We start from the raw sequence: 71,865 nt of genomic DNA on the forward strand, positions 1-71,865 counted from the left end.
ACTACGCAGTAACATTCGCACGGTTTGGTGCATGTGGGGCTTTAGCAGCCGGTGGAGAGAGGGACTATGAGAAAGACTATAGCGCTTTGGCTCGCTCTCTCGAAAAACCCGGTTTATATCTGCTGAGGTGCTGTGCAGCAAAAGAATAGCGCAAACAAAGCTAGAAAGCAGGCATAACTTTATAGCTCACCTGATTCGCATTCAGCTTGGCCACGTGAATTGAGAGCCCTTTTCTCCACCGTCTACGTCCACCTGCAAACACCGGGCTCCGAGGAAAGTTCTTCCTTTATGTGGGATATGCCGCTTTTCGATGGAGACGAAAGGCAAGGCGCCTGTATGCTGTGCGTTATCAGTGCACGTTAAAGAACCCCAGGTGGTCAAAATTTCCGGACCCCTCCACTACGGCGTCTCTCATGGCCTGGGTTGCTTTGGGACGTTAAAACCCGTAACCCAAAACTTTTAAGGCGACGGTGCCCCGCCGGAGTGGTACAGTGGTAAGACGACAGGCTACTGTCCGGAATACCCGGGTTCGAACCCGACCTAGGCGGCTGCGTTTCGATGGTTGGTTGGTTGGTTCACAGGGGGGGAAAGGCGCAGTATCTGTCACACTTGTTTCTGTGGACACCTGAACCGCGCCGTAAGGGAAGGGAGGAAGGTGGGAGTGAAAGTGGATAGAGAGAGAGAGGAGCCGTAGTGGAGTTTCGATGGAGGCGAAACGAAGAGGCGTCCGTGTGCTGTGCGATGTTGTTGTTGTTGTGGCTGTAGGAAGAAGGAAAAGAAAATGTACGGGCCTGTTACTGGCTCTGTAGCTGAGCCACCTCCGCTGCCTCGTGCAGACAGAAGAGAAAATAGAGAAGAAAGAAAAGGAAGAGGGAAAGAAAGACGCGCACCGCAACAACAGCCGCCGTCCACCACCGAAGCGGTGGCGGGTGCAATGACGGCCTACAACAGATAAAAATTCGGTGGCAGGCTAACCCCCGCCGCAAGCGGCGGTGACCCACCTGCCCCAGCCCTATAAGGGGAGCACGTTAAAGATCCCCAGGTGGTCGAAATTACTCCGAAGCCCTCCACTACGGCTCCTCTTTCTCTCTTTCCATTTTAACTCCCACCTTCCTCCCTTCCCTTACGGCGCGGTTCAGGTGTCCACAGACACAAGTGTGACAGATACTGCGCCTTTCCGTTCCTGTGAACCAATTATTATTATTATTATTATTATTATTATTATTATTATTATTATTATTATTATTATTATTATTATTAAGGCGACAGCCTTTAATGGTTCACACTGTTGGCGTTCGTTCGTCGGTCACACTGTATCTGTCAATCAAATGGCGTCATCACCAGAAACCGAAATTAACGTCACCAGGAAAATAAAAATCCGGTCTCCACCGGGAATTTAACCTCTATCCCTGGATCCCCAGCAGAGCACTTTAACCAACTACGCCACACCCGGGATCGTGAAATGCACTTCATAGTTTTCCTTGTCTACAGTGAGAATGATAGTAGCGTTGACATTGATGCTGGAATTAGTGATAATGAGAATGACAATGACAGCATTAGCGATGATAATGACAGTGCATTTAGTTGATGATGATAAAAGAAGAAACGTGATGCACTGTGTGCACCAGCAACGCTCGGCCTTTTGTATTTATGGTGTGTAGATTCCACAGTGCTCTTGGAATGTTCTTGCGTTTGCTCTCCATTCGAAAGAAAATATACACCTGTTGTCCTCAACGAAGTAATTATCTCGCGTGGTCAAGCGCTTGCATTTGCTGCGCCGAAGACCCTGTTTCGTGGTCTCTTTCACCCGCAAACAAGGAGGAGACAGGGTTGCTGCTGCTGTTGTCACTGCCGTTGTCGTTGCTCCGTTCCAGAACTTCTGTGTATTGCTGAAATGGCTTTTAGGAACACGAAATGCGCCGTGTGGAATTCGTCTCATTGAGAGGTCTATAATCTTAAATTGTTCGCGAGCAGCGACGCCACGGGTTCCTGAGCACATGTTATTGGTACCCCCAATGGCCATGTGGCTTGGCTCTTGTCCGTAAGTTGCCCCGTGGTAAGTAATCACCCCCCCCCCCCCCCCCCGCTTCTTTTCTACCGAATAACAATTACAGTACTCTGCGGCTAACAAGAGCGACTCACACTGATCATGCAGCCCTTGAATAGCGGTCGGGCAAAAGACAGACACGTGCTTGCAAAATACAGCTGACATTTCTCACGGGTTCGCTTTCATAAAAAATAAATAAATAAATCACTAGCACAGAGGCTGAAAAAAAACCAGCAGAATTGAAATAGGAATAAAAATGCAGAGATAACGACAGTTTTTTTTTTTTTGCCCTAACATTACGCTACGGTTTTATGTTATCTTTAGTGGATGCAGCTAGCACAACCGGGTTAATTGGAGAAATATGGGAGAGGCCTTCGTCCTGCAGTGGGTATAGTCAAGCGGATGGTGATGATGATGATGATGACACCTTATTGTATATACTATGCTCACTATACAGTGCAAAGTTGGCACTATATGAGCCTATGTGCCAAAAGCCGAGGCAACGCTTCCAATATCGGCTTTTTTTTAAACGTCTCATTACCTCATCATCATTTCACCTTCGCCATGCATCGCCTTCCGTAAAGACGAACATGCCGCCCAAGAGACCAGTGAGCGCACTCATAGGTGTGTCAACTGCACTGGTGCGCGCTCGGTGCGTACTCCAGGTCGTGTCCAGTCTGCAAAAGAGAGAAAAGGTAATCGGTTTTCAGGCAAAAGAAAACATATCTTGCTCAAAGGCTTGAAAGCGATTCGGCTGAAGCGGGCTTGGAATCGCCACCGTCTTCAGTTTCATTTGACGCACATATGGAGCTGCGCCAGATCTGCTGTCGACATCGATGTACCCACCTCGTACATATATCGTCCGCCTTGAAAATAACAGTCTGCGAAGTATTTATACGCTGATGAAGCTCCTTTGCAGTATTCCTCGATCTCGAGAAAGGCTATAGTAAAATGTGGATATTTAGGATCTTACGTTGCGATCTAGGAGACTTATAGGCATCCTCGGAAGTATACTAGATGTTTAATTACGCGACTTCCCCTTCAACCGTCCATCTTGAGTATGCCCAGTTCCACTTACATATTTGAGAATATTCACTGGCAGGACTGGTGCGTATTTTAAGTACAGCTTTCTTTATAGTAAAACAATTAACTCTGTAGCAAAAATAATTCCAAAGCCTATTGTTGTGCACTCACGATATGTCGACGACCTCCAAATGGCATTCACATCCTCTGACGTATCAACATGTGAGACAAATACAGCTGGTATTAAAATAAACTAGCGCTATAGGTAGGAAAAAATGGCGCTTAGGTGGACAAAAATGGATTCATGCTTTCAAGGGTGACCGAGCTGCTTTTTTTTTTTTTCTTTCCCCAAGAACATGTACCAGTTGACCCAGATTGAGCTCTGCTCAAACTTCGGGAGTCCAGATAGGCCTAAATTTTTGGGGTGCGTATAGACACTTTCTGGTACACGTGCCGGTCCTTCACGAGGGCTTATAGAGCGGAGAACTCGTCTCGTTAGATCTCAGAAGTTCCTGTTTCGATGCTCGGATGTTCGGTCGGTCTCGGTGTTGGCTCGACGTCACCTCAGTGTCGCCGACAATGGAAGCTAAAAACATATCATGCTTAAAAATAGACTTTTTCCGGTACACCGATACTTACAACCCAACTTTCTTCTGTCTTGGATTAAAACGGAGCGCCAGTCTGCATGCGCAGAATGCTGCTCTGTAAGGACGAAGAAGGATGCGGACTTTATTCGGGACCTATGGAAATCCTTTTCTACAGCAGCTCTTTCTTCTTTAGACGTCTTGGTTGCGGTCCTGCCGCTGTGGAAGTGAAGGTGGTGACATATGACGGCTGTATTCGTGATGGGTTTGCGGGCGCCCTGGCAGCGCCTGCTGCAGCGGCGGCGAACCTCCACTGTGACACCACACACCCGGTCGAGAAAAGTGTGCTTAGTTTCCGGACATATTTGTTTCGAGATTCAGATGGAGGGGACGAATGAAAATTGGAATATATGCCGAACTGAAATTCGCACGTAAATCGATTTATTCGGCAGAATATTTCGTGAGTGAGGATTAATTTTCCGGGGCATTTCTTTTTTCAGCAGAAATAATTGGCTGTTAGCGTTTAATCATTTTGTGCAGAACTCCGTATATTCTCTGTTTTTGCTTACAGGTTCCTTAAGCAATATAAACGTCATGTGTCATGGGGAATCTGTTTGTCAAGCAAGTTATTTTCACACTCGGTGCACTTAATACGCTATCCGCGTTATGTGCTGTACATGCCTCGCCTTATCTGTACTCTGCGAATACATTAGCTTGATGTCAAAGAGGAAATTTCAACCGCGAAGCGACTGTCCCGGAGGAATCGGCTCTCTGCTACTTCTCTTCCCGTCGCAACCTAAACAGGATGTCGTTTACGCGGGTAGTCGTCGTCGCACAGTGGTGCTGGAGAGACGCCCCGGGCAATACCTGTGGGCTTCTCCCTCGCTTGTAAAATTACTTTTTGAACCTATTATCACATTAAACCAAGCCATCGGTAAAAATTCGAGCGTTCATTAAAAGACCGAGACTTCCCCCTGCTCTTATGTGGGGCTATTTTGTGTGCGGTGTGGCTTTTGTGCATATATTAGAGAGATTTAGCACACCGTGATCCGCGATCCGCTACCGTGATCCGCCACCGCGCGTTCCACTGCGCATGCCCAGATCACTTTGATGCCAATAGATGGCGCCACATACTGGATGTTGGCACACAGACCTGCCGCCTCGGAACCAATCAGCTTGTGCGCCCCGCCCACGAGCGGTAGAGAGCCACGGTGGCGGATCGCGGATCACGGTATGCTAAATCTCTCTATTGTGCTGCATTGTGAATGTTCTGGAAGACGCATTTGCTGGTGGCAACCTCTGGTTTAACCTGTTCATTTTCGTTTTTTCTTCTAAAAATATATTCAGAGTGAATGTGCTGAAACCTGGCTTCACCCGGAAATGAAGCCTTCTGACCATGTACAAATAACTGGCCTCTGTCATTGCATAGCTAACACATTTCTCATTATGCCCAGGTCCGCGAAGCTATGAATGTTACGACTATGTGCAACGTTCATGCAAAGGGGCTTCGGCTTAAGAGCAAAGTGTAACGCGTTGGGCGGTGTTTCATAAAGCAGTTACACAGATCGTGGGTGATGGTCTAATATTAGTACTCGAGAGGGTCGTACGGCTGCTGTAGCAAATGTGTTCTGCTTAACAGGCAATGGACTAAGCATTCGAACACTCCGAAAATAAAAAATAACTTACAGAAATTGCGTCACCTGTCTGAAGCGAAGCAAGCTCGCTCGTTAGAGCTGGGGCAGGATCGGAGAGAATAGTGCGTGTTGTCTTTTTTTTTTTTTAATTATAATTGAGCAGCCACACATGCGGTGAGAGCCGATGTGTATTGACATTGGCGCGTGTTTCAGCCTGGGGACTGGGCGACGTCACATTTTGCTTCGTTTCAATCCTCGTTCCCTCGCTGTTGGTTTTTAACGCAGCGGGCTCTGACCGGTTGTGATTCTTCCCTTCTCGCAGGCGAGAAGCCGTACACGTGCACGTGGGAAGGCTGCACATGGAAGTTCGCGCGCTCGGACGAGCTAACACGCCACTTCCGCAAGCACACGGGCCAGAAGCCGTTCAAGTGCCAGCTGTGCCAGCGCTCTTTTTCGCGCTCCGACCACCTGTCGCTGCACATGAAGCGCCACTGACGACGCCAGGTGGGTCCACCTGGCGGCGTGCGCCGCAAACACTGTGCATGACAGAGAGTGTGCGCGTCTCCACAGAACTCGCCGGCTCCAGCGGAGGGCGTCACTTGCTCAACTTCCCTGGCGCCTCGACCAGCTGCGGCCGGCTACGCCCCCTACCTCCGCAGCCAAGAGAAGAGAGCCGTTCCTAATATATATGTTTCACACACCCATATGTATATTACACATGAAAACAGAAGAGGCCTCTGCAGGCGACTTTTGCTATTGCTTTTTTTTTTTTCTGCGGACGATGGTGTGCTCAGTGTGGGACGCTCGCTCCGGTGCCCGGACAGTGCGCGCCGACAGAACTTTCGGGGCGAAGCGTGCCTCTTCGGAACCGCCTTTCTTGCGTGGTCGCCCGCATGCCAGGCCAGGCGAACGCCTGGAAAGTGACGCACATTCTCCAACACCGGACTCGTTCGCGGTGTCGTCAACCTTACTACGTCGGTTCATTCGCCGTCACGTTGCAGCTGTGTATGTGTGAAGCGCCGTTATTCAGTTTCAGGGCTGTGCCGGCCATGATCTGCAGTGCGCGCCGCTAATCTGCATAACCTCTCTGCGAAGCATTGCCGCAGCATCCGTCGAATGCTTTGTCCCTGCCAGAAGTCGCAGGCCTTGCTCAGCTCACTGCCGTACGCACGTTGCCGTGCCGCGGCGGTGTACTTAGCTGTGATGCTTTCTCCCCCCGCTCATCTGCTGGGCTCTGGTTGCCGCTGAAACACGGCTCGGATCGTCTTCATTAGGTTCGCGTACGGCGCCGGTGCCGACAGCGTCATATGTCTGCGTGGAACGTCGCACTTATTAGAGAGATTTAGCTTACCGTGATCCGCAATCCACTACCGTTATCCGCCACCGCGCGTTCCACTGCGCATGCCCAGATCCCCTTGACGCCGATAGATGGCGCCACATACTTGATGTCGGCACATAGACCTGCCGCGTCGGGACCAATCAGCTTGTGCCCACGCGCGGTAGAGGGTCACGGTGGCGGATCGCGGATCACGGTAAGCTAAATCTCTCTATTGTCAGTGGCAGCGCGCTCTAAGCGACAAGCGTCTCCGCGAATGATTAGGTTCATTCAGCATGCTCTGTTCGGCCAGCTAAAGGTTGGGGTTGCGGATGTCTATTTCTGGAGAGCCTGAAGCACTGCGACGGCATCGTTGTATCGACTAGGTCGTATCACCGCTTAGCCGCACATTGACTTCCGCTAAGCTGAAGTTAAAGGGTCCCTGAAGCAGTTTCGGAAGTGGCTATGGAATACGCTGTGTACTGTACAGTGCTGATGACTATCGAGCGTTCACGCATCGTGCAAGTGCTCAGAAGCGAACCGATAAATGCGCATAAGAAATAAAAAAACAATAAAAGTTAAAAAGTACAGAAAATCAACATAAACCAAACTAAATCTAATCCCGCGGCTCAGGGTTACTTCTGTTGCCGGTTTCTCTCATGAATCATGTCGTACCTTGTTGTGCGTCTTGGCTTCAGGTCACTGGTAAGAAACCGTCATTGATTCGCCGTGAATCGTTACACCATGTAATTCGAGACGAAAAGAAAAATAATTGGCTGTGGGGAAAATGGGAGGCTCGGTGGTTAGGGCACTCAACTTCTGGACCCAGGGACGCCTAATTGCGGCTGAGGCGGCCGCTTTGAAGTGGAGGCGAAAAGCAAGGCGCTCGTGTGCTGTGCGATGTCAATCGTTAGAGAACCCTGGATAGTTGAAATTTCCGGAGTCCTCCACTACAGCGTCTCTCATAGCCTGAGTCGCTTTGGGACGTTAAACCCCACAAACCAAACCCATAAACCTAATACTTATTACTTTCTCGCTCGCTCCGAATTTGTGAGTTGAGAGAGGGAAAAGGGGGGAGGGGTAGTTTTTTATCGCCGATATTCCTGATGCTACATGAGCGATATCGAAAAAAATTACCATCTGAGGAAACTTTTTCAGGGGCCCTTTAATATATGTTCACTTCGTCTCGAGGAAAAGCTCTCCCTGCCGCAGGCTTTCCGACCAGAATGACTGGAGTCTACATTTGTACCAACCTAAGGCTACGGCCTAACCGGTTGTTTACATTCAAAGAAGCCAAAAGACTGCGATTTTAAAATAAGTGGACCGATTCTTTTCACGGCGACCGAATGTTGAAAACTAACCTGAACGGACGTCCTTTGTCCGCCGGCGGCGATTTAATTTTGCCCAGTCATTATCCAGTTTTAAAATATTGACCATATCGGTTAAGGGATGGCAGTGCAAATGCGCAGAATGTTATGATGACGATGAAAGGTTGGAGGGTGTGGTTAGGTATGGTCGCCGTCCCCTTCTCCGCTCCGATCCTATTCAAAAACTTCCTGTTGCCTCTAGCGGAATCCGTCCGAGCCCACGTGAGAGAGCCCCACCAGCAGAGGAGGAAGCGGGTAGAGCCTGGGGTCTCGAGGTTCACCCGTAGTCAAACGGCGTAATTTCGTTCTCCTATGGGGTATACACGTAGTACCTCGACTTACGGTTGTGCCTCCCAACTCGGCTTTCTAAACGACAATTGGCTCAGAGCCGTCTCAGTACCAGATCTAAAAGACAAAACACACCTCGGGCAGCAAGAATATTTCAACTTGCCTTACGACGTAAGCGTCCAAAGGTGCGACATCCAGCCCCAATCCATCACTGTATCCATGAAAAAGAGCACTTTTATTTTCCTATCCATCCCCTACAATTTCTCCTTTTTGTCGCTAGTTAAGGCTAAATCGGAAGTTGTATCATCATCAACGTTAGCGTAAATTTGGAGAAGCTGAGCAATTTGTTTTTGTTGCAATGTAATATTATACCATCCACATGCCGATGCAGGTGCATTGCATCCGCGGCGGCGCATCTCCGAACTGTCAACAATACAGTGCAAAGATGAGCTGCGCCACCTCGTGGAAAATCCCGCCGGGGTGGCGGAGTGGTTAGGGCGCTCGACTACTGTACCCAAGGATGCGGGATCGTATCCCGGCCTCGGCGGCCGCTTTTCGATGGAGGCGAAAAGACAAGGCGCCCGTGTGCTATGCGATGTGAGTGCACTTTAAAGAACCCCAGGTGGTCGAAATTTCGTCTTCCTCTACGGCGTCTCTCATAGCTTGAGTTGCTTTGGGGCGTTAACCCTCCCTCCCCTCCCGTTACCCCAAAACCAAACCAAACATTTCTGAGGGTCTGTTTCCTTTTTGATTGCTGTTTGTGAAGTTTTTAATGAGCTGCTATTTCAGTTCGCAGAAAAAAAATAAAAGAAATCATGCCTTTTTTTTCCGAACAGCAATTACAGTGCAAATAATTTAGTTTCCCGGTGATTGCCCACGGAAGTCCTTTAAAGCTAAAATCGCCGTTTAAAACGCTTTCAGACAATCCGGTTCCTTAGTTCATTGGACAGTTTACAGTTTGGAAATACGCTCCGCAGCGCCCTGGTTTTGAGAATAACGGCGTAATGTGAACGCATGCGCAGTAGACTCCAGCTATATCCATGCTGTAGATGGCAGCGGATTCCCAATCGCTTGTCACTTCTGTCCGTTTTCGTATTTACAAAGCGTGCTCACTACAACGCTTTGCTACAGCTCCATGAGAGAAGAGACGGGTACTAGAATGCTCATTGCCGTAAGACGTCTGTTGGAGCCAATTAGTTGTTTCGAGGAATATTTTTTTATTTTCGAGAAACGAGTCTTTTTTTTTTTTTTTTCGACACCAGTGCGTGTCGTCCTCGTTTCTTCGCGCCAGTTCGCTTTTATGCAAAGCATGCCTCATTCCTACCGTGAAAAAAAAACAAAACAAAAAAACTACATTGCCGACCTTGAAAAAGATTCGACTGTAAAGTCTTGACTTAGTCACTAAAATTGGCACTGAGTACTTTATTTTCTTTAGTTTGTGCTATCGCGGCAAACAGTTATAAATGAAACAGGATTCCGCTCTATCTTTTTGACCGCCAGCTATATAGCATGTTCTCTTCACTGATACATGAGTATACATTAAATTCAGTTTTCACTTGTTTTTCAAAAATGTAATGCACTATAAATTCCGTTTATTTCCGTCAACGAAAATGAAATGAACGGAAAGTGATGGAAGAAGCGAGAAGAGACGAGGCTCGTCGAACTGACAGCTTCAATTGGCTACAGGCGCTTACACAGGGCTGTAACACATTACTTGTTCCACGCTTCTTTGGCCGTTCCGTTGCCAGGACTCGAGAAAGACGCGCGTAATCCAGGAGAATGTGCTGTGCAGAGCTCGCTTTGTGAATACGCCGTCCGGGCCGTGTCTGTTCCATTGGGCAGTGCCGACACCGAGCCCCGAAGCGACGAAGAAGAGTTACGTGCTCCGTCGTTTACCCCGGGCTCGCGTCCTTTGCAGCGTTGACGGACTCTCAGCACTGTTTGTTGTTCGCAAATTTTCCATTGCGATTTCTGTCTGCTGAGCGGCTCGTGAGAGCAGCAGTAGGCGCTCGACTGAATGGTTGAGCGCTCGATGTGAGTCAGGCTCCGCGAAAGGTTTCGCGACTTCAACCTTTCATATTCGCTCTAGAGCGTGCAGACGCTGGTTTAAAAAGATAGAAGAAAGTTCTCCGGCCCGTGGTGCCGCGCATGCACGAGAACCAGCAGAAGCGGGTGAGAGTCCGCCCGGCGACCTGTGATCCGAACCAGCGGCGCAGCCGCAGCTGATTTTGAGCGTGTCTTCGGGGCGCCCGACCTCTGCGACGCTTGCGTACGAACAGGCGCACACTTCTGTCTTGGACGTGCGCCCTCTAGGCGTTGGTCCTCTACGCAGCGCGGTGGTGCCATTTTACTCTGAGAACATTGATTGGTACAGGCGCGTCCAGAAAATGTTTTGGCAAGGTACGGTTTTCCAGTTGTAGTTTGCTCACTGAAAATCACGACTGGCTTCACTAGAAGGAGTATTTACCCGCGCCGCGGCGGCTGCGTATCGATGGAGGCGAAAAGTAAGGCGCCCGTGTGCTGTGCGATGTCAGTGCACGTTCAAGAACCCCAGGTGGTCGAAATTTCCGGAGCCCTCCACTACGGCGTCCCTCATAGCCCGAGTCGCTTCGGGACGTTAAACCCCATAAACCAAACATTTACAGGCGGCTCACCGCGAGGTATTAGAGAGATTTAGCACGCCGTGATCCGCAATCCGCTACCGTGATCCGCCACCGCGCGTTCCATTGCGCGTGCCCAGATCACTTTGATGCCGATAGATGTCTCCACATTGACCTGCCGCATCGGAACCAATCAGCCTGTGCGCCCCCCCCCCCCCCCCCCCGCCCCCCGCCCCACGAGCGGTAGAGGGTCGCGGTGGCGGATCGCGGATCACGGTATGCTAAATCTCTCTATTTCTCGTCCAGGATCGATGCATTTTGGAAGTGTGCGCCTTTGTCCGTCCGGAGCCGCCTTCGTTGTTTGGCCGGTGTGGTGGTGTCTCGCTCTTGGTGCAAGCTGGCCGCTGCTGAAAAGTCGACCCGAAGGGTGCACTTCCCATGAAAGCATCAGTAGCAGAGGCCGGCAAGGCCAGGGCTGAGCTCGTCACCTGGGGAGGGCGCCCCGCCAGCGATGCTTTCGGTGTGCATGCGTTCTGTGGCGTCGTGTTATATTTTGTACGCGATTTCGAACAAAGGTTGGTTCGTCTTTTACACTCTTGGGACACGTTGTTTGGCGGCAGTGTTTTCCCCTCCGGGTTGTATTTTCTGCCGCCGCTGGTGTACGTTGAATGATGGGTGCCTTGGCCCTTGTTCCTTATGGTGTGCTGTCCCGTGCCTCGCCCGTCAGAGGCCGCCACCGGAAGGTTCTGCTCACACTGTGATTTCTCGAGCAAAACTCGGATATTATTTTTCCTACAATAAAGATTGTGCTAGGAACGCAGAGTCGTCCGTGTGCCGTGTCCGGAGCACGTATACGCGACGCACGTTTGTCCCGCCGCGTTTGGCGTTGCTCCTGGTGACTCCAAGTGACGATTATATTTTGCTTGCGTGTACACACATCTTGTGTAGCCTGTGGTCGTGCTACATCTTCAATGCAAATGTTCATGCGGACGCCTCTCTTGAAGAGCAGTGCGCATTTGCAAGGTACTGCCTGTTGTGTTGACAGTGTCGTGCCAATGACATGCAACCAGCTAAAACGCGTTATGCCAGTTTCCAGCTAAATTGGATGCGTCTGCCTGCTCGAAAGAGTCTCTCAGCGGTGCCAAGGTCTGACAATTACACCGCGGCGCATCTGTTTGCGACTTAAAAAAAGCGCAGGCTTATCTGAACAGTTCTCAGTGCTCGCCGCGCAGAATCCGGAGTCGTTAGATCGGCACTTTTCCTGAGCTGTCCCGCGCGTATTTGTAACTTCTGGCTGGGCATCGGTTAGTGTTCAGTTATAGTAAAAATATCGTGAAATATTTTGATAATGATGGATATATTTAAAAAAAACTAACTTAAAACCAGCTAATAGCAGTCCTAGTTCTCTCTCTGCATATTTGGAGTCGGGTGTCATGTGCTATTGTTAACTTTAACCCGAGGGATGTGCAATGATATTTGGGGCGTGTGGTCCCGACTGTAAACGATCTAACGGGCCAGAAGTGGTGATCCCCGCCAGGCTGCTTTAGGCCGGGCAGAAAAAGGCGACGCGCGGTGAAGATGTGCAGCAAGGGAGCCCGTTCATCACCGAGTGAGTAAACGCCAGGAAGAGCGCGTCGCTCATCCTCTAGTCAGCGGCCGGCTGCGCAAAAAGGTAAGTCCAATAGACAACGCGCCTATGCATTTCTTCGACTTCATTGAAAAAAAAAAAGTGGTTCAGCATGGTTCTGTTATGCAAAATTTCTCTCTCGAGGTGTGGAAAGCGACTGCGCCGCGCCCACGCAGCCATTAATTCGGCCCAAGGGGGCTGTCACGCTACAGCGGCTCGGGTGTGTCATGGACGGAGAATTTTGAGCGAATGTATCCGGTGGTGCCCAAGTCCAGTCGTTAGGAATAGGAAAAAAATGGAAGGAGGGGGGGGGAGGGCTTAAGTATCCTTGAGAGTTAATGCAATAGCATTGTCCTATGAACTTTATGCGTGTATATAAGTGGTATGTTCTAAATTAGTAGTGCGAATCAGTACTATACGTGATGCGAAGTATTAAAGGAGCAGCACTATACTTAGGTTTTGTTAATCGTCAGTGATATTTTAAGGAGAAAGTCTTAATTTGCTTCATGATCGCCTTGTGTGACACAGAGAAACGGAGAGCACTCGCAGGGAAAGGGTAAAGGAACCACATGGCAGCTTCTTTGGAGCAGTGTCTCGACTACCGGCATCGCCGGAGGCGCAATTCTGGCGCTTGGGGCGAGGCGATGCTAGCTCTGTTTACATGGACCCGGCAGCAGGGGTCGAGTTGAGCTGAGTAGGCTCGATCATGCCGAGTTTACATGAACCCGAACCGACGAACGGGGATTACGATGGCTCCTCGTGTCTATGCGAACTAGCAGACGGCACCCGATTCCGGTTTTCTCCCCGCGAATATCTAGCGTTTTCATACACTGGCTACTCGCGAAAGTCGCGCGACTCGTTTCGTCAAGGTTGGAGAAACTCAAACGATTCCCCAGTAACTAGCGGCATTTACATGGACTCGACAGGAGCGGGTTGAGTTGAGTCGAAAACCGATTACCGGGTTTATGTAAACCCCGTCGGGTCGTGTCCAAAACACTACGAGTCGAGTCAACTCCCGCGCAGGAGGTAAGTTGACTGGACTCGACCCCGCTGCAGGGTGCATGTAAACGCTGTCGGGTTGAGTCGGGGCACAATAAGAGGAGAACAGTATGGGAAACGCTAGAGATGCTCGAAAAAAAAACAGAATCGGGTGCCGTCTGCTAGTTCTTCACCTCGGCGCGATGTACTGCCATAATCGCCACTCGTCCAGAGCCGGTTCTGCGCTTTTCGGGTCGGGCTCATGTAAACCCGGTAGTGTCGAGTCCACTCAACTCCCCAATTCGACCCTCCGCTGTCGTGTTCATGTAAACATGGTTATGGACTCCACAGGAGCGGGTTGAGTTGAGTTATCGAATTGAAAACCGGTTACCGGGTTCGTGTAAACCTCGTCGAGTCGAATCCAGTCAACTCTCACGCAGGTGATGGATTGACTGGACTCGACCCCGCTGCAGGAAGCATGTAAACGCTGTCGGGGCGCACTGAGAGAGAGCAGTACGGAAAACGCTAGAGATTCGCAGGGGGAAAACGGAATCAGGTGCCGTCTGCTAGTTCTTCGCCTAAACGCGATGTGCCACCGTAATCGCCGCTTGTCCAGGGCCTGTTCTGAGTTCGTCGGGTTCATTTAAACCCGGTAGGGTTGAGACCACTCACTCAACGCCCCAACTCGACTCACCGTTGTCGTGTCCATGTAAACAGGGCTTTTGTTCGGATCTCCCCCTCTGTGACAAATCGGTCACGCAACGTCCCACCATGCCCCGACTCAGCTCAACCGCGTTTACATGCTTTCTGCCGCTGGCCAAGCCAACCCACCCGAAGTTGAATGCGCCAGAATTGACTCGGCCCGACCCGACAGTGTCTACATGAACCCTGTAACTGCTTTTCTACCCGATAGCTCAACTCAAACCGTTCCTGTCGGGTCTATAGCAGCGTTTACATGGACCCGACAGGAGCGAGTGAGTTGGCGTTACGCTCCATCCGAGTCTTATTGCGAAAGTAATACTACTCTCGGTTTCGAGCCTTCAGCATAGCGCGGCCGTCAGCCACGTCTTTCCCAAGTGACGCTGTGACGTCGCACCCCACGTGACACTTGGGTGAGAGCTAGGCTACTAATTCAAGCGGTCAGCAGGAGCTGCCAACTTGGGTATCTCGTTTCACATGGGACGGTTATGTCCTAATCAGCCTGCTAGGACCCTGGCATTCAAGTTTCCTCTATAGGCCACTAAAGCACGTTTATACGACTTGGTTAAAACGGGGCTTTATATGTCGGCTGAGAGAGAAGAGAAAGAAAAGAATGCTCGATCATCCGTATCTAATGTTTTCGCCCAATATTTGGTTCAGCAGCGTTGAACCCCTGTATTTTTTCTCTTCCCCCGCGCATCGGACCTCAGTTTTGTCACCTTTACCCGACAGCGGAGGGTCGAGTTGGGGAGTTGAGTGGACTCGACCCTGCCGGGTTTACATGAACCCTACCCAACGAGCGCAGAACCGGCTCTGGACAAGCGTAAAGCCCCTTGATACTTTGAAAGTTCCGCCAACGATTTAACTTTGCCGCCGCCGCGCTACCTCCTCTCCTCCCCCTCGCCCCTTGCGCGCCCCTTCGCTGAAGGCCGGCTCTCCGCCCGATTTCCTGAGCGACGATTGGTCTCCCTGCCGTTGCCCTTGGAAACCGACGCGCGTCCGGCCTTTTTCTTGTGTTTTCTTTTTCCTTCGCGCCATTTTTCTCCTAGTCTCGGCGAGCGAATATTGCGCGCTGTGCTTTTATTGCAGCGTGCAAGCTCTATGCCGTGCTGTTGCGCGTACAACTGCAGCAAGCGGCCCGAAGATGGTTATGCGGTATTCATGATATCTCAAGGCAATCGTGACGGCTTGCGCACGAGTCAATGGATTCACAAGATTAGTCGAAAGACATTTATTCCTAGAAAGAACAGAGTTGTTTGCGACGTCGGGTGCCTTTCTCACTCCCCGTAATAACGCGTCACCTGACGCTACGTTTTTTTATTCCTGCTTGCTCCTCAATATTTTTGCGGCGGCAGCATGTTCATTGTGTAAAAATAAGGTTGTCCTCTGCAGCATGCTGAATATTCTGCGAGGCTCCAAGGCTCCATCATTTAACACGCTTCGACTTCTGTACAGCCAGAAACATGGCGCTATAATCTGCTTTTTGCTGTCAGAGATAACTGGAAAATACAGCCTCTCGATTGCATTTGTCGCGATTATTCTAGGATCCCTGGCCGCCTTCACCAAAAATCAAAATTTGGGCTTGTAGAGGAGCTAGCCTTTCCAGCTGGTACTTGTAGTGTGCGTCGGTTACTCGGGAGCAATGAATGCTGGCCCTGAAAAACTCTTTGGCAAGTAAACCCGAGGTATTGCGGGTAATCTGCACTAGTTAGGTCGTACGGCATTTTTTTTTTCAATTCTTGAATGTGTTGCCATGCTTCGACGCACGCGTGGGTTAAAAAATATGCGTTCGTTTTATCAGGGATACGGCCAATGTGCAGGAGGTGTTCATATGATCACACACGCTTCACTTTGACCATGACTACAAGGCGTTGGCAGGTTACCTTCGCTTTGAAAGCTGGAGCTCTAAAACCGCGATTCCGCGTATTCATTTATTGCGAAAAAAGTTATCCCATCGATGTCAAATCAGCCGGAACCATTGCATCAATTTTCTGTATTTACGAAACTTGAACAATCAATAATAATTATAGTTATGATGTAAAAATAGGGGAACATTTTGCGAGCAACAATTCTTAACACTGTAACATATTACTCATTTCAATTGTATGCAAGAAGATTTTTTTTTTCAACTAGCCTGAGTGATTAACTCATCGCTCTATGTTCTAGCTACATTTTACTGAAGACCAGTTTGAGCCGCCAATATTACACGAACTCGAAAAAAAAAAAACAGGCCAAACGCAGTTCCATCAATTTTCTCTCACCGACCAGTCCTGAAGTAAAGGAAGCCTCCTCGACAGAGACATGAACCTCGCTCTGAAAGTAGTCAGTTATTTCTGTGGCTTGCTCTTTTCCCACCTCCATTTATGAGAAAACAAGAAAGTATAGGAATTAAAAGACAATGTATAGTTGTCTCGTCAGATATTATGAGATAATAGAGATATGACTGACAACGTAAGTCAATGAAAATTGAAGTATATCAATGGGTCATGGGGCGGCATCAGATTAAATAGTGATGGTTATGAATAGTGATAGGTAATGATGGTGACTGTTACGGATAATAATAGTAAATGATAGTAATAGGCCCGGATAGTGAGGTGATAGTGTTCGTTGCGGATAGTGACAGTTAGGATAGGTCTCTGGCATTGGTAGATATAGTGATAGATAGGATAGCGATAGTTAATGAATTGGCAGTTATATGCTTTCTCATTTCCGCACGTTGAAGACCTATGTGCACCTTGTAATTTTTTTATTTGATTGTTGCGTTCAATGAAATCAAGCTCTTTTACATAGCGCATGAGACCACAGCAGGCTTGCCCCAGAGCTTCAGTGTGTCGGCAATAGGGCCCACCACTTCTCCCAGTGTACCCTGCTGTCTTTTAACCACACGCGAAGTCAGTGAGGGGCCGCGTACTCATAAAATTATTTAATTCCTCCATCAGCATCATATCAAGACTGCCGTGGCAAACCTGTTCCTTGCCTCGAAGCAGCAAGGAACAGCTCAAAATTTGGTTTTATACAAAATTGCTAATTAACGCAGATTATCGCGGATCGCCAACTAGCTCAGTGCCATTACACTTGGCCTAAGTTTTCCTACGGTACACGGTTCGATGTTGCAGCTAAAATTTAGATTTTAATTGCAATTTACTAAATATCATATAATTTGGCTCAGTAATTGATCGAAATACATGTACAATTAACCAATAATCCAATCTCATGGTTGATCACGTGACATTACTATTCTTAGAGAGATAGCTTGACAGTATAGCGAAATATTAAGTCCTGCTTTGACCTTCTTTGATCTTGAAGTTCAAAGCACCAGCCTGGATCGTTTTCCGAAGTTTTACCGCGGTGACAGATTTCACGCTCTAAAAAAAACAAACTCAAAGTCAGAGGCAGTACTAGATTAAGTGCACAAAGTAAAACCTTATCATGAGACTTAAAGTGTCTGTAGCACAGAACTCGCCTGAAAGCTTTGTTTATCAGTATTCCCCATTCAAACAGTTCTAAGAAGAAATCAATCAATTCATGAACTTTACTTTCGGCATTCTCAATGCTTTTCTCGCAATTTTTCAAAAATTTTGTGCCCTGCTGAAGCGCAGACCTGGCCCAAAAGCTCGCGCTTCACTCACTGCTGCGGCCGGCCGGCGGGCGTCAAGGAGAAAAAGCGTGTCGTGCGCAGCGCTCGCCGCCGCCGCGCGAGGAGAATCGAGGAGGAAAGCGCGGCGCGGAGGAGAGTGTCGCTACTTTCAAATTATCAAGGGATTACTTAGCGACGATTACGGCGGCACCTTGCGCCGAGGCAAAGCACTAGCAGATGGCATCTTATTTCGCTTGCCCCTCTAGCGGCGTTCGCACGGATCTGATAAAAGCGGGTTGAAAGGAGTTATCGGATCGAAAACCAGTTCCCGGGTTCATGTAAACCCCTTCGGTCGGGTCGAGAAGGCGACGGATCGAGTCCAGTTAATTCCGCGCAGAGGGTGGGTTAACATACTCGTACCCGCTGCAGGAAGCACGTAAACGCTGTCGGATTGAGTCGGGGCAGAGTGCGAGAGGGGAACAGTACCGGATACTAGAAATGCGTAGGAAAGAATACGGAATCGGGTGCTGTCTGCTAGTTATTCGCCTCGACGCGAGGTGCCGCCGTAATCGCCGCTCGTCCAGAGCCATTTCCGCGCTCCTTGGGCGGGTTCATGTAGACCCGGAAGGATCGAGTTTCGCACTTTACCCTTCGCTATCAGGTCAATGTAAACAGGACTGTTTTCTCCTCCCACTAGCCTTGCTTACATGGACTCTACAACATAGGGTCGAGTTGAGAAGTTGAGGGGACTCGACCCTACCGAGTTTACATGAACCCGACCCGACCAGCGCTGAACCGGCTCTGACCTCGCGTCGAGGCGAAGAACTAGTGGACAGCACCCAATTCTGGTTTTCTCCCCATGTACCTCTAGCGTTATCACATACTGTACTGTGCGCCGACTCAACTCAACAGTGTTGACATGCTTCCTGCAGCGGGGTCGAGTCCAGTCAACCCACCCACTGTAAAACCCCTCAATAAACTAAAAGTAGCGCCATCTCCTCTCTCGCATTTCGACCGTGGCTCCACCTACGGGGTGCGCGACTAGCGCGCGCTCTCCGGAGCAGGCGCCCTTCACAGCCGTCTCGATCAGCGCCGCGCGCGCGCCGATCGAAGCGGCCGTGCGCCGGGTCTCACCAGAGCCTTGCATTTTGTCGCAATGTGTTCAGGTTAAAATATTACTCACTGCTGAAACATAATAACCGAATGTTGACAGGGATTTCCCGCCAGAATAGTTTCAGCTGTGAGTGTCTTACACCACATATACGCGATTTCGGCGTTGGTTCAACTCGCCGTCATCTCCGTGTGTCCGTAGTTCGTCACATTTGACCAAGTTCAACGGCATGCTTTATAAAATTTGCAACTAGGCGGCGGACAGGAACAATTTTGGAACAGTCTGTGTATGGTTTCTTCGCAGCGTTGACTGGGATTGCGAGCTGCCGGTAAACTTGAGAAGTGTGGCAGCATCTGTCTTCCATGTATTTTCAACTTCAGCTGCAGATCAAATTAACTATAGGCGGCGGAAGCTGCAGTCTGTGTGGAGTCTTTGCAGCTTTGATTCACTTGTGAGCTACCGGTAAACTTGGGGAGGGAGGTAGCAGTTATTTTTTTATATTTGGCGTTGAGACGGTGCCGTGTTCAGCTGCCATGGTGTGTCACCATACGTACACGATTTTGGCGTCGATTTAACTCGCCTTCACCTCCTTGAGTCCGTCAGCCGTTGACAAAAGTGCGCAACATGCTTGAAAAAAAAATTAACTAGGCTGCGGAAGCTGCAGTCTGTGTGGTTTCTTTGCAGGTTGGACTGAATTGTAAGCTACCATGAAACTTGAGAAGCGTGGTAGCAGTTTTTTTATATTTTGCGCTGAAACGGTTCCGTTTTCAACTGTCAGTGCGTGACGCCATTTGTACGCGATGTCTGCGTTGGTTGAACTCGCCTTCACCACCGTGCTTCTATCAGCCGCCGGCCAAAGAGCGCAACATGCTTGAAAAAAAAAAATTAAATAGCCAGCGGGAACGATTTAATAGTAGTCCGCGTGGCAGCAAAACACACGGCGATATGTGCCGCGCGCGCGCCGCCCGCCCCGCTGGAAAGGAGGAAGCTGCACGCCCAGCAAAAAAAAAGCGCGCGCGCACGTGACGGCGCTCGGCCAATGAGAGGGTCAGCTGGCAATAAGTGGATTATCGTGGCTACAGATTATCTGACACGTTACGCGGAAACTATGGCGGTGCCACGTGCAACATCCTCCGAAGTGGCACAATTTTTCATGACGCAGATTGTCCTCCGCCATGGCGCCCCTTCATACGTCATTACTGATCGTGGCAAGGCATTTACAGCGCGTCTTCTTGAAGAAGTTTTCCAACTAAGCCAGACACATCACCGAAAGACTACTGCTTACCATCCTCAGTCTAATGGCCTTACTGAGCGACTAAACAAAACAATAGCGGACATGCTCGCCATGTATGTCGATGTCCGGCATAAAACATCGGACGAGATATTGCCTTATGTCACATTTGCATATAACACGGCCGACCAAGAAACAACTCGATTCACTCCGTTTCGCCTAGTATACGGGCGCGATGTACAGACCATGCTCGACGCTATGCTGCCATGTGCGGCTGACGACCAGCTGCTTACCGCTGACGCAGAAGAATTCACCACCTACGCTGAGGAAGCTCGCCAACTCGCCCGTAATCACGTTACAAAACAGCAAGCAACAGATGCACGCCGATATAACGACCGCCATCGCTATGTCGTGTTTCAGCCTGGTGACAAAGTCTGGGTGTGGACACCTGTCCGGCGCCCAGGCCTGTCAGAAAAACTTCTCAATCGTTACTTCGGACCCTACAGAGTGTTGCGTCGCCTCTCAGAAGTTACGTACGAGGTTATTCCAGACGGAACTGTACCGAGTTCTAGTCGTCAGTGCTCGTCTGACCTGGTGCATGTGCTTCGCATGAAGCCGTATTTTACCCGCTGAAAGTCATATTTGCCATCCGGAGCAGTTTTTTTTTCTGTGAACTTGCGGTTTTTTTTTTTTTTTTCGAGGGGGGGGAATAATGCCACCTGACGGTTCGAGGTAGCGCTTAAACGACAAAGAAGTTGGAGACTCTCGCGGCTTCGGCTAGTTAACCCTTGTGGACTCTTGAGCTTGTGTCTTCGTGCTACCGTTTCTCGGGAACCTCTCTCTTGACTGTGTGTATCTGCCCCTGTTGCCGATACCCCTAAATCACTGTCTTCGTGACAATATTGAGAGCCTCTTTTCCTCCTTGACTATACATTTTAAAGGTGTCCGCGTAGAAGGGCCGGGCCGAGTTTTGGTAATGCGGACCCGGTTCGTACCTGCTCCATGTCGGTGTCGGCCTGGGCTTGGAGCCATGGGCCCGGGCTGGGCTAGGGCTTCAAACGATGGGCAAAATGGGTACAAGCGTCCCCCGGCCTGGCGCTCGGCTTTTCTGGGGGTGTGCGCTTGGGAGAAGCTCCGTAAACGCTTGCGAGCACATCGGAAGTTTCTTGGCACGCTGGATCCAGCATTGTGTGTGTGTGTGTGTGTGTGTGTGTGTGTGTGTGTGTGTGTGTGTGTGTGTGTGTGTGTGTGTGTGTGTGTGTGTGTGTGTGTGTGTGTGTGTGTGTGTGTGTGTGTGTGTGTGTGTGTGTGTGTGTGTGTGTGTGTGTGTGTGTGTGTGTGTTTCGTCTCTATAATGAGTCATTTTGTCGCGGGGCATTTCTAAAAACCACTTTTGCCGCCCGAGATTTGTGCCATAGTTTTCTTTTTCTTCTGATTGACTTTCTTTAAATTATCTCTTGGGAGTTTTCCATTTTCTTTTATTTTCAATTGGTTTTTGCCTGCGATAACCTCTGGTTCGGTGCGGGCTTTCCCACATTTATTTAGTTTTTTTTTTTGTCATTTTGAGAGTTTACAATAAAGGCCTGGGCCGGAAAATTAGGCCCGTGCAGTGCTCTACCATCCATCCATCCGTCCGTCCATATATCCATCCTTCCGTCAGTCCGCCCGTCCCCATCCATCCATCCATCGGACGGACGGACGGACGGACGGACGGACGGACGGACGCACGCATGCATGCATGCATACGGCCGGCCCGCGTAGACCCGCGCTCCACAAAATATTCGCGTACTGTTTGGGTCCCAAGGTCGCAATTCCAGAAAGCAATTACACTGCGCCACACTGCGTGCAAACTTAGCAGGAAAATTGTGTCGTATTGTATTTCTGCGTCCATCACGAGCAAATACCTAATCCTGTGTGGTGTCAGCGGGAGATCTTTCTTCGGTGTGCGTGCAGCAGATCCCAGGAGAATACGGCATTATTGCAGTGAATAAAGACGTGTTCAACGTTCTCCTATTTTTTGCAGACGAAGCGCTGCGTGCCCTAAGGTACATAAATGCCCTTTCCGTTCAGCCAAGTTCTTGCAGGGTAGCTGTGTGGAGGTGAAAGAAAAAGGTTTTCGTTGCAGGCGTTACCCACATCTTTTTCACTCGCTTTAACACGTTTCTCCCGGAAGCGGTCGTGAAAGGTGAGCGATACAAAGGGACGAAGAAAACTGTGTCAACTAAAGCCTTCATCAAGTATTTTCTCTTGATTGATGACAGATACTCTCTCGAGAAACGCGTGACAATCACCTCGCGGAGGTAACGCGATGTTCCGTAACGTCCACTTCCGACTGATGAATGTCCGGCAATACATTACACAACATAAACAGGACACTGGAGGAAAGGGTGTCTTTGGTCGCAGAGAAACATGAACCTTAAAACCACTTGACGCAGAAACAAGTGAGACAAGATATCCTTCACCGACTTGTCGAAAGGGATTTGTCCATGACGTCCTCTCCCAACTGGAGCCCATGCATATGAATATCGCAAAATAGGCGGTCAAATTTATGCATATTCGCTCGTGTACAGTACAGGGCCTAAGGCAGGTCGCGTCCACCGGGTGGTAATTGACCCGTGAGAAGCGTATCGTAGTCCTTGTCTAGCGTCATGCCAACGCGTTTGGCATAGAAATCGGGCTGCTGACGTCATGGCGCATCCTGGCAACAACTTGAATGAGCACTACAACGAACGCGCGCCACGGAACGCCAAAACGCTTCCATTTTCCCCCCATCCCCCCATTCTAGCCCGTCGACAGCACCTCGGGAAAGCAAAAGAAGTTGGGCTGCGGAAAAAAAAAAAAAAGAAAAAACTGCTTGAAGGAGACATACGAATTCAGACTCGGACTAGCACGCTTCACTCCCCGCTATAGTATCTAGCTATAGTATAGTATAGCTAGCTATAATATCTGCGTTGTCTCGGTCCTGCACCACCCTCCGATGATCGAGCGCCGACACAACACGCACGTCACCGCGCAGAGCACCTGTCCGCACGTTAATTGTAATCCATATGCCAGTTCTTTACATGCATACGGAGGGAATATGATGTTTCTCATTCAATCCTTCATTTAAATTCTACCTCACAGCCATGGCAAAAGGCATGTCTAATCTGCTAGAGGGCGGTTGCCTATATATAGCTGGTACAGGGGAGATGACCAGCAAGTTGACTAGCCTGCCGAGGCAAAGACGCGCTGCATAATACATGGGTGTACAGTGGTCTGCAACTTTATCGGAACCGTTTTGAAAAATGCTCCCGCCTCAACTGGGGGATCATTTGCACTGCAACAGTGCACGAAGATTGCGCGTTGTGGATCATTTTGTTGCGTAGTAAATATGACCATGGTGCTTGCCTGGTTTGGCCGCGCATGATGAAAAACCTGAACTGTCTGCGACGAGATTGAGGGGCAAAAGATGCCAGCAATGCCAATACCGAGTTGCCGGAAAAAGTAGGGAGCCTCGATGAAAACGCGGTTGCATCGAGACTCCCTAGGGAAAAGTTAGGGAAAAAAGGCAGTTGTGGCGCCATCTGGCGTCGCTGTAGGAAAGCGCCGCGGTTCTGAAGCGCTCAGGCAAACGTGGCATGCTTTTGTAATGATGCTAGATGGTGCCACCGCTGTCCTTTGCTGGAAAATAATATAATAATATTTGGTTTACAGGAAGGGAAAGGCGCAGTATCTGTCACACTTGCTCTGTGGACACTTCAACCACGCCGTAAGGGAAGGGATGAAGGCAGGAGTGAAAGCGGAAAGAGAGAAAGGGGAGCCGTAGTGGAGGGCTACGGAGTAATTTAGACCACCTGGGAATCTTTAACGTGCGCTGACATCGCACAGCACACGGACACCACTTCGTTTCGCCTCCAAGAGCTACGGAGTAATTTCGACCACCTGGGGATCTTTAACGTGCGCTGACATCGAACAGCATGGCGTCCGTATGTTGCACCATTTGCATAGCGTATGAATATAACTTCAAACTTCACCCGCGGTACGCATCCTCCCTGCAGCCGCTATGCGTCGAGCTGCGAACATGGCACCCTTGTTGCACGTCGCGCCCTCTCTTGCAAGTCAGTGGCGGTCTTCGCAAAAGCGGTCCCCTCTCCGGATCTCCGGAGCCGGTCGTCACAGTTCTAGCATGGCGGCTAGTTCTTCACTCAGTGCTCCTCCATAGACTTTGTGAAGTCATGTTGAAATATAGCAGTAGCGCTAGTGTCGCTTGCATGCAATACTTCGAGTCACCGTGGAAAAATCTTGGTTCGGTTTACCTTCGCCTTCGGTGTGTTTGCTGTCCCCTGCATGCAGGATCCACCATGGATCCACCATGACAGGTTCAACTTTCCGTGTTTATATCTTGGCGATAACTACATTAGTTATACTACTCTCTCAGGTTTAGTTGTCTGTAAGCGCTGCGTGGCACTGGTAACAAAGAAAAAAAGACTTGTGACGTTTATTTTACTGAGTAAAATTCCCGCGCTCTGTAGTAAGGGCATTAATACTACTGTACACATTTTTGTCGTTAACTGCTCTACTCTATCGATTAACATGTGCTTAAAAGTGAGCGCTACATATGCGCGCATGCGCGAATACTAGGGAGCCAACATGTTGCAGCGCATACGATGCCAGCGCGACCTCTGGGCCTCAATTTGGATGAACCGGCTTTCTACAGTCGACTGCCAAAACTAGGTGGACTAAGCTATTTGATAGCCGCCAACAACTTTCTGCTCTCCGTGGATTGTTACTCCAAGTTGCAGTTACATATGCTCAACGTTAATCATGTCTGCTGTTGAAAAAGAAGCTTTGACTGACCTTATTAAGCAGCAAGGTGACATTGTCCGAACGTTGAAAGCAGAAAAGGCACCCAAAGAGAAGGTAAGCGTGCAGTTTTGATGTTACCGCACACGTGCGGCGTACAGCTTGAGTGAGTGCTTTGAGTGAGTATATGTAAGTAAATTTATCATTTACTTACGTGCTTCCTTAGTAAATGTTGACTGGTCAACACAGTACCTAAATGTTGTGCAAAATTGAAGGTGTAATTTTTTACAAACGCCAGTATTGAATGAACGAACGAATGAATGAATGGAGATGTCATTGAAAGATGTATCCTATTGCGTCACCTTTCTAATGGTCCACTTCATTCTTTAAGGACGGAAGATGCGAAATCGTAGCTATAGCTAGGATGCATTGCTAGTGTGAGTCTCAGCAACATTGGACTTGTGTATTGATTAATTGATGAAGACTTTATTGATATCGATTGAAGTAGAGAGGATGGTTAATAAGACGGCTGATAGCCCTTGAGGCCCGGCTGTCTCCGCGGCCCAGGTCACTGATAAATGTAAGAAAGTGATTTATTGAAAGGAAAGGCGGATAGCTTGGCAGGCGGTAGAGACCCCGGCCTGCTACTCCACACTCGAGAAGGGGAAAAAGGTAAGTAAAAGAGTGGGGTGAATGGAGGATAATGACGTCATAGTACAGTGAAATGATTTGTGCTGGTCCGTGTTATTGAGGAGACTTTGCACACACACTCGTCTCACACAACATGCTGCACATTTCATTTATACACACTACTTGTCACTGTATACACACCGGCATGGTCGCAGAGAAGAGCTTTGCACTTTCGTTGCAGGCACAAACGCATAAACACGTACACCATGCACTGCACAAGAAAAAACTCAATGCACATGCAGCACATGTCCGCACACACCAGTCATCACTGCCCACATATATCGGCACAGTTGCAGGGAGGAGCTCTGCATTTCACATGCAAACAAAAACATGTAAACATGCACACTATTGCACCAGAACAAATTCAAGATACTCATTTACATGTTCCAGCAGGAAGACATATGCGCATAGAGTACCCACTGTAACCTGTGTCTTCAGACTGCCAGATTTGCTAGGGAGTCCCACAAAGCAGCTTGAAAGCTGACCCTTTGGGCTACATACTTATGATTGAGGCTGTAGGTGGCTGTTTGCATGATGTGAAAGTCTGTACTTTTTGGGACCACTTTATTGTAGGTGTGCACATTTCTCTGAAGTTTTTCGTTATATCTTGCTCTTGCACTTTCGGCCACTTCTGGGTAACATGCCAGTTCTCTACTGTAGTACATTATTGTGCCTCTCAAGCCGTAACGATAGTGTATGACTTGTGGCCCCAGTTTTCATAAAAGCCTACATACAGAGTTGCTGCGCGCAATGAAGAGCTTCTTCTGAAGTTACCTCTGTTTAAAACCCAGTCAGTTATTACTTTGTAATACATGTCAAGTCAAGTGTGCCCAGCTAGTTGCAAGCAAACATATTGCCCTTGTTTCGTTCTCTCTGCCTTCCCAGCCTAGCTGGATGTTCTGAGGGCATCTCCTCCTCTCTTTCCTCCTTCCCCCTACCCCACTACCTTTCTGTGCATAACCACTGGTGGCCATGCTACTGAAATGCTTGCGATGTCCCTCATGGTACTCCATGCGCCTCCTTTCACGTCGAATGCTGGCGACACCACCATGCTCAATTGCACAGGTAAGAGTTGCTCTTGCAGTTCAATGTATTTGCTACACGAAACATATCGTGTATGTTTCTCTCTGCGTGACATTGACGATGGGGCAACTTTTGGCATATGAGCTGCATTTCTGTGGTGTCACATTGCATCAGAAGTGAACCAGTAATGGAGCAGCACACAGAGACTGAGCTCAACTTCGTACTTCTTTCTTCATGCCCTCCAAAAGTGTGTGGTGCGCCTTTGCAGACAGCTTCAGTGCAAGTGACTCATAGTTAGTCAATGACCACCACAGGAAAGGCTCATCAGGCTGATTTTGGGCTAGCGCAGCACGTTGCGTTTCGCTTTTATTTAAAAATGAACGATGAAGCTAGCATTGTGATCAAGAGCAATGCGGGAAGAGGCAGAAGTACAAAGTTGACCCATGGTCTAGAAGGAAAATTTGCCTTATTCAAAATGGCAATGCTGGGTGTATGACAAAGCTCAAGAAAAGTAATCACTCACTTTGGTTCAGAAATATTACGGTGGTAACCTGCGTGCATATATGGCAAGATGATAATGAGTGAGTGATTGCAGTTAAAACATTAGTGCTACAAGCTCATGAAAGCCTTCGCTAAAATTTTTGATGTTGTTTATACATGTTGACATATTGGTGCAAGCGGTGTATTTTATTAAACAATGTTACTGAAAGTATGTTAGAGACTGATATTTATTACACTACACTCAATTTATTAATAAAAATAGCTGCAATTGTATAATATTTCCACTAAGTTAGGTGAAGTATTCTGGGCATGCGTGGGATCAGCTGTATGCAACTGCTCAGCACGAGGGAATTTTACCATAGCCACAAGTATTTTGCTGCTCTTGGCTACTTGTAGAAATTTACTTGGTTAGGGTTAATTATTCAGAATAAGGCACCTAGTGATCTATTAAACTTATTGGCACTCGATGTCTCTTCGTAGCTGTCCTTTGATGAACAAAAAGATTCAAGGAGAAATATCTCAAAAAGGTGCAGTTTATCAGTAAGCACCCAAAGGATAGGGGCAACAATTTCTGTTTCAATAATTCACACCATGCTTGAAATTGCAAAAAAAAAAAAAAAAATTATTACTTGCGGCAAAATATGCCTGCATAAAAATGGCGGCCCAATGTGTGACCCTGCTCACTGTCTTGTACATTTTTATTTACTGCATTTGCTAACATGGCTTTAAAAAACCCCCTTTTTATGAAATGAAAAATGTGACATTAATTTGAAACAGAGAAATCACTGCTAGATGCAGCAAATCGTGGAAAGTTTATTATGTGCACAGTTGCGTACGTAGCACGTCATAGGGTTAACAGATGTCGTGTATTAGAAGATTATTGGCTGAGTGCCTGACCTCAACAAACTCCTGCAGTTAAGTTTCGTGAGTTCAAACTCCTCCATCAGAAATATGCTTTCTCTGTGGCACTTCCGCATGAAATATTTCGAGCAAGCGCTCCCTTTGAGTTGGGGATCAGTTAAGGCGCTGGACAGGTGCCAGATCTTTCACAAAGTGCCTTGTCTTTAGGAAATGTGTTGTAAGACACTCCTATCATATTCTCTGAGTGAAACTCCACGTCTCATAATGCAACACCACTCACTGCAGTTACTTGAGGGATTGCAACAAACAAACAATAAATTGAGGACTGACATGAAACCTGTTTATGCCCAGCCATCATCAGTTTGCTCATGCTGGGTTGTGCCAAGCTTGATGTCACCATGCAGATTTTGTCTGTAAAAATTGCCTTTATAGATGGCATGAATTGGGAAGGTGGAAGGTTATCCATAAAAATTTTTTTCCAGGAAGATCGAATTGCTCTTAGGTGTGTCAGGTATGTCGTAAAGTATATACTTGCAGTACATATTTCATTGACAGCTGTGACACTGAAAAATCGTTAGAGTTGCCCCTCAAAGATTGGTGTGGGCAGTAGTAGTTCAGGACAGCAGGCCACCTGAAGGTTTTGCAATAGAACATTTAAATAGTACAAGGTTATTAATGATGCCTCAGGATAATCAGATTTTCATTTTATCTCTGTTATTAAAGAGAGCTAGTTTTATTCTGCTATACTATAATGGCTTGCACCCTTATAGAGTGCATACAACAGTGCATTTGCCCAAGGTCTATGTCATACCAGGAGACCTTTTAATTGGATTCAGATGAACGACATGTGATTTCTTTCGCAGCTTATTATCCTCAGTAAACACTGTCACCTTCATGGGTCATTGCATTTTTGAAATCAGTAACATCAAGCTTGAAGCTTGATGTTACTCTTTTGGCATACTTTCATTTGCAAAAGTTGCAGTGTGCTAGGATGTTACTGATTTCAGAAAAACTGCATACAAGCTTTCAAAGCAACATTACAAAAAACAATTTCGCAATGTGAAAGGATGTACAGGACAGATTCACTAAATGACTCCATATCGAGCAAGGCTTGTATGATAGGGAGCTCTCTTCATGCTTGTAAGGAACTGCTGGCTTACATTTTGTTTAATTTGCTTGTCCGTGCAATGAAAACATGCCTGATTGTGTTTGTTACTCCTTATCAGTTGATGTTGCCTCATATAGGAGAGAAAACGAGCAGTACACCTATTATGGTGTATGAGTACTGACCATGAAATTAAAAGACAGTGCAAAAGAGATGAGGATGATGAGTAACACAGAAATGACAAGACTGGCACTGTCATTGATGTCACTGGAAGTGTCGCTGCATGTGTACTTTGCATAAAACTCAGAATCACGGGGATGTAGCTGAGTGAGGTAGCGCAAACAGACAAAAACAAGCAAAGAAAGAACCAACAACACGAGGGGTGCTGAAAACTATGGACTTTATTTTAAACATAGAGCAAGCACCTTTATATGAAGCAAGAGGACACATTCAAGGTCAGTAAATGAATCAGAAAATACAAAGGCGGCACACTCGCAGGGAGGTCCATGAAATGGGATCAGAACAATATTTTACGTGCATACTTGACAACGAGACTTAGCGCTGGCAAAGAAACCGAGGTCAGTCAGTGACATTAAGGAAACTATCTGGGATAAAGGAACAGCTAAACTCTTCAACAGAAGAGTGAAAGCAATAGAAGAGATGTAGAACAAAAAAAAAAAAAAAACAATTGGGAGGCTCTTAGCTCTGCCTTTAAGGGTATGGCAAGACAACATTGATGGCTTCCGTCAGAGGCTCTCCATGTCATCTGGTCTCATGACGCCACACAGCCCGCCAACCTGTTTATGCCCGGCCATGTTACCTAGCAATTACCACCAGCCAGAGACACCTTTGTCACCTTCGGGATATTCTTCTGGCTCGTCACCTTAATTATTCGCCTCTCATCACCTTCGATCGAAGGCTTCTGGGATAGTTTTGTGCATTCCTTGTAGCCAGTTGTCCAATGTGCGTATTATAATAAGGAGCATCTACTTGCACTGCATACGACATGCTTATTGCATGATGTGTGTGTACGTGAACGCGCGCTCGGAGCTAACACCGGCAGTAACTGTCGAAGGAGAACTCAAACTGCTTGTTCATTTCAGGCGGTCATGCAGGCTTGCCAGCCAAAATAATTTCTGATTCTGAACTAAGTCTAAATCAAAGGCAAATCTTTGACATGTAGTTTACATTTTTGATTGGTGAGATGCGGCCAGAAACAAGCTACCACACAGAAAAAATACACTACGAGAACTGTTGCAAAATGCGATCATGAGCTTGTGGAAACAAGCACTTGTGAAACACGAGAGGGTGAACTAGACAGGGCACAAAATTGTCACACTCACCAATGTTTTCTGCCAGCTGCTGGAGTACTGCTAGGCTAAAATTTTGACGAGTCTGGTAGCCCGCAAGCAACCTGAATCCGGCCTACCCGGAAAAACAGTTGCATTTTGGTAGCCTTGGCTAGTGCACGGCTTCATAGGTGACTTCAGACTTTGGCACTTCACATACAGCCAAAACTTGATAATCGGATAATCTGTTGTAACATATTAGCAGAAGCCGTTGCACTGTTTCTTTGTTGTGTTATAAGTGGAGAGTGAGTGCATTTCTTTCGTCTACATTCAGATTGATGAGGAAGTTGCCAAGCTGCTGCAGCTGAAAGCCCAACTGACTGACGATGAACCTCACAAATTTGTCCTCAAAACTGCCAAGGTATGTACATCACTGTGTCTTGGGTTTTTCTAGGTGTGGACGTGGGAGGAGCACTGGTTAATTTCCTTTATTCTTTCTAATCGGCTCTCAGTGTACTTAATACATGTGACCATAATTGACTGTAATGGAAGTCTTGCAAACTCTAATTGAGTGCTATGTTTGATAACAGAGAAAATTATGTAGTTGTATTAAATGGTGAGTAACCAAAAAACTGGAGAAGCGGTGCCCTCTCAGTCTCACTGTGACAAGTACACTGGTCTTTAATGAAGTACCCCGTCCAACATACATCCTGGAGGCAGCACACAAACATGGTTGAAAAAATGCACTGCGCTAAAAAAGATGACGACTAAACACGTGCTTGTCCTGTTCTTTAAGTGTTTAGTCGTCTTTTTTAACACAGTGCATTTTTTCAACCATGTAAAACTTGCAAATGCATAGGCCTCCGTGGTGCTGTGACAAGGACTCATATGCTATGCTACAGTTTCAGCTTGCTTTGTAATTACTGTCATTCAACTTGCAAAGCATATTCATAACATGTGACAGTCATCTGCATATGAAGCAAGGGTTTATGTGTCATTAAGTGCTTGTTCAGTATGTATACTCAGTGACATTCTACCAGCGCAGTTGAGCAGGAGCCTGTTGGAACATCATGCCGTGAGAGGAACGTTGAAAAGGTGACCGTGTAAAAGGGCGACATATATTAACAGGATTTTTGACATTCATGTTCTGTACTAATAAATCTAGAATTTATATTTTAATTTTTTATTGCAAAACTATGAAATCGTTGAAAAGGTGAGTGACATAACCTTGGATTAGTCTCTACGTAGGGACAGCTGTCCCTGTAAAAAAAATGAATGTGCTTAAGGTGGGCGTGCAAGAATGCGTACGAGTGAGCGTGAAATGCTTAGATGAGCACATCTGCTCTTTAAGCATTGCTGGAGGACCCTCTTCCTTGCAAATTTCTGGTGTTAAACGAGAGGCTTGGCCATCTGATTGACTGAGCTGAGAAGAAGAGCTTAGCTTGGTTAGAAAATTGCTACACTCTTACTTGCAGTGCCAGCCTAGTAGAAATGTCATACTTTTGGCATGAAAGAAGAAACTGTATTTCTGCTTTTATACCCGTGTCACATGGGCACTGTAAAGGCATTTGAATAAAAAGACACCTTCCCAAAAAGAGTTCATCCGCAGACACACAACAGAGTTCAATCGCCTTTCCAGAAGAGGTCTTTTCTGTAAGTGAAGATTGCTGATCTCTTTTACGGCTGGAAAGGAGTAGCCTCCAGCCCAGTGGACACCAATCATTATCATTTAATAAATAAATGAAGCAAAAGTGAATATTTGTGTTATGTTTATACATTATAAAAATGAGTTTTACGCTATGCATAAGGTTAACTAGGCACAATAATGTAGTTTTTCTGCAGCACTCTCGTAACCACTTCAAGATGTCATGTGGTGACGCAAACCGCCGATGCGTATATGCGCCATCTTCTTTAACATTTGTGAACATACTGTAGCTAAATTTATTATGCACAGCGTGTAATAACACACATATTTGATTTATATGTTTCAATACGTCGGGTTATTCTGAGTGGTTTTGTTTCAAGATCTAGCACCACGCTTTCGATAGCGTCCTCGGTAGGAAACACTAAAAAGAGATCTCCAGCGCCGTGTGTCTGCTATGCAACTGCTTTTGAATAAAGTCTTTCAACTCGCTAAAAGACCGCTTAGGTGAAGGAGCTTTTGCTTGCTCGTGTGACACGGGTATTACTCATGGTCACCTGTGCATGCCCCTTGATGTGCATTCTTTATCTGTGCAGGGCACCAGGGACCACATGCCCGCTCAGATGGCCCTGCGTGAAAAAGTGTTCTCCACCATTGTGGCATGCTTCAAGAGACATGGAGGAGAGGCCATTGACACACCTGTCTTTGAGCTCAAGGTAGCAGGGCTGGGTTGAAACTTCTATGCGAGTAGTACTAAACTTGGTGGTGATGTCATCTTCCAACTCATTATATGTCACCTGTGTACCTCTCACCTTTACTGGTCTCTTGACTGCACAGTATCTGGCACGGTTTCCTTGCCCTCGTAAGAGTTTGCACAGTAGACGCAGGATGCAACTGGTGAGGCCTTCCAGTATAGGAGCGTGGGAGATTGTACTTCATATTGCTGCTGTCGAAAGCAGCCTTGATGGCTGCCTTATTATGCTACATTACATGCATTTGAGACTATATTATTTGATAAGCAGTAGAGTGAAAGGATTATGCAGTCTGGAGAGGAAACTTGGCACATGAATCATGTGTTTTCCCGTCATGAGTGCTGCTACGTTAAGCAAGGCTTATAACAGTGATTGAGGCAGAAAGTTCTTTTTTTTCTTATCTAATCTGCTGTGCTCGGCTTATTTGAGCCTTTCACAATGGTTGCAAAAGTTCCCCATAATCATTTGTGCTGCCTTACATGGTTACAACATTGCTAGACTGCTGGTAGTACCCAATTTCAAAGCATTCTTTTACAAAGGGTGATGACTAGCTAAAATGGAGAAAGGAACTTTCCAAAAAGGAGTGATTATTCTTTGGCTCCTAATTATTATGACAGCTTCTCGTGCATTGTTGAGCCAACTTGCATGCACATTAATATGAAGGTGTGAAAAGGCACCTGGACTGATGACACAGTGTGTCAACTTTTGCAGTCAGCTGTGCTTTTTTTATTTCCTGTTATCTGTTTTCTTATTGCTTGTTGTCAGTTAGAAGGCACGGCGTGCAAGTTTTGCTAGATTAAGTCAGCATGGCTGGAGCACATACTTTCTGAAAAAGTTTTGCAATGGGTGCAGCATCTTATGGTGGATGATAATGAGTACAATACTGAAATGTTAAAGAGTGTTATACACACTTAGCATTTAGATGGAGATTAGAGGCGCTCACCTTTCCTTGGGTCTTCTACAAAAATTAACCCTCAGTTCGGTTGGGAAAAAAAAACCATGACTTTCAAAAATCGTGGGAATGTGCCCTGTGACTCGAGTAAAGCAGCCGGCTGATTGCTGCCTTGTTGGGCTTCTTACGACCAATGCACCCCTAAAGTAGCGGATGCATCAAGCACGATGGGAAAAAAAAAAAATTAGAAGGGGACACTTGAGCTTCGCCTTGACGCCATGACATAACATGCTCAAGTTCGCTGGCTCCTCTTGCAGATCCTTGTTCACGCACATGCACTTTGTTGCCTATCACTAATCATCTAATTTGTGTCTCAATATTATTCCACACGTATGCTAATTAGTTGTTCGGTAGCTACCGGAAAAATGAAAGGCCACCCGATGTAGGTGGCTTTGGGATCTTTCAAAAAAGAAAGAAAACTATGCTGCTCTTATATGACAACAGGAAATTTCTTATCACCCTGTTTGTATTGAAATGATCTAAGCGATGATGTTGTTTATCTTACTGTAGTTTTGTATTTGTTATTGCATTTGCAAGTTATAATAAAAATGTTAATGAAAGTTGGAACAAAAAGTTTCGTAGGAAATGCTTGTCCAATTTGCTACATCTAAATTGCTTTCAGACGAATAAAAGCAAGATCACCATACAGAGCATATCTTAAGCATTGAGGCCACAAACTTACTTTTTGTATTTGGAAACATATAACTGCCGAAAATTCCCCTATAAGATGTCCTTATGAAATGTCTTTTAATTTATGTTAAAACCCTAACGTTTCTTGAATTAGCCCACTATCAGAAAACTAATTTCAGATTTAGCATCTGTGTGACAAACTAATCAAGGCTGATAAATTTGGCTCACCTTTGGCAAAAATTAAAGAAAGAGAAAAAAAAAAAACATTTGAAGACCTGCATCCTCTTTTTTTGGGACGTTAAACCCCACAAATCAACCATCTGTACTGCAATTGATAGGTGAAAGACATGCACTCTGAGGACTGTTTTAAGGTTGAGTGAGCCATTGGGATGGTACAACATGTACGGCTTGGCTCGTGAGTTTATTTGCAGACGTCCTGTAGATGCTCAAGTGAAATGAGCTGTTCTGTGTGCAGGATACACTGACAGGCAAGTACGGAGAGGACAGCAAGCTCATCTATGACTTGGCCGACCAGGGAGGGGAGATCCTGTCCTTGCGCTATGACCTGACGGTGCCATTTGCCCGCTTCCTTGCCATGAACAAAATCAGCAACATCAAGCGCTACCAGATTGGCAAAGTGTATCGTCGTGACAACCCTGCCATGACACGGGGGCGCTACCGCGAGTTCTACCAGTGTGTGAGTGTCCGCTGTGTGTTCTTTCTGTTCATTCCGGCTGCAGTTCTATTCGTCCAGAATTGAGATTGGTTCATTTTTTTGCTTCTGACTTAAGTTTCTGAAAATTGCAAGAGGAGCAGCATATCCTTTGGTGGTGTCTGGGAGACTCCGTTTTCCCACGCTTTGAATGGTATTAGGGCATGCAGGAAAAAAATAATGCTACTTATTGCTACTGACCACGTCATAAATTCATGCCAATTAGGTTGACCAACTAAGAGGAGCCCTGAGGGTGTGTCTACATGAATTGATATTAATCATGTTTCTTGTCCTTACAACAAAAATGAATTGAAAATTTACTCATTATGACAGATTAAAAGTACAGTTGCTTTGTAATGCTCTATTTTAATTAGCACTGCTCTTAAAATATGTAGATCTAAATACGAATCGAATACAACTACTGTGAAGAAAAGAGATGGCTTTGAAACTCGCATATGTATTTGTTTAGTATGACAAAATGTTCAGAAAAAAAAAAAAGATGGGCGATGGTTGTTGGCCTAATTTTTTAATTATGTGTGGTCTATGTGGCTAAAATATGCAAAGCAAAACTAACTCAGCACCATAAAAAAATATGGATAAGCACAAATATGTATACTGCTCGATAGGCAGTGTAACAGTGGACGACCTGTAAGGTGTATGTTTACGTGAATTGAGTAAGTAAACAATATCTATGATTTCATACATGTCTGCCTACTAAATATGTAATGCGGGGGTATAGCTTCATTCGTTTGGACCTCAAGGGAGTGGAAGAAATGCCAGAAATATTCGAAGGAGGCTTCATTACACAAGCACTGAAAGGCCTATGGCGTAAAACTCAGTTTTGTCTCTAGGAACCATGTGTATGTAATAGAACGGAGTGCTCATTGGTGTTGGAACATTGGAAGATGACCGAGAGCAGTTTAGTCGAGTGTCCAAAAGCTGGTTTCAAATAGATGGCGAATGCGTGGGGGATAGCCACCGTGATACAGACAGGTTATTTTGTGGCCTAGCGATAGGTCGAGTTAGCTCCTCCAAGCATCATTACACCCGCTGTTACGCATACGGCAGTGCTGTGTGGGTTACTATGCACCATGGAATAGGCAAGATTTTTACGCAATCAGTTGCCCAGCCTTGACTTTGCCCCACCCCCATTGGAACCCCATGCAAAATTCCACAATTGGGTTTTCCCACATAATATGGTTGAATATTAAAACGAGGTGGTGTAGCCCACGGTATAAGAATGGTAAAAGTGACTGGACAAGTACCATGGTGTGGCTGTCAAGCATGTGGGTCAAACAAAAAAACCGAGTGTGTCCTGTGTGTTCAAAGTGGGTGATTGGCTGTCGTGCTCTCATTACATGGCATGTCGGAAAGCCAACTGCAGAATTTTGCGCAAGTTCCAAACATGGCTGCCGCATACAATAAACGACCTTGAAAAAAGCAGAGAGGATGCCTTTGGAGTGCTTTTATTACACTTTATACTCATTATTTGTCAAATATTGGGGGTTAGCCACTGTTAGAGTGAATTTCACTGGAGAGTCCATCTGCTGTTCTGTTTGCTGTGGTAGAGCCTTCAGTCTCGCATCATTTTCTTAGTTAAGTTTCCATATGTGACTATTGTGTCAAGTGCTTGACCCTTTTGCAGGACTGCTTCCAGTTAACACTGCATTTGTTTTGTTTTTGCAGGACTTTGACATTGCTGGACAGTATGACTCAATGCTGCCGGATGTAGAGTGTGTGAGAATTCTGGCTGAGATACTCCGGGACCTTGGGTTCAATAACTTTTCAATAAAGGCAAGTGCACTGCTCACATTGAATTGTGCCTTATGTAACAATGCTATGCAGGAGTGGGACAGCTGGGCCAATTGCCGAATTGTGATCTCGATTTTTGTGCAGCGCCGCACCAAAGCCCAGGCCAATCTGACATGCATTTTGCCCAGTGTATTCCAGCTGTTTGGTGCTCACAAGGCTTGGCAAATATTGGAAATTTTGAAAATATTTTTATATCTTTCTGCAGTGCGATCTCTTCCTGATCGCATTAATTATTCAAAGTATTCAACCTTTCTGAAACATAACGGAATTTTAAAATTACAGCCTCTTGCATTTGCTACATCCTTTAATTTGCTCCATCCTTTATTTGCTCCATCCTTGTATAGTCTACTTGCAGCACATCTGATAGTGCCAGGCTTTGCATAAAGCCAATGTTTCAATGCGTTGACAGCTATGGAGATGTGGTGTGGTGTGGCTGTTGTGGTCATTGCATGCTCGTGGAAGGGAGCACGAGCTTCAGCCCCGCGAGTGACACGCCATCGAGCTGGGACTCAATGCAGTTGACATATGGCGATAATCACGCCAGCTTAGAAGTGAACAAACTCCGATGTTATCACTCCTGAACAGATGCAGCACTCACGGAAGTGGGCCACCGAAGGGTGTCGGAACGAGCAAAGCTGTGGCATGCATGCTCTACACTGCAGTCGATTTGTGGAGACTGCTTGCATCTTGCGAAATTACAAGAAAAAAAGCAGATTACACGAAGAAAAACCACAGAGCCGCCCAGCGCATTCATATCTCATGTATTGCTGTTCATATGTTGCAGCTCGTGGCGTAGTTTTATTTCTGCGTCTTCAATTTGAGACAGCACTTGGGCCCAGTCTGTGATTGCAGTGTATGTGATGAAGCTGACATGCGGTGGGTAGGCAGTTTACCTCTATGCCTATGTTTACCTCTAGTAGTTGAAAAATGTGCACATTTGGGGTGGCATTCTAGAGCCCGCGCTCTTACCTACTGAGTCCATTTATCATTCAAGCAGTGTGTGGAAAGGATGATTCTGGTTACGTTGTAGCCCAAGTAATTGCTCCACAGGTAGGAAACTCTGGCTAATTTCGGTTTCAACTACTTCAGCATACCTGGTGGCTGGAAGAAAACTGATGTTTAAAAAGGAATGACTCCATGCGCACTCATGTGGTGCGATAAGCTGCGGTGGTGGCCGAGTTGTCTCAGGCGCCAGCATCCGGAATTATACTTCTTTTCGCTGGCGGTAGTTTAAATCGCGCTCAAGGATGTTTTTTTCTGCTTGATTTCGTAGCCAGGACAATGATAGAAGCTTCAATACGCTTTCCTTTGGTTGCTATGAGAGGAAATGGTGCTGGCGTCTAAAATGAGAGGGGGACAATGGCTTCTTTGGAACTTTCCTACCTCTGGCCACTGCTTGTTTCTCGAGCTGTGCTGCTGCATTTTGCTGGAGTGGAAGATGTCACTCCGATACCAAACACTTGATGTCACACAGCTAGCGAGAAAATATCTGGCAACTTTACAGGGCTTTTGGCAACATTGATTACGAGGATTATGACTAACATAAAACTTCTGTGCATTACCTTTTCGATGGCTCCAATTTGTTGAAATGGCTTGGTTGATTCGAGGCTTTATATCTATGTTAGGTTGTCTTGCAAATCATCTAGTAGCTTACTATAGTAAGCTAATTAGCATGTGTGGGATAAAGAGGTAAAAATTTAAAAAATATTCACACAAAAATGCGTGCACGTGAACGGCAATCTGCAAAAGAAGCTGTTAATGCTGTCGCAGCTCTGGTAAAAGTGCTGTCACAAAGTGATTGCGGATGTTTCTATGGCTATAGGTCAATCACCGTGACATCCTGAATGGAATGTTCGAGTACTGTGGCGTTCCTGCAGACAGTTTCAAGACAATCTGTTCTGCCGTTGACAAGCTCGACAAGGTGGGTGAAAAGCTCTTGCTTAGCCTTCTATTGATGGTACTGGTGGTTTTGGTGAACAGAGACAGTAATTGAGCAGATTTGCTGCTGTGGGAGTAAATTTTGAATTGCCTGTTTGATTCCATAAAATGATCAGTGCTTAATGATGAGGAGCACGCTGTTTGCTTCCGCCCAAGGTTTTACTGTTGTGAAATAATTGTGAAATGGTCTTGCTGTTCATAAATGGAGAAATGGCACTGTTCAGTGTACAGCAAGATTCTGAATTTTGAGCAGTAGCTGATTTGAGAAACATCTGTAGTAGAGGCCTTTTATCTTTCGCAAAAAGCATCTCAAATATAGTCGATTCCAGATATATTGAATTATTGCTTATATCGAACTATCGGAATATCCCCAAAATCCCATGCAAAAGTATAGGAGTGGTGTTTGCGTTTATCTAACCCCCGTTCAGCGGCTTATTCTATATATCGAACTGCGCGCCCTGCCCCTGCAAGGTGCGCACTTCCTAATGGCTCCCTGTGATCACTTTAGCGCGTGGAGCTGGGTCGGTTGCGCAGTTTTGGGCACCTGCTGGCACGCTAGAGCTGTAAAACAGCTCAACGAGATGGCTCCCTGTGATCACTTTAGCGCGTGGAGCTGGGTCGGTTGCGCAGTTTTGGGCACCTGCTGGCACGCTAGAGCTGTAAAACAGCTCAACGAGATCAACGCCGAGTCCGACTGAAAGTGGCTTTCAGTTTGGTGGGCTTGTTTTTAACACGACACTGCTGCCATGAAAAAAGCCATGGTATGGCACATTGGTTGTCGTGCGGTGAAGCCAGTTTCACTGACCGAAGGCTCGCGGCGGCTTTCGTGTGGCTTGCTTCGCTGCTGAAGGAGATTAAGAAATCTTCTGTGCCCCATTTTATTTGAGTTATTGTTGTGTTTATAGTGTCCCAGCAACAAAATTATACATCTTATGATCAGCGGTGGCTTTTCCCACTGTCTGCAGCAGCCTTGTTGTAAGCCCTGATCTGAGTAGCACTTGTGCCATGCGTCACAAGACGTGAGGTGCGAGCAGCGCGAGGTCAGACGCTCCGCTGTCCTTGCCATCCCTACCAATTATTTGGTGCACACGCTCCATCTACTGCGAGGCACGTGGAGATGCATCTGGCTGGCAGGTATCACATCTCTGCAGGAAGCGTGCCGCTAGCTTGGGCACACCGTGTTTGCACATCTGAGTTACAGAGGAACTTATCTGTTGGCATGTTTTATATGTCAAATTATCAATATATCGAGCTATTTCACGATTTCCTCCAAGTTCGATCTATCTTGGATCAATTGTACCCTTCCTTTTTCTCATGTTTCGCTGTAGGGCTGCACTTCAAACGTTGCCTTTTTTTCTTGCTGAAAGGAAATAATGCAAACACCCATCATATCTTTTGTGTGCAGTTCTTCGGTGCCCTTTTGTGGGTTGCACGTCACCTTTGGCAGAGGCATATACTAACTCTATCTCACCACTTCCTTGAAGCACCGTCAAAGTTAGGAACCCTGTTCAGTCAATCACGAGCATACTGCTCTATGCCGCGTCGTCTGCTCGCGGTGTATGCAGATGTGGTTGTAAAAGAGTATAAATAGTAGCTTGAAAAAACATTCGTATGATTTTGAACAGCCTTTTGAGTAATGTTACACTATTTTTCACATTCGTGCCTTTAATTCATCGCACACAAATGAAGTCACGGTGCCAACTTCAGCCTAGTGATGCCATCTGGTTTTCATAACTTCAAACATTTTTAGCACCGAACCGACTTTCTTCTTTATGCCTGGAAGAGGTGAAATCATCTCCCGAAATAACAGAGGCAATTTAACGCTCATGAACGTTGTTGAAGGTGAGATAAGGCCATATGAATGCAGGGCGCACCATTTGTGAGCAACGAACAAACCAAAAAACCCAGTAACAATGACGAGTTGACTGCGAAGCAAGACAGCCTGCTTCAAAGCTCATTGCCATGTTGAAAAACATGATTTCACCATACACGAGAGTCACGAACACTAAACTCAGGAAATAGCTTGTACTATAAATTGAGTTTGCATTGAAGCTCGATTTGAAATTGTGTTTCGTGAATATGTGTGTTAAAGCATGTCATCCCATATACTTTATGGCCACTTTATACTGGCACTACATTCTGCAGTGCGAGACCACCGCCTTTGCACTCATCGTAGCTTTGGTAGTGCTACAAGGAACTACCGAGGTGGAGCATAGCAGTTGGCTTAACCGGCCACCTGCCAGTCGTGGCAGATACTAACAAAGTGGAGTGCCATCTGTTATGGCTAGCATATGTATAGTGGAGAGGTGGAAATCCCCTGCCTACATTTAAGAGAGAAGGGAGAGGCATTGGGTGGCTCTGTGCCTCGGGTGGGCATGGCAAGAGCAAAGGAATGCGTAACCACAGTATCGTTCTGAGAGAAGAAGCTGAAGGGTGACTACTTTGATAGCAGATGCTTATGGCGAGAACAAAGGAATAACACATGAGGATGGCGAGTTTAAGATGGAAGCCACAGTGCAAAATGACGAAACGTATGAAAAAGGCGCATGCAGCAAGCGCTTGTACCCTGTCAGCATAAAATCGCTTGAAGGAGAAAGGCACTAACACGTGCATTTTCACATGTCTCCTCTTTATTTTTGTGCTATTCCTTCCGTCATGAACCACTATGAACATGCCCAACTTTTCTCTCTGCTTCAAAATGCAAGATCGAACGATGGAAGCATAAGATGACACATAAGCATAAGGTGTTTTGAAGTGGTGTTATCCACTTCGGCTAAATAAAAAGGACACACATTCTTAAGCCACAAGACACACGGAACAGTGTTGGAAGGTGGTCACATCACGAACCAATTATATTATGCAGAAGATATGCACACTGCCAGCACTTTTAAATTCACTTCAAGAATCTGGACTTGATTCTTATATTTGTCATATATATATACGAGTCTTATGTGAACTCTTTGTTACTCATTCTTTCTTAAATAATTGAAAATCATTGTTCAAGTAATTTGTATGTTTTTTTGTTTTTAAGTTTTGTGCATATTTCATATGAAATCAGTTGTTATGCAAAGGTGCGGACATAAGTAAACGGAGCACGCTATCGTAATCTAATTGCAATCCAATTTTTCCTATTGGCGATAATGAAAGTCTATTCGTCCTTGAGAAAGCGCATTAGTGCCGCCTACCAGTCTGCATACAGCGCAGCTGATTTATTCAATTAGAAAAGGCGTGAAAAGTTTTTAAAGGCAGTGACGTGCTTCGTTTACTTTTGTACGCACCGGTATGTCTATTTTCAGTTGTATCGTTGCTTGCCTTGTAAAGGAGTCTGTAGGCTGTAGTCCAGTCACTTGCTTCTAAAGCAACTTTTACCCGCAGTCTCCTCCATCATGGGTGAAAATTAAAAGAATTGCTATTATTGCTATAAAACTGTGTGAGGAGCCTCATGGAATGGCTCTGGAGCTAGTTTTAGCATGAGTTTTATTGTGAGAGGAAAGCTTAGCTCTTCAGCTGTGGAATATTCGCATCAGCTTATTGGCTGTGGACGCATCTCACTGCACCTTGCCAGATATTTTGCAGACACTCCTGGCTGGACATTTTTACTCATGTATGCTGGGAATAGTGTGTCTTGCTTGCTCTGTACTACAGGAAGCCGAAATGGTGTTTGTTCTCTGTGGGATTTGTGCGACATGCACGAGCCACAGGCTTATTGAAAAAGTCTCGCATTTCTCTTTTTGTACCACAAATCTGATTTAGACATAGTACGCCTGTAGTTTGCTTTTAAGTCTGGAAAACAAAATACAGTTGCAATGTGTGAACAAACTTGTTTTTTTCTTCTTCTTGGCCGAAATTGATCAGTTTGGTAAAGTACAGTAAGAATACTGGGTTCACCTTGCACTTCATGTTCAAAATTTTCACACACATCACATGTAGAGCACAGAGGCCTGCTCGCTATGCCTATTTTATGTAGGAAGTAGTTTGTGTATGACACATTTAAGCGGATTCTGTGTAGACAGTTTCGATTTTGAACATTTGGTAACCTCCTGTCAACGGTTTACTGCACATCGCAGGACACTGCGCGATAATTTAAGCTTACCTAAAGAAACAACCTTGCGCCTTGAACATGTCCTGGGTCCTTGGTGCGACGGATCGTCTGCTGCGAGGGCTACCAAGGCCTTACTAACTTTTCTGAAGGACACAGGGTTGATTAATACCCTTTAAAACTCATCTGTGTGTGATTATGTGCGTGTGAAAGTTAACTTTTCTTAAGGACACAGGGTTGATCAATACCCTTTAAAACTCATCTGTGTGTGCTTATGTGCGTGTGAAAGTGTGCGACACCGATTCTCTTTTTTTTCTCATTTATTTCCCCTTCCCCTCCCACAATCTGTCACCCTCATCCCTCAACCCTCATCAGGAGTAGCATGCTAGGCTTACCACCAGGCAGACATCTCCTGTTGCCATTAAAATATATATCTATCTCTTGCACTTCATGGTGCAAGGTGTGGTGTTCACGAGATATTGGGTCTGAGACAGTCTGATGTGTTACTCATTATCAGACTGTATGTTTCCTATTTCTTTTTACAAAAATGTGTTGCCCATCTCTGTGCCAGGAATTGACACGAACTTGATTTGTCAGAATTACTGAGGTATTTTGAGGAGGGGTTCTCATATCTTTTTTCTTTTATTCAGTTGCCCTGGGAGGACGTCCGAAAGGAAATGGTTCTTGAAAAAGGGCTGGCTGAAGAAGTGGCTGACAGGATCAGCCAATTTGTCAACAAAAAAGGTGCACCCTTTTCTTTATCCAGAGTTGCCTTCTAGGTCATGTAGTGGCTGACGGCAGCAATTTTTGGGGGGCAGCCTGGTTCATTTTAGGTATCATGCGAAGGACGGCAAAGCAGCGAACTTTCATTTGAAGGATTTTTGACGAGCCAAGAAATTTATGATTGCACTGCAACTACGGTTACTGCAATGGCTGGCCCCCTGTTGGCAAGGAGGTAGAGCACTTGCCCTGTGTACAATTAAAACTCGATTTAACAAAGTTGAAGGTAGGCACAAAATATTTCGTTAAATTGAGAACTTCGTAAAATTGAGTGAAACATTTCTCCATATCATAATTTGATACGCTCGGTTGTATGGTGTAGCGGCATCCAGAAAGCTTCCACGGCTTCAAATTGGCAAAGCGTAATAGCACCAGAAATTAAATTACAGCCCTCCAACACAACTGACACAACTAGTGCATATGAAAAGAAACAGCAAAAATTGTTATCTGAACAACAAGAGCTCCAGAGAATCACAAATTCATATCCCAGCACAGAGGTCGGTGATCTTTGCTTGCATGTGCTTTGCAAACAACTGCACGAATTCCTCTTTAGTTTGATGTTCGTCCTGCACATCTTTCATCCCGTCATGTGTACCGGCAAACCGCCACAGCATCTAAAGGGCATCCACCACTTCAACCGCCATCTGGTAAATTCAGTTAAAAATTCAAAATTATAAATCTCATTTTGCAAGCCACAGTTTGCTAAAAGCAGGACAAAGGCGCTCCATGATGTTGCTGTTGGCTCAATATGAATAAGTTTTGGGACGTTCTCTACATAACAAACCAAAAATGAACTTTCTCACCTTCATTTTTCGAAGAAAGGTTAGTTAAATTTGGACAGATCATGAAATTGGTTTCGCTATATCGAAATAGTCAAAGCATTGTACCCTACAGGTGTCTGGGGAGAATCGGGATATCTTTGTTAAATCCGGAGTTTTGTTAAATTGAGTTTTGACTGCACTGCTATCAATGTTGCTGCAAAGCTTAGTAATAATTTTTTTCTTTGTGCAGTTTTTTCTTCTTCAAAACTGCTAGCTTGACCCTTACCACTGTACTGTTCATCTCTGGCATGGCTACCTGATTTCTCCAAAACCATTTTAGCCATATAGAAACATTTCTATGTTGTTCAAGACTGACTGTTGCAGGTGCTATGAGTAACTTATGTCGAAATTTTGTCAACGCCTTGAAGTTGAGTGCGGCCGAGAGCAGCATTCATTCTAATTGTCGACAACCATCGAATGAGCCTTATGCAACTGCCGCTGCTGGGTTTCTTTCTGTTTAAAGTCACAAGTTAGCCTATTGAGCAATTGTCTAGTCAAGTGCAAACCGTTTGTCTTTCGGGCATGCTGGCGCCACTAGGTGACAGTATCCATTGGTTAAAACGGGAGTTTTCGTGGAGCTCAGACCCAGCTGAGTAAGTGCCAGGGCCAGTAGAGCTGCTGTGCTGATCAAGACGTAACTATTTCAGAAAGAAACAGCAAGAAATGTGCTCTCTACTTAGTACAAAAGTTGGTCGCCATCTCTCACGTGATGACCCTCGGGAAATGGCAACTATGCAATGCCAGTATGTATGCTAGAGCTGCATCCCATCATTACTTGCTTCTGGGGCTGGAACTTGGAGGCTATCGGAAAAGTTTGGAGCTTAAAACGGAGGACAGCAGAGGAAAATGGGAAGGGCAACCTTGAAGAGTAACGAAGTGGATTACAGAACAAGCAAGAGTTCATGGTACCTGAGGTGAAATTAAGACCAAAGCGAGACATTTAGCTGTGTGGTGAAAGGATGTTAGATAGGGAAGCAAAATGTAATGCAGAACCCTGCGCGCCTATATGTGAGTGCACGTTTATCTGCACATTTACGGCAAACTTAGCATGTTAGCAAATTGTTAAATCCACTGTGGCTAGGTTTAGTGATTGAGCATTCACTTAGGGTGTGTGTGATTGTGACACAACTGATGTATGCGCAACCATTTACAGAAAGACTGTGTTGTGTCTTTTAGTTTGGTCTAGGCACAACACTGTCTCCTTGCTTTGCAACCTTTTTTATAATAAGAAGTCATCAGCGATACTGAGGTCGTTTGACACCTTTTTCTGCCTTCTTCAGAAAATAGTTATCGTTTTACAATACATTGGAATGCTGCAAATGACACTAACAAAGGAAAGGGTGCCTTGTTCGGGCTGTGATAATGCTCTGGCATTTGGAACATCATGATTCTGTATTTGTTTTCTTGTTGCAATGTTCTGACTGATATGCACCGGCGTAATAAAAGGTGGTATTTTCCGCAATGAACTCGGTAGTAGGCACTTTTTCTCTCCCTCTTTTCTGTGTTCAGCCCCACTGCAGTGGTGCAGTGGTTAGGGCGCTCGACTGCTGTGCACAAGGATGCGGGATCCGAAAAGCAAGGTGCCCATCTGCTGTGCGATGTCAGTGCATGTTAAAGAACCCCAGGCGGTGAAAATTTCGAGAGCCCTTCACTACAGTGTCTCTCAAAGCCTGTGTTGCTTTGGGATGTTAAACTGTATTAAACCAAACCAAATCAAACCAAACGAAACCAAACCAAATCAAATCATTTCTGTGTTCACGTCCTTTGCGCCATTCCAATGTACAGTAAAACCTCGCTAATTCGAAGTTATCGGAACCACAAGAAATCTTTGAATTAAGTGGGTTTTCGAATTAACTGAACACGTCAAGAAATATGACTTGGGCAAAAAATTAATTGCAGAAACGTGTTACCTTTATTCGGCATATTTCAGATTACTTAAAGTAATCAAAGATGCTAGTTTGCCGCGTCCGGTAGTTTGCGGCGCCGAAGGTCATATTCTCAAGTTGGTCAACCAGGTGAAGCATTTCAGAACTTCCACCGTGGCACTCAACAAAACTGCGGATAATGTTCAGCGGATAACCAGGCTGGCGCAGGCCGCCGGTTCGAATTGTCGAGGTTTTACTATTAGCATGAACCAACTAGCCGTACAGCAAGTACTTCTGAAAGCTATTTTTTGTGTGCTCCTTTCTGTAACGAAGAAACCTTGCAGGGCAGTGCTGTTCTACCAAGTATGCCTTCACTGATGTCCAGTCTTTCTAAGACACAGTGCAGTGGTGATCTGTTTCGAGTGAGCTCAGCTGTAATTGAAAGCTGAAGCACAGCTGCACCAAGTAATAGGCACTTGGTGTCAGGCTTGACAAACTGTGATACAGTAAAAGCTCGTTAATTCAAATTCCACGGGGCCGCCAGGCCAGTTCGAATTAATCAAAATTCGAACTAATGAAAGTGAGCAAAAATGAAGGCGTTTGATGCCCGGAGGGCACGAAAAACATTTATTTAGCAAAAAAGTCTGTTATCATCTTCTGCTTCTTCTCTCTGAGGGCTACCGTACTCACTCGGTCTTCTAGCATGCGAATGCGACGCAGGGAGTCTTCTTCCCCCTCTGATTATGTCTGTCTCTAAAGCGGTGAAACCATCCTTCGGAGGCGACAAAATCTTCCACATTCAAGCGCAGGGCGAAATCGGCCGCCTTCGCCATGATAATTGGGCCGCTCAGTGGAATGTCAGCGCTTCTCATTTCTTTCACCCACGTGATCACAGCGGTCTCAATTTCCGAATACTTGGCTAACCGAAGCCTTTTTCTTTTGCTGGTGAAATCTTCGGCTTCATAGGCATCCTCGATGGCCTTCCTATTTCGGACGTACGTCGACAACGTGCTTGGTGGAATCCCGTACTTTTTCGCGATTTCCACTTTGCTGGCCTTCCGTTCATCCACCTCGCGTAAAATAGCCACTTTCTCCTTCACCGTCTTGGCACAGTATTTCCCACGCGAACACATCTCGCGGACACAAGCTCACAACAAGCGGCGTGCAAAACGAGGGCTCACGAAATGCAACACGAAACCGTTGTCGATAACACTAATACGTCGTTCCTCGAAGGAGTCGCGGCAACAAAGACTGTTTAGTACTTGTTCCAAGGTATATATACCTTGCTTGTTCCAGCACCCTAGCGGCGCCCTGATGGTTGTGCCATCTATCGTTCTGCCGTGAAAGCTTCCAACGATGGTTTTTAACAGCGCCGCTTGGCGGCGCGCAGTTCGAATTATGGGTGGCGGCGCCAATTTTTGAGTGAATTAACGAGCTGTTACGCGCGTAGACTTCTATGCACTGCGGACCGGACCACGATGACTATTTCGAATTAACGAGTTGTGAATTAACGAGCTTTCACTGTATTAGCCAGTGTGGGTGCACTGCTCTAGGCCTGCATAATAAATAACTGTGCATGGCGCACACGGTTTGGTTCAGGTGGCCGAGAGCTGGTCGCTGCTCTGCTGTCGGATGACTTGGCTACGAACGCTTCTGTCAAGAGAGGCCTGGATGAGATGCAGCTTTTTTTCGACTACTGTAACCTGTACGGAATCGCCAGCAAGGTCAGGACATGGCTCTTTTCCTCTGTCTTCTTGGCAGGTCAACTCCAAGGAGTTTTTGAGGTTCTTGTCTTCTCTGAAGTAACTTTTATTGCAGGTTTCCCTTTTACTTTCTGTCAAATTCTCGACCTGTGAAATTTTACTCATCTGGGCAAACCAGTATCAAAAACATGGTATGTTTAAGACTTCAGTTCAGGCAATTTTCGTGGCCAACTCTGCGTTTGTAACGCTTGACATGTTACCCAGACAAAGATAGCTGCTCCCGGCATTCCAGACAATTTTCAAGCTTAGGTTTGACAATTGTCGAAAGCTCATGAATAGAATCATCACTCGCACCTCGCTGTTTTAGCCACTTAGTGCACTTTGAAGGGGACATGGCAAATAAAATGACCAATGGCTTTCTAAAGATGTTGACATAAAACACTTGTGCACTTTCTCCTTAAAGGGACAGAACACTATGGCATCGAATTTGTTTTGCCGCGATGGAGACATTTTTGTATAGAATGTTCGATTCCATAGCGGTTATGGTAGAAATGCTGTAGAAGATTTTTACCGAGAATTTTTCAGTCAGTGCTGCGCCTGTTTTTATGCACTCTAATGCTGGAAACCACGAGCAGTGGCCATGATGACGACTGGTGGTCGGCAAAAAAGATGTACTGAAAACAAATATAAATTTCACTCGCCAGACAGTAATTACACATTTTTAGCATAGAGTAGCGTCCTTTCCAGTTTCCACTCAAGGCTGCTACAGCACAATAATGTATGCCTCGTTGATGAAAGTTTTAGTGGGCACTATTGCCTCTTCCATCCACGGAATTCAAAGCACTGGCGCCATCTAGTGACAAAAACTGAAAGCATGCCTCTTGTGATGTGAAAGGAGAGGTGGTTTTTATTTAAGGACACACTGGAGAGAGACTGCAAAATAAATTAAGACGAGCACTCCTAGAGGAAAAAAGAATGTGTGCACTTACGAAAATAGTGATATTTTGCTGAGATGTGGTCACATGGGGTACTACAGTGAAAGTAAGAGTTTCTCGGCAATATAGCGCCTCAGTTGTTTTTATGCGATTTTTGATGGCAAATGAAAATTGTAAAGACCGTTTTCTTTGATATTGCAGTGCTCGATCTGCACTATATGAGGCAAGAGCTTTTTATTTCCACCATAATCTCATGACATATTTTGGCCACTGTTCTGCCCCTTTAATTATTTAATGCCAGAGGGATTATTCTGTGAAGGCGTTAATTGTAATTACCCAGTAACTAAAAACCGGGCTTAATGCAACGTGTACTCTTGAAATCATGTGTCAAATTTTATTGCCTTTAATGCTTAAATGATTAATTTCCATATCCTTTCTTAACATATAGTTTTGCCGGTAAAGCTTTTGATGTCATCGCAGTGAAATGCAAAGCCATTGTTTACATCAACACAGCCACAAACACACACATGCGAGAAATTCATATTTATTTTAAGGCCCTTCATGAGCACTTGACGGCTCTGCAAGTGGTCCATAAGAGGCAGAAGAAAAATTATTCCACACTCTTGTGCAGTGGTGATTTCCAATATCATAGCACATGATTAAAAAATATTGGTCTATTATCAAATGCATGCTATTAGAGACTGCCTTTCCCTTGAGACATTTTACCTGACTGAACTGCACTGGGGTGCTTATCCTAGCAGGCGGCAGCTTTCTTGCTGCTTTTGCCAAACTTTACAGGCATCTCTGTTACCCACAGTGGCTACTTGAAAAGTGCAAAAAGCTCTTTGTTAGATGGTTTTTCATAGGCGGACGTTGACACTGAAAGTCAGAGAAGCTCTTCTTGTGGTTGCTTTTGTTTTCTTCCTCCCAGTGTTGCATTTCATTTCGGTACTGCACGGAGGAAAAAGAAGTGGCAGTATATACCTCTTCTGCCAGAGGTTCGCGTCTCTCCGCAAAATTTACTTAGCGACTTAGGCCTTCCACTAACCATTCCAGTTCTCCTCTCCTTCGGGGCAAGCGTCCAGGTATTTGCCTTAAAACCAGTGTGCGATTCTATTCATGATTACATAATTTTAACAGGTAGATTCCTATGCTAGGTATGAATTCATTACTTTTTCTTTTTTCCAAATTCTAGTTAAACATCCATATTTATCTGAATACTCCAGTCCTTGAACATATATATTTACAATCTACAATGCACCCTGGTCAATCCCCCGCCATGGGTATGTGCTATTTTGTCTGAGGTCATCATCATCATGTAAGTAACTAGCGGTGGCATATAGTGACTTGTGTGCAGCTGTGCCACCATTGCATGGTTTTTGGCTTTTATCTGGTGCTGTTTGGTAGTTTTTGTTTTGCTGGCTCAATGTGTATCAGAAAAATGTGAGCTATTGTTTTTTCGTCTAGGTGTCCTTTGATCTGAGCCTTGCTCGTGGGCTGGACTACTACACAGGCATCATTTTTGAAGCTGTTCTTACAGGTGAGACTGAGTCGTTCTGACAAGCACTTTCAGCAAGTAAACAGGGAACTCTCTGAATGTATGATCATAGTGATGTTTAGTGCAAGTTTTTAAAAATGATGACTTTCTGGGTACCTTAGCCATACTGAGGAGATAAGTCTGTGCATTCGAGTGACCTAGTCAGAGTAATGCTTCTCTATTGGAAGTTGCTATGTAGTAGAAGTATGGCCGTTGGTATTTTTAGAACGAGTTTCTGATTCAATGAAATTTCTTGACAGGATCAGAGTTGATGCGAATATTTAAAATGCAGAAGTGCACTGCACACATTGTGGCAGAATATCAGACGTTCTGAACACACTTCTCCTCCACTGTGAATGACACAAACGTGCGAGCTGTGACTGCAGCTTTAAGCACCAAGCTCTGCCCACACGTCACCAATGTTGTGATTACCATTCATGTGGTACACGCTGGGACCAGCTGAATGCATCCAGGCAGCATAAATACATTTGACCCAATATTGGCAATGTATTGGTAATACCTGGCCCAACATAAAGCCAATGTATTGCCAACACTGTACCAATATTGTGCCGATGGTTTTTGCCGCCTTGGTGGCAGCGTGCGGCCATATGCCGACACATTGCATGGCATGTACTACGAGTAGGATGTGCATGACGGAAGCAGGCACTGTAGCAGCAGTACTCTGAAGACCATGGTTGAGCCTGATTAGTGTTTGTTGGCTGATGGTTTGCTCCTGTTGTGCCTGCAGATGAGAACCAGCCTGGAGAGTCGGTGGGCAGTGTGGCAGCGGGCGGCCGCTATGACAACCTCGTTGGCATGTTCGATGCTAAGGGCCGGGCTGTCCCCTGTGTCGGTATCAGTGTCGGTGTCGAGCGCATCTTCACCCTGCTGGAAGCAAGAGCTCTGGTGGGTGCACTTAAGTTATCAGCAGCTCCATTTTTAGGGCCCTCTGAAGACATGGCCAGCTGCAGCTGGTGTGTGTATAGGAGATTTTATTAGAGTCACTCCAGATGTGAGAATGAGTTCCAGAGTGGGCAGAGCCAACTTTTCGACAAGTGGACTTGTCTTCGTCCAGACGAAGACAAGTCCACTTGTCGAAACCAATGTGCACGGTGATGTTGAATTGTATTTCACCGGGCACTGGGCAATGCTGCGTGTTGTCGAATGGGTAGCCCAAGCTTCACATGCATTCTGTTATGTGATAAAACAGTCACATTAATGTTGATAGATGAAATCTTGCAGAGTGTTACAGTATGTGGCACAGTAAATGGGCTTTGGTGAAGATATCAAAGCGAGTTAGCCTTACTGTTGCTAGTACTATGTTCATTTGAAAGTGCGAGAGCAGCGTTTCTCAAATGGGGGTCCAAGGGGTCTGCAAAGCGATTTTTGGGGTCTGCGAAACCCATGCCCACAAAAAGAAAAAAAGAAAAGAAATCGCGATAGCTCTGGCCTGGCTAGATACAGTTTTGCACGGTTAAAAGCACGGAGGTGCAAAGCCGAATCGCTCTTCCTCCCCTGTCCCTGCCCCGGTCTCTAGGGGTCCCCCGCCACATTTACTAGCCCATAAGTGGTCCCCGACACATCCAAGGCTAAGAATTACTATGCTAGACCAAGGAATCCTGGTATTGTATTTACTCTCAAACTTACTTTATTTCCGAAGACTTCAAAAATTTGGGGAGTGCATTCACTGCACGAGGTAAAATATAAATATTTGCGGCTCAAGAGCATAGTCAGCAAGTTTTTGCATAAACACGCATATACCGTTCATCACCTGCAGTGGCTCATACTGTATGTGTCTGGTATCATCAACAAACTGCATGCCAAGAGAATGCAGCGGGTCTATTCACTATGTTAGTGTGTCCATTGTGCAAGTAAAATACAGTACCACCACGAAATTTTTACAAAAAAGGAGAGCAAATCCTGTCCCTGTAGGGTGAAATAAAGGCTCCCTTGATATTTGAGTGAGCTGTGTAACAAATTATTATTTAGGCTTTATGCACAGTAACAGTAATTCAGCATTTTGTTCTACCACTCCTCGCAACTGCCGCAGCCACTCTCCTCTGCATCAAATTAACTAATCAAGAGCCACGGTGTTAGCAGGCGAGGGAGCTGGCATGGGTCACATGGAGATGGGTGCGCACTTCTCATGCTTGATGCGAAGTGGCGCTGGGCACGCAGGGGCGTGGTGCGTAGGTCTGGCAAATGTTCACAGAGTCACCGCTTACAAGAAATGACCATGCAACATACATTCTTTGGTGCCTGCTTCGCTATGCGTGTCACCCAACCTTTTTAGATTGCGGTACAATTCTTTCTTGAGCTTGTTTCGAGTCTGCAGCAGTGAAAGTGCGGTAAAATTTACACCGACATTAAAAATACAATGCTATTCTATGGACACAAAGTTGTGCAAACCAAAATACTTTGTTACATAGAGGAATTAGTTACATTGAAGTTTCTTACATTGTGGGACTTACTATATGATCCAGTTAGATGGTCAGAGCAAAACTTGCTTAGAAGGTCAGGCGGAGTATGGCTTCAACTGGTATCAGGAAAGGCAGCACCTACACCCAACATATTTTCATAGAGAACATTTTTGTTGTTGGTGGCGGTGAATTTGGACCACATGGTGTGAAAGCTCTAAATATTGTTACGAAGCGGCAAGCCGATGAAGACAGGAGACAGAACATGACCGATGACGATGGTAGATGACATTTAATGAATGTTCGCGGGCCTAGCGCGAGCGCTCCTGCCCGCGCCACTGCCTGCTTCTTCCTTGTCGTCCGTAACACGACCCGGGGCCACCGAGCGATCGTCCCGATCGTGGATGAGGAAGTTTAGCGATGTTAATGATTTGATGGCATGATGATGGGCGTGTCTGGATGCTTGAAGAGGAAGAAGGAAGAATAGAACGGCTTGCCGGTACGATGTCTGATGCGTGGGTGATCCGCTTTCCTTGGAGCTGTCAACAATATGACTAGTGCTGCATCTATGGAAGGCATCTTGCACGAGCACCTGCCACTGACAGCTTTGGCTGGTGTTCGGTTGTTGACGTCAGGGGTGCGGGTTCGATCCCGTCTGGGGCGGCCATGTTTCGATGGAAACGATGTACGTGTCGCTTTGGAATGTTGAACCCCATGATTTGCAGTTGCAATTTACACTGTGCATCTTACACAAGCAGTGCACGCAGCGAATTGCTTGAAGTTGAGAAGTGACAACGGGCTTGAAATTGTTGGTCACTGGGAATTGATTTAAGTTCGCATGATGAAGAGAGAGTTAAGGATTATTGAACACTGAGTGGGGTGACCTGGGATAAATGAGGAACGGTTATCATGTTTCTGTACAGGCAGAGCAGACGAAGCTGCGGACAAATGAGACTGAGGTGTTTGTTGCCTCGGCGCAAAAACAGCTGGTTCGTGAAAGGATGAAGATCTGCTCTGACCTCTGGGACCATGGGCTGAAGGTAAGTGCTGGTCATGCTTCTAGGGTAGGCAAATGGAGAAGAGGGATGCACATAATCATGGCTTGTATTTTCTATTTGTTGTGACAAGCTGCTTTCTAGTTGCGAAAGCTCTTAGGATGAAAAGAAGCTTGCGAGCCTGATCCATGGCTCTTGAACACTTAATTCTGAACAGACACCTCAAAAAGCCTTCTAATGCCAGTACCCCCCCCCCCAATCTGCTCCTCTGTTTTTCCCACCAGGGTAGCAGAAGCCCCGGATTAACGAAGCCCCTTTGTGGTATGGGGGGGGGGGGCTGTATTCTTCTTTTGCTGCTACTATGGTTTTTGCCAGCTAATTCGGTTAGCATGAATGCAATCGAGCACAGATATGTTACACCTGGCTATTTAGAACTAGTATTGTCTATATTGAACAGTTGAATAGGGTAGATGAATGCCACATGCCAGCTGGGCCAACTGGGGGTAAAATCTGAGGTTTTCCCCATAGGAACACTTGTGAACAAAACTTTTTCAAAGCTGATCACTGATTTCGCTGTGAATCTTGTGGGATACCAGAGGAAGGGTGATACCAGGTGTGCCGTGCCCATTTACCGCTGGCTCGAGCCAGGCTAAACTCAAGGCATAGCTAATATTCACCACACACCTGCGCTTTCGTTCCGAATGAAGGAAGGCGCAGTTAAAAAACCAGCATTAAAAATTCAGGCATGAGCGGGCAGCTTTTTTTTTCTTCACATCCTTATTTAGAGACTTCTGCTGGAGAAGCTGCTGCTTTGAGCTTTTTGTTGGGAACAATATGATGGAACTTTTTTTGGTACTCTGTTCTTTCTTTTTTGTCTTGTAGAAACTAATAAAAAATACATTTCCAGTTTGAAAAGTTTGAGCGCATCGTCTTCTCAAAGAATAGAACTTTGCACAGCACAAGCCAGTGTAGCATCTGCTGACCTATCTACATGCCTGTGTGTGTGTCCTTTTAATGCCGAATTCCTCAAGGATGTTGACCAATGGACCTTTTTCCAGTAGTGAAACACTCTTGCGGCTGATGGGGAGGACTACCGAAGCTTTCTCGCATATCTGCAAAAATTCTTTCACAGTAGAGGGGGTGGGCTTTTTTTCAAGCAGTAGTTAGGTGCAGGGCTGGTCTCTCCTAGCCCATGCAGAAATGTGTCAGCGTATGTGGACACGCCATTAAACAACTTTCCTGTGCACTTGCTCTACGTAATGCATGACAAAAGGACTCTGATGAACTGACTGCATACATCGCTTGATTGAGGGCAGGCGGGGACAATGCATGTATTTCCGAGAGCCTAGAATATGCTAGCACTGCGCTCAATTATGCAGTTCGTCGCGCTGTTTATTGAGGGGGTGTCGTTCATGGAAAAGTATGTGCCGCGTGACCGGTGAAAATGGCAGCCAAGGAGGCTTCGCACATGCGCAGGACCTTACTGGAAAAAGGTCCATTGGCCTAGAAGTGAGCAAATAAGTCTGTAAAACACATACGCTTGCCAAGCTGGTTGGCAATTGTTCAGAATCAAGGTGGCAAAGGTAATTTCTCTTCTTTTTTAAAAATGGGAGCACAGGTCTGTCAGACTCCTTGTTGACGGTGGCCGCGAATGGCCGCTCGCTTTGATGACGCAGGTGGAGCACTCGTACAAGCTGAATCCAAAGCTGCTGGCACAGCTGCAGTACTGTGAAGAGCGCTCCATCCCCTTGGCGGTCATCATTGGAGAATCAGAGCTGCAGAAGAATGTGGTAAAGCTGCGAAAGGTAGCCACGAGGGAGGAGGTAAATTCCACTTTCATTCTTCTGTTGATATTGGGCAGGCAGAAAATCTATCCATGGCAAGAAGAGCTTGTCAGGTGTCTAATGGTCTCCTCTTGTTTCACTAGAACGGCACAAACATGCACGGTAGTTTGACGGAAGGCAGTTGAGCTACTCTGGGATGGTAGATGTCGAGGAAGTTGTCCAGTAAAGAAAACATTTCTATCATGTCAGTTATACTTGTTGTGAAAGTGTTAAATAAGCTTACCTCTTAGATGTGTACACGATAAAGTCTGTATTTCCTGATGTCCCTTACGCTCGGTTGCCAATGGTCGCGCACATTAGATTGGATTTCTCTGCCCAGCATTGCTATGCGCATAAAACAACTTCGCCTCTTTGAATTCCTCAATAGTGTAATACAGTTGAATCCCGCTATAACGAAATTCACGGTGCACGAAAAAAAATTCGTTCTCGCGGAACTTCGTTATCGCAAAAATTTGACGTGAAACGCAGAAAGAATTGCCCAAGCAGCAGCAAAGGCGTTTAATGCCAAAAATCTGTAAGCTTGGTTTGCTTACGCTTCACGGCGAGCAACGCCGTCACGCGATTTTCGCACTCGGTCAGCAAACCCATTGCAACATCGTCGTCTCGGACAGCAACGAAATTCCTGATGACATCAAAAGCGTCCATCACCTGCACGGCGGTTGCCGCAGCCGGCGCTTCCTGTACGTCGTCGTCTTCTTCATCGGAAGAGTCCTTATCATTCCGGGCAGCTTTTATGATCTGCTCATCACTCACATCTTCGTGAACAACAACACAAGCGTCAGCGCCGATGTATTCGTCGAGCTCGAGATTAGGCGGCACGGTTCCTATTTCTCGGTTCCTAGAATCGTTGACAGCGAACTTGCAGAAATTCCGAAGTCTTCAGCAATTGCCGCTTTCTTCCTTCCGCTTTCTGCTTGGGCGATTATTTGAGCTTTTTGCTCAAGGGAAAGAGTTTTGCGTTTTTTCACTTGCGTTGCCATCGTGTCCTGCGGATGAAAACTCGTCGTTGTCGAAGAGAAAGGCAGCGAGTGAACAACGCGACCACGACACAAAGCCAAAATGGCGGAACTGCAATCACGTGATTTCATGCTTAATGTGGCTTTGGATTTCACTTGGACTTCTCGCCAATAAAACTAGTTTCGGTTTCGATTTTGAACGCGAAAATTTCATTGAAGCGGAAACGCTCTGCAAAAATGGTTCGTTGTGCAGAGAAATTTAGGCCATTAATTCTTATAGGATACTCGCGGGGAATAAAAAATTATTCGTTGTCGCGGAAATTTCGTTGTGGCGGTATTCGTTGTGGCGGGATTCAACTGTATGCCATAAAAAACCCGCATACAATAAGAAGTTCTTTTCTTCCATTTCTACCTTATCTGATTTCCACCTCGTACTATATGCAGGTCCGGACTGTTTTCATTAAAATTTGCTGTTCCAGTTGTTATTCAGCATTATCATCATCAGGCTTCCAATAAGGGGACGTGCTACCTAACAGTGGTGTCGCTTGACTGTTTCGACAGTTTCGATTTCACCACGCTGACCTCATGACTACGGTGCTCACGATGCACATGTGATCAGAAGCAGGATGAGCGCACCTCGCATGATATCGGGAATGCGAAAACAGCCCTCGGCATTTTACACGGATCTCTCATATGGGCCTCTCTAGCCATGCCGGCCTGTAACGAGATTGTGGATGATTGACCACCATTGCCAAACAGCTTATCCATCACATTTTCAGGAAATGCAGGATACTGAATACATTTTGGGTACCGAAGAACTTCTACAATAGGCTGCCTCGAGCAAGAGCTCTGCAAAAATGGTTCGTTGTGCAGAGAAATTTAGGCCATTAATTCTTATAGGATACTCGCGGGGAATAAAAAATTATTCGTTGTCGCGGAAATTTCGTTGTGGCGGTATTCGTTGTGGCGGGATTCAACTGTATGCCATAAAAAACCCGCATACAATAAGAAGTTCTTTTCTTCCATTTCTACCTTATCTGATTTCCACCTCGTACTATATGCAGGTCCGGACTGTTTTCATTAAAATTTGCTGTTCCAGTTGTTATTCAGCATTATCATCATCAGGCTTCCAATAAGGGGACGTGCTACCTAACAGTGGTGTCGCTTGACTGTTTCGACAGTTTCGATTTCACCACGCTGACCTCATGACTACGGTGCTCACGATGCACATGTGATCAGAAGCAGGATGAGCGCACCTCGCATGATATCGGGAATGCGAAAACAGCCCTCGGCATTTTACACGGATCTCTCATATGGGCCTCTCTAGCCATGCCGGCCTGTAACGAGATTGTGGATGATTGACCACCATTGCCAAACAGCTTATCCATCACATTTTCAGGAAATGCAGGATACTGAATACATTTTGGGTACCGAAGAACTTCTACAATAGGCTGCCTCGAGCAAGAAACTTTCAGTAGGTGATATGCCATAGGATGATGATCATCGTGTAGCAACATTTTGTGCTCTCCAGACGGGCTGGATATGGCACACTGAGCCAAGACATTCTTGTTTATTAAGAAAGCATCTCAGGTGCTCATTGTTTTGCTATCAAAGTTAGCGGTACCTCATGTGTTCTAGAGAGATGGCAGGATGATGGGAATTGTGACGAGAAAAAAAACTGGGCTGTGGGCGGGAGGAAAGCCTCAGTCTGATGGCATGTTTATTTTGCGTTCTACTGCATCACATATGTTTTCATGCATATGCTTGCATATATGCGTGCTTTTTTTTTGCCTCGTGCACCAAATTTGAATGTTTGGATCCATAAGTTTCTTACTGAGGTACATATAAGAAGAGAAGGCAAACAAAAACTAGGCGGTATCAAAGAAGAGAATGTAAATTTCTGAGGCTTTTTTTTTTTGCCTGTTACAACTTGCATTTGTAACGAAAACTGAAAGGTGGGTGTTTTGCTTTTTTTTTTTTTTTTCAGTTTGAAGTTCCTCGTGACAAGCTGGCTAATGAGATCAGGAACTACCTAAAGAACATGAGCAGCCAGCAGGACAGAGCATGACAGACATTCCTTCGTTTCTGTCTGCGTGCACTGTAACTCCAGCAAGTAATTTATTTTTCCAACTTTGGCTGTTGGAGCCAGAAAAACGGGTGGCAGCAGGCTTGAAAATAAATGCTCTTTTTTTGTTAGCATGCCTTTGGCTCTACGTGGCTCTTCAAACTTCTTGGCCTTCTGGAGTTTTCATCACAATGTTTTTTTCGACAAAAACAATTACAGTATGTGCCTGGCTTTTGGGCATGTCCCTAACACTGAACATTGTTGACGACATGCTTCTTTATTATTACAATGTCTGCCGAGTATGACCAGTCAGACTGTCCACGGCCCTCTCCTATTCTTTCCTATAAACTCTTTGCAAAACTCTGGAAGTCAGCTTCTCTGCACAGCAAAAACCCCTTCACCATGGTGGCCAAACCTGTTTTGGGGCAGAAATTGGGTGCAGTGCAGGAGACGTCTATTGTGAGGATAATGCCATGTCCATTTCTTGCACCCCTCTGCCGTCCCCTACCTCCTCTTGGTTTTCAATAGGGAAGGAATTCTGCTCCCCAGGTTTGTGCATGACAGAGAAGTACGATTCTGTGCTGCACCCAACCTCTGCCCAAACCCAAGCACAAAACAGGTTTGGCTACCATGGTGAAGGGGTTTTTTCTGTGCAGAGAAGCTGACTTCCAGAGTTTTGCAAAGTGTCCCTTTAACCCCGTTGGCTAGCTTTCGCATCTGCTATACTTTTGTGGGGACAGATACCAGCTGAGTGGTGCCACACTGCGAAAAGTGAAAAAAAAAAATCAGATATTAATAGCTTTCAAGTCGCAGTTCTACTTTTGTCAGGATAAGTTGTCATCATTATGACGACAAAGAGCTTTCTCTGTCCGCTGTAGCCTACAGCTACGATTGTTTTAGGAAGCGGAAAGTGAACTCCATTTTCAAATGCATGGCGCTGCAGCTGATGCCAAACCATTTTCTGCCTGCCAATTAGATATCGGCTTGGCATCTCTTTAGTAAGATTCATTTGTGGTCAGATCGAGCTAGCTGGCTCATAATAGGCGCAAAGAAATAATGGTGCGAGTGGGACGCAGAAGAAGAGGTAAAGATGCAGACAAAAGTAGAACCAGCGAGACTCAAAGAAACAACTGCGCGAGCGAGATGGTTTTGTTGGCGAAGTGAACAAACAACACCTTACCACATTTTATTCGTCTCGCAAAGAACAGCGGTAAGCAACGAAAACACCTCGAACAATGCCCCTAGTATTGCCAGCTGCAATGCTTAAGTGATAAGCAGAGTGAACGCTGAAGCCACCTCTGCAAATGGCAAGCAAAGCTGCCGCTCCTGCTGATTGGCACTTGAAAACCGTCACGGATGAAGCGGGAGCTGCAGCAGAAGCAGTAGGAAGCAAGAATCTGCCAGAAACACGGTGTATGAGGGGAGTGAGCGATCAACTGAACGCCAGCACCGCGCACCCAGACGCAAGCAGCTCGTACCCTAAGGGTAACTCCCCATTGCAGGAACTAACTGAAGTTAGGTGTACCAATGACTTCCATTGTGAAGTGGGTGATTTGGCTGGCTTTGAAAACAGAGGAAGCATTGTTGAAACTGACGAGTCTGTGAAGTCTTGCAACACTAGCAACGTTATGTCCAGTGACTGGCTCTCTGGCTTAAGGGGAACAGATCATGCACTATTGAGATTTCTGTGGGACTTTGAAAGTGACAGCCACAATCGAGTGCTGGTTAACAAGTTGACGACACATACAAAAAAAGTAAACAGCCCTGTGCAGATCTAAGCAAACTGTACTTCACTATAGAATGGAACATAAGTTGCAATTTCAGAGACGTGTAGAAAGCTAACATGCACCTCTGGCTTCTGCAGGAAGCCTTTACAAGAACTGCAGGCTGAATACAATAGATTCTATATAGGGTGCCTTTATATGGTTACTGCATTGGATGCCAGATGAAAAGAGGAAGATGCCTAGAACGGGGTAGTATATCCTTACATCCATGGGCGTTTCAGACAGAAAAGGTTGCCCAAAGTTTCAATAATTCCATGTGTTGAGAGTCCGGAATTTGTGTATGAATTATGATTCTCTTCGTCCTCTTTGGTGACCTGTTTGAAAGCATGTTGTGGTAGGCCCAGGTGTTGAGAAAAGGCAGAGGTTTGGCAGAATGAATGTGGGCCTTGTGGTTGTTGAAACGAACCTGAATGGTGCTTCGGTCACTCTGATGTATTCAATGCTGCACACACCACACTGCAGCACGTGCACAATGTTGGCACTGTCGCGATTCACGGTTTAATCTCCAATTTGACAGTCGGAGAAGGTATGTACCTTTAGCAATGTTTGTCGTCTGCACGACTGCAAACCTTACGGCATGGTTTTCCATATGGCTGACATCCAGGGCTTGAATTAATATTGGACGTTGTTTTAGAATGAACTAAAATGTCCTTTAGGTTCCTACTGCATTGATACACTACTCTCAGTGGCTGTTTGAAAACAAGAGACAAATGACTGCTTTGCTGGATAATGCTGAAATGCTTTGATAGGATATTGTTAGCATGCAGCATGTTTGCTTGCGGCAGCTGCCACAAGGAAAAAGCAGAAGCAGTAAGGGGCACTTCAGGCCCATTACCCATAGTTACCTATGTGTTTCTTGTGCGAGATACCACTGTGCTGACACATCTAGCCACATAGTCATGGAATTCCTGTGCACAGCTTTGTCTATAAACCAGTTTGAAGAGTCGGGGCTGAATTTGACGTGACCACAATTGCATAAAAACAGTGCAGCACCTAGTGACTGTTGTAAAATAACCTGTCCAGTGCAGTAAAACCTTTTGGCAAGACGCTTGAAGAAAACAAATTTTTCCTTCTGTCATGCACGTTGTGTGCACAAGACTGTGCGGGCAGGGCAATTTATTTTACTTAGCCCAAACTAATGTCATGCATGCATTCCTGTGCACTGCAATTGGTTTTTATGGTTGTCACCCGGCTTGGTTAGATTCAAAATGAGACTGAAAACTTGGCTGTCACACCTCACCGTGAATGCGAAAAGGCGATATGAAAGTCACTACTTTCACAGTTGTATTTAAGTTTTTGCATTCAATGCGCACTGAAAACACATTCTGATCTCTAATTTCAGCTGTGCCGTGATCAAGCTTGGATTATCCTCTGTCGGATTCTTCAAAGGTTACTAATTCATGTGCAGTTTCAAAGATTTGTTTTAATTCATTCGTCTATTGTTTCGTAAAAGCTTGCAATTTTCATAATTTCGATTCTCTTGTTGAAATGTTAGCTCAGAGGCAGCAGTCTCCCACCACTCCTAGGAACCTAGAAAGCTCCAAATACGATTTCCGTTTCCATTTTTCTTTTTTGCCAGACAGTTCAAATCATTCGGGCTCAATAGGTATACAATTTGAGTCCAATTGGCAAGCCATTTGGTCTTGACAAGTAACCAATTATTTTGAACTCGAAGCACCAAACTGTCAAGTACATTTGCAAAAACAAAACTGGTTTTTGACGAAATGGTTTCAGTTGAAAAATTATCTCCCGTCCCCTACCTCCTCTTGGTTTTCAATAGGGAAGGAATTCTGCTCTCCAGGTTTGTGCATGACAGAGAAGTACGATTCTGTGCTGCACTCAACCTCTGCCCAAACCCAAGCACAAAACAGGTTTGGCTACCATGGTGAAGGGGTTTTTTCTGTGCAGAGAAGCTGACTTCCAGAGTTTTGCAAAGTGTCCGTTTAACCCCGTTGGCTAGCTTTCGCATCTGCTATACTTTTGTGGGGAGAGATACCAGCCGAGTGGTGCCACACTACAAAAAGTGAAAAAAGAAATCAGACATTAATAGCTTTCAAGTCGCAGTTCTACTTTTGTCAGGATAAGTTGTCATCATTATGACGACAAAGAGTTTTCTCTGTCCGCTGTAGCCTACAGCTACGATTGTTTTAGGAAGCGGAAAGTGAACTCCATTTTCGAATGCATGGCGCTGCAGCTGATGCCAAACTATTTTCTGGCTGCCAATTAGATATCGGCTTGGCATCTCTTTAGTAAGATTCATTTGTGGTCAGATCGAGCTAGCTGGCTCATAATAGGCGCAAAGAAATAATGGTGCGAGTGGGACGCAGAGGAAGAGGTAAAGATGCAGACAAAAGCAGAACCAGCGAGACTCAAAGAAACAACTGCGCGAGCGAGATGATTTTGTTGGTGAAACGAACAAACAACACCTTACAACATTTTATTCGTCTCGCAAGGAACAGCGGTAAGCAACGAAAACACCTCGAACAATGCCCCTAGTATTGCCAGCTGCAATGCTTAAGTGATAAGCAGAGTGAACGCTGAAGCCACCTCTGCAAATGGCAAGCAAAGCTGCCGCTCCTGCTGATTGGCACTTGAAAACCGTCACGGATGAAGCGGGAGCTGCAGCAGAAGCAGTAGGAAGCAAGAATCTGCCAGAAACACGGTGTATGAGGGGAGTGAGCGATCAACTGAACGCCAGCACCGCGCACCCAGACGCAAGCAGCTCGTACCCTAAGGGTAACTCCCCATTGCAGGAACTAACTGAAGTTAGGTGTACCAATGACTTCCATTGTGAAGTGGGTGATTTGGCTGGCTTTGAAAACAGAGGAAGCATTGTTGAAACTGACGAGTCTGTGAAGTCTTGCAACACTAGCAACGTTATGTCCAGTGACTGGCTCTCTGGCTTAAGGGGAACAGATCATGCACTATTGAGATTTCTGTGGGACTTTGAAAGTGACAGCCACAATCGAGTGCTGGTTAACAAGTTGACGACACATACAAAAAAAGTAAACAGCCCTGTGCAGATCTAAGCAAACTGTACTTCACTATAGAATGGAACATAAGTTGCAATTTCAGAGACGTGTAGAAAGCTAACATGCACCTCTGGCTTCTGCAGGAAGCCTTTACAAGAACTGCAGGCTGAATACAATAGATTCTATATAGGGTGCCTTTATATGGTTACTGCATTGGATGCCAGATGAAAAGAGGAAGATGCCTAGAACGGGGTAGTATATCCTTACATCCATGGGCGTTTCAGACAGAAAAGGTTGCCCAAAGTTTCAATAATTCCATGTGTTGAGAGTCCGGAATTTGTGTATGAATTATGATTCTCTTCGTCCTCTTTGGTGACCTGTTTGAAAGCATGTTGTGGTAGGCCCAGGTGTTGAGAAAAGGCAGAGGTTTGGCAGAATGAATGTGGGCCTTGTGGTTGTTGAAACGAACCTGAATGGTGCTTCGGTCACTCTGATGTATTCAATGCTGCACACACCACACTGCAGCACGTGCACAATGTTGGCACTGTCGCGATTCACGGTTTAATCTCCAATTTGACAGTCGGAGAAGGTATGTACCTTTAGCAATGTTTGTCGTCTGCACGACTGCAAACCTTACGGCATGGTTTTCCATATGGCTGACATCCAGGGCTTGAATTAATATTGGACGTTGTTTTAGAATGAACTAAAATGTCCTTTAGGTTCCTACTGCATTGATACACTACTCTCAGTGGCTGTTTGAAAACAAGAGACAAATGACTGCTTTGCTGGATAATGCTGAAATGCTTTGATAGGATATTGTTAGCATGCAGCATGTTTGCTTGCGGCAGCTGCCACAAGGAAAAAGCAGAAGCAGTAAGGGGCACTTCAGGCCCATTACCCATAGTTACCTATGTGTTTCTTGTGCGAGATACCACTGTGCTGACACATCTAGCCACATAGTCATGGAATTCCTGTGCACAGCTTTGTCTATAAACCAGTTTGAAGAGTCGGGGCTGAATTTGACGTGACCACAATTGCATAAAAACAGTGCAGCACCTAGTGACTGTTGTAAAATAACCTGTCCAGTGCAGTAAAACCTTTTGGCAAGACGCTTGAAGAAAACAAATTTTTCCTTCTGTCATGCACGTTGTGTGCACAAGACTGTGCGGGCAGGGCAATTTATTTTACTTAGCCCAAACTAATGTCATGCATGCATTCCTGTGCACTGCAATTGGTTTTTATGGTTGTCACCCGGCTTGGTTAGATTCAAAATGAGACTGAAAACTTGGCTGTCACACCTCACCGTGAATGCGAAAAGGCGATATGAAAGTCACTACTTTCACAGTTGTATTTAAGTTTTTGCATTCAATGCGCACTGAAAACACATTCTGATCTCTAATTTCAGCTGTGCCGTGATCAAGCTTGGATTATCCTCTGTCGGATTCTTCAAAGGTTACTAATTCATGTGCAGTTTCAAAGATTTGTTTTAATTCATTCGTCTATTGTTTCGTAAAAGCTTGCAATTTTCATAATTTCGATTCTCTTGTTGAAATGTTAGCTCAGAGGCAGCAGTCTCCCACCACTCCTAGGAACCTAGAAAGCTCCAAATACGATTTCCGTTTCCATTTTTCTTTTTTGCCAGACAGTTCAAATCATTCGGGCTCAATAGGTATACAATTTGAGTCCAATTGGCAAGCCATTTGGTCTTGACAAGTAACCAATTATTTTGAACTCGAAGCACCAAACTGTCAAGTACATTTGCAAAAACAAAACTGGTTTTTGACGAAATGGTTTCAGTTGAAAAATTATCTCCCGTCCCCTACCTCCTCTTGGTTTTCAATAGGGAAGGAATTCTGCTCTCCAGGTTTGTGCATGACAGAGAAGTACGATTCTGTGCTGCACTCAACCTCTGCCCAAACCCAAGCACAAAACAGGTTTGGCTACCATGGTGAAGGGGTTTTTTCTGTGCAGAGAAGCTGACTTCCAGAGTTTTGCAAAGTGTCCGTTTAACCCCGTTGGCTAGCTTTCGCATCTGCTATACTTTTGTGGGGAGAGATACCAGCCGAGTGGTGCCACACTACAAAAAGTGAAAAAAGAAATCAGACATTAATAGCTTTCAAGTCGCAGTTCTACTTTTGTCAGGATAAGTTGTCATCATTATGACGACAAAGAGTTTTCTCTGTCCGCTGTAGCCTACAGCTACGATTGTTTTAGGAAGCGGAAAGTGAACTCCATTTTCGAATGCATGGCGCTGCAGCTGATGCCAAACTATTTTCTGGCTGCCAATTAGATATCGGCTTGGCATCTCTTTAGTAAGATTCATTTGTGGTCAGATCGAGCTAGCTGGCTCATAATAGGCGCAAAGAAATAATGGTGCGAGTGGGACGCAGAGGAAGAGGTAAAGATGCAGACAAAAGCAGAACCAGCGAGACTCAAAGAAACAACTGCGCGAGCGAGATGATTTTGTTGGTGAAACGAACAAACAACACCTTACAACATTTTATTCGTCTCGCAAGGAACAGCGGTAAGCAACGAAAACACCTCGAACAATGCCCCTAGTATTGCCAGCTGCAATGCTTAAGTGATAAGCAGAGTGAACGCTGAAGCCACCTCTGCAAATGGCAAGCAAAGCTGCCGCTCCTGCTGATTGGCACTTGAAAACCGTCACGGATGAAGCGGGAGCTGCAGCAGAAGCAGTAGGAAGCAAGAATCTGCCAGAAACACGGTGTATGAGGGGAGTGAGCGATCAACTGAACGCCAGCACCGCGCACCCAGACGCAAGCAGCTCGTACCCTAAGGGTAACTCCCCATTGCAGGAACTAACTGAAGTTAGGTGTACCAATGACTTCCATTGTGAAGTGGGTGATTTGGCTGGCTTTGAAAACAGAGGAAGCATTGTTGAAACTGACGAGTCTGTGAAGTCTTGCAACACTAGCAACGTTATGTCCAGTGACTGGCTCTCTGGCTTAAGGGGAACAGATCATGCACTATTGAGATTTCTGTGGGACTTTGAAAGTGACAGCCACAATCGAGTGCTGGTTAACAAGTTGACGACACATACAAAAAAAGTAAACAGCCCTGTGCAGATCTAAGCAAACTGTACTTCACTATAGAATGGAACATAAGTTGCAATTTCAGAGACGTGTAGAAAGCTAACATGCACCTCTGGCTTCTGCAGGAAGCCTTTACAAGAACTGCAGGCTGAATACAATAGATTCTATATAGGGTGCCTTTATATGGTTACTGCATTGGATGCCAGATGAAAAGAGGAAGATGCCTAGAACGGGGTAGTATATCCTTACATCCATGGGCGTTTCAGACAGAAAAGGTTGCCCAAAGTTTCAATAATTCCATGTGTTGAGAGTCCGGAATTTGTGTATGAATTATGATTCTCTTCGTCCTCTTTGGTGACCTGTTTGAAAGCATGTTGTGGTAGGCCCAGGTGTTGAGAAAAGGCAGAGGTTTGGCAGAATGAATGTGGGCCTTGTGGTTGTTGAAACGAACCTGAATGGTGCTTCGGTCACTCTGATGTATTCAATGCTGCACACACCACACTGCAGCACGTGCACAATGTTGGCACTGTCGCGATTCACGGTTTAATCTCCAATTTGACAGTCGGAGAAGGTATGTACCTTTAGCAATGTTTGTCGTCTGCACGACTGCAAACCTTACGGCATGGTTTTCCATATGGCTGACATCCAGGGCTTGAATTAATATTGGACGTTGTTTTAGAATGAACTAAAATGTCCTTTAGGTTCCTACTGCATTGATACACTACTCTCAGTGGCTGTTTGAAAACAAGAGACAAATGACTGCTTTGCTGGATAATGCTGAAATGCTTTGATAGGATATTGTTAGCATGCAGCATGTTTGCTTGCGGCAGCTGCCACAAGGAAAAAGCAGAAGCAGTAAGGGGCACTTCAGGCCCATTACCCATAGTTACCTATGTGTTTCTTGTGCGAGATACCACTGTGCTGACACATCTAGCCACATAGTCATGGAATTCCTGTGCACAGCTTTGTCTATAAACCAGTTTGAAGAGTCGGGGCTGAATTTGACGTGACCACAATTGCATAAAAACAGTGCAGCACCTAGTGACTGTTGTAAAATAACCTGTCCAGTGCAGTAAAACCTTTTGGCAAGACGCTTGAAGAAAACAAATTTTTCCTTCTGTCATGCACGTTGTGTGCACAAGACTGTGCGGGCAGGGCAATTTATTTTACTTAGCCCAAACTAATGTCATGCATGCATTCCTGTGCACTGCAATTGGTTTTTATGGTTGTCACCCGGCTTGGTTAGATTCAAAATGAGACTGAAAACTTGGCTGTCACACCTCACCGTGAATGCGAAAAGGCGATATGAAAGTCACTACTTTCACAGTTGTATTTAAGTTTTTGCATTCAATGCGCACTGAAAACACATTCTGATCTCTAATTTCAGCTGTGCCGTGATCAAGCTTGGATTATCCTCTGTCGGATTCTTCAAAGGTTACTAATTCATGTGCAGTTTCAAAGATTTGTTTTAATTCATTCGTCTATTGTTTCGTAAAAGCTTGCAATTTTCATAATTTCGATTCTCTTGTTGAAATGTTAGCTCAGAGGCAGCAGTCTCCCACCACTCCTAGGAACCTAGAAAGCTCCAAATACGATTTCCGTTTCCATTTTTCTTTTTTGCCAGACAGTTCAAATCATTCGGGCTCAATAGGTATACAATTTGAGTCCAATTGGCAAGCCATTTGGTCTTGACAAGTAACCAATTATTTTGAACTCGAAGCACCAAACTGTCAAGTACATTTGCAAAAACAAAACTGGTTTTTGACGAAATGGTTTCAGTTGAAAAATTATCTCCCGTCCCCTACCTCCTCTTGGTTTTCAATAGGGAAGGAATTCTGCTCTCCAGGTTTGTGCATGACAGAGAAGTACGATTCTGTGCTGCACTCAACCTCTGCCCAAACCCAAGCACAAAACAGGTTTGGCTACCATGGTGAAGGGGTTTTTTCTGTGCAGAGAAGCTGACTTCCAGAGTTTTGCAAAGTGTCCGTTTAACCCCGTTGGCTAGCTTTCGCATCTGCTATACTTTTGTGGGGAGAGATACCAGCCGAGTGGTGCCACACTACAAAAAGTGAAAAAAGAAATCAGACATTAATAGCTTTCAAGTCGCAGTTCTACTTTTGTCAGGATAAGTTGTCATCATTATGACGACAAAGAGTTTTCTCTGTCCGCTGTAGCCTACAGCTACGATTGTTTTAGGAAGCGGAAAGTGAACTCCATTTTCGAATGCATGGCGCTGCAGCTGATGCCAAACTATTTTCTGGCTGCCAATTAGATATCGGCTTGGCATCTCTTTAGTAAGATTCATTTGTGGTCAGATCGAGCTAGCTGGCTCATAATAGGCGCAAAGAAATAATGGTGCGAGTGGGACGCAGAGGAAGAGGTAAAGATGCAGACAAAAGCAGAACCAGCGAGACTCAAAGAAACAACTGCGCGAGCGAGATGATTTTGTTGGTGAAACGAACAAACAACACCTTACAACATTTTATTCGTCTCGCAAGGAACAGCGGTAAGCAACGAAAACACCTCGAACAATGCCCCTAGTATTGTCAGCTGCAATGCTTAAGTGATAAGCAGAGTGAACGCTGAAGCCACCTCTGCAAATGGCAAGCAAAGCTGCCGCTCCTGCTGATTGGCACTTGAAAACCGTCACGGATGAAGCGGGAGCTGCAGCAGAAGCAGTAGGAAGCAAGAATCTGCCAGAAACACGGTGTATGAGGGGAGTGAGCGATCAACTGAACGCCAGCACCGCGCACCCAGACGCAAGCAGCTCGTACCCTAAGGGTAACTCCCCATTGCAGGAACTAACTGAAGTTAGGTGTACCAATGACTTCCATTGTGAAGTGGGTGATTTGGCTGGCTTTGAAAACAGAGGAAGCATTGTTGAAACTGACGAGTCTGTGAAGTCTTGCAACACTAGCAACGTTATGTCCAGTGACTGGCTCTCTGGCTTAAGGGGAACAGATCATGCACTATTGAGATTTCTGTGGGACTTTGAAAGTGACAGCCACAATCGAGTGCTGGTTAACAAGTTGACGACACATACAAAAAAAGTAAACAGCCCTGTGCAGATCTAAGCAAACTGTACTTCACTATAGAATGGAACATAAGTTGCAATTTCAGAGACGTGTAGAAAGCTAACATGCACCTCTGGCTTCTGCAGGAAGCCTTTACAAGAACTGCAGGCTGAATACAATAGATTCTATATAGGGTGCCTTTATATGGTTACTGCATTGGATGCCAGATGAAAAGAGGAAGATGCCTAGAACGGGGTAGTATATCCTTACATCCATGGGCGTTTCAGACAGAAAAGGTTGCCCAAAGTTTCAATAATTCCATGTGTTGAGAGTCCGGAATTTGTGTATGAATTATGATTCTCTTCGTCCTCTTTGGTGACCTGTTTGAAAGCATGTTGTGGTAGGCCCAGGTGTTGAGAAAAGGCAGAGGTTTGGCAGAATGAATGTGGGCCTTGTGGTTGTTGAAACGAACCTGAATGGTGCTTCGGTCACTCTGATGTATTCAATGCTGCACACACCACACTGCAGCACGTGCACAATGTTGGCACTGTCGCGATTCACGGTTTAATCTCCAATTTGACAGTCGGAGAAGGTATGTACCTTTAGCAATGTTTGTCGTCTGCACGACTGCAAACCTTACGGCATGGTTTTCCATATGGCTGACATCCAGGGCTTGAATTAATATTGGACGTTGTTTTAGAATGAACTAAAATGTCCTTTAGGTTCCTACTGCATTGATACACTACTCTCAGTGGCTGTTTGAAAACAAGAGACAAATGACTGCTTTGCTGGATAATGCTGAAATGCTTTGATAGGATATTGTTAGCATGCAGCATGTTTGCTTGCGGCAGCTGCCACAAGGAAAAAGCAGAAGCAGTAAGGGGCACTTCAGGCCCATTACCCATAGTTACCTATGTGTTTCTTGTGCGAGATACCACTGTGCTGACACATCTAGCCACATAGTCATGGAATTCCTGTGCACAGCTTTGTCTATAAACCAGTTTGAAGAGTCGGGGCTGAATTTGACGTGACCACAATTGCATAAAAACAGTGCAGCACCTAGTGACTGTTGTAAAATAACCTGTCCAGTGCAGTAAAACCTTTTGGCAAGACGCTTGAAGAAAACAAATTTTTCCTTCTGTCATGCACGTTGTGTGCACAAGACTGTGCGGGCAGGGCAATTTATTTTACTTAGCCCAAACTAATGTCATGCATGCATTCCTGTGCACTGCAATTGGTTTTTATGGTTGTCACCCGGCTTGGTTAGATTCAAAATGAGACTGAAAACTTGGCTGTCACACCTCACCGTGAATGCGAAAAGGCGATATGAAAGTCACTACTTTCACAGTTGTATTTAAGTTTTTGCATTCAATGCGCACTGAAAACACATTCTGATCTCTAATTTCAGCTGTGCCGTGATCAAGCTTGGATTATCCTCTGTCGGATTCTTCAAAGGTTACTAATTCATGTGCAGTTTCAAAGATTTGTTTTAATTCATTCGTCTATTGTTTCGTAAAAGCTTGCAATTTTCATAATTTCGATTCTCTTGTTGAAATGTTAGCTCAGAGGCAGCAGTCTCCCACCACTCCTAGGAACCTAGAAAGCTCCAAATACGATTTCCGTTTCCATTTTTCTTTTTTGCCAGACAGTTCAAATCATTCGGGCTCAATAGGTATACAATTTGAGTCCAATTGGCAAGCCATTTGGTCTTGACAAGTAACCAATTATTTTGAACTCGAAGCACCAAACTGTCAAGTACATTTGCAAAAACAAAACTGGTTTTTGACGAAATGGTTTCAGTTGAAAAATTATCTCCCGTCCCCTACCTCCTCTTGGTTTTCAATAGGGAAGGAATTCTGCTCTCCAGGTTTGTGCATGACAGAGAAGTACGATTCTGTGCTGCACTCAACCTCTGCCCAAACCCAAGCACAAAACAGGTTTGGCTACCATGGTGAAGGGGTTTTTTCTGTGCAGAGAAGCTGACTTCCAGAGTTTTGCAAAGTGTCCGTTTAACCCCGTTGGCTAGCTTTCGCATCTGCTATACTTTTGTGGGGAGAGATACCAGCCGAGTGGTGCCACACTACAAAAAGTGAAAAAAGAAATCAGACATTAATAGCTTTCAAGTCGCAGTTCTACTTTTGTCAGGATAAGTTGTCATCATTATGACGACAAAGAGTTTTCTCTGTCCGCTGTAGCCTACAGCTACGATTGTTTTATGAAGCGGAAAGTGAACTCCATTTTCGAATGCATGGCGCTGCAGCTGATGCCAAACTATTTTCTGGCTGCCAATTAGATATCGGCTTGGCATCTCTTTA

At 45.7% G+C, this 71,865-nt stretch overlaps 2 protein-coding genes across 4 annotated transcripts in view; both read left to right on the forward strand.

The window, feature by feature from the left end:
* Positions 1 to 5,995, forward strand: part of LOC146191587 (uncharacterized) — a 133,154-nt gene extending 127,159 nt beyond the window's left edge. For both annotated transcript variants that reach the window (XM_084602108.1, XM_084602107.1), the window contains 2 exons: positions 5,611 to 5,792; positions 5,859 to 5,995. In XM_084602108.1, the coding sequence (XP_084458234.1) occupies positions 5,611 to 5,783 (173 nt within the window). In that variant the 3' untranslated portion in view covers positions 5,784 to 5,792; positions 5,859 to 5,995. The remainder of the gene's footprint in view (positions 1 to 5,610; positions 5,793 to 5,858) is intronic.
* An 18,770-nt stretch (positions 5,996 to 24,765) lies between these two features.
* On the forward strand, positions 24,766 to 58,878 carry HisRS (histidine--tRNA ligase). Of its 2 annotated transcripts, none has more exons than XM_084602109.1 (13): positions 24,766 to 24,980; positions 30,667 to 30,753; positions 32,571 to 32,690; positions 34,784 to 35,005; positions 36,707 to 36,814; positions 38,655 to 38,753; positions 43,460 to 43,553; positions 47,875 to 47,999; positions 50,381 to 50,453; positions 51,199 to 51,356; positions 53,791 to 53,907; positions 55,539 to 55,685; positions 58,650 to 58,878. In XM_084602109.1, the coding sequence occupies exons 1-13, from the start codon at positions 24,885 to 24,887 to the stop codon at positions 58,728 to 58,730; spliced, it is 1,527 nt and encodes a 508-aa protein (XP_084458235.1). In that variant the 5' UTR covers positions 24,766 to 24,884; the 3' UTR covers positions 58,731 to 58,878. The 2 variants fall into 2 exon arrangements, with proteins under 2 accessions (XP_084458235.1, XP_084458236.1); XM_084602110.1 differs by lacking the exon at positions 24,766 to 24,980 and adding an exon at positions 26,439 to 26,618.
* The last annotated feature ends 12,987 nt before the right edge of the window (positions 58,879 to 71,865 follow it).

Source organism: Amblyomma maculatum, chromosome 4 (genome assembly GCF_055883805.1).
Source record: "Amblyomma maculatum isolate TAMU_Amacu chromosome 4, ASM5588380v1, whole genome shotgun sequence".
Lineage (NCBI taxonomy): Eukaryota > Metazoa > Arthropoda > Arachnida > Ixodida > Ixodidae > Amblyomma > Amblyomma maculatum.

Coding starts and splice junctions, on each gene's coding strand:
- HisRS (XM_084602109.1), top strand. CDS start 24,885: ATGTCTGCTGTTGAAAAAGAAGCTTTGACTGACCTTATTAAGCAGCAA. Junction 24,981..30,666: donor AAAAGGCACCCAAAGAGAAG/GTAAGCGTGCAG, acceptor GTCTACATTCAG/ATTGATGAGGAAGTTGCCAA. Junction 55,686..58,649: donor AGGTAGCCACGAGGGAGGAG/GTAAATTCCACT, acceptor TTTTTTTTTCAG/TTTGAAGTTCCTCGTGACAA.